Source organism: Pan troglodytes, chromosome 20 (assembly GCF_028858775.2).
Source record: "Pan troglodytes isolate AG18354 chromosome 20, NHGRI_mPanTro3-v2.0_pri, whole genome shotgun sequence".
Classification (NCBI taxonomy): domain Eukaryota; kingdom Metazoa; phylum Chordata; class Mammalia; order Primates; family Hominidae; genus Pan; species Pan troglodytes.
This window is the reverse complement of record NC_072418.2, coordinates 6,288,343-6,341,144: the sequence shown is the minus strand read 5'-3', so window position 1 is coordinate 6,341,144 and position 52,802 is coordinate 6,288,343. Positions and strand designations below refer to the sequence as shown.

The 52,802-nt window shown below is 56.7% G+C and overlaps 2 protein-coding genes, 1 long non-coding RNA gene and 2 other non-coding genes across 8 annotated transcripts; 4 read left to right on the top strand and 1 right to left on the bottom strand.

The window, feature by feature from the left end:
- The first annotated feature begins 1,568 nt into the window (after positions 1-1,568).
- EEF2 (eukaryotic translation elongation factor 2) lies at positions 1,569-19,641 on the top strand. The gene is made up of 16 exons (XM_016934675.4): positions 1,569-1,748; positions 9,969-10,299; positions 11,328-11,542; positions 12,388-12,569; positions 12,661-12,872; positions 13,256-13,434; positions 13,641-13,746; positions 14,252-14,365; positions 14,725-14,863; positions 14,995-15,190; positions 15,637-15,895; positions 16,266-16,373; positions 17,525-17,878; positions 18,087-18,269; positions 18,350-18,482; positions 18,950-19,641. Exons 2-16 carry the CDS (start codon positions 10,297-10,299, stop codon positions 19,141-19,143), a joined length of 2,577 nt encoding a protein of 858 aa, XP_016790164.1. The 5' UTR covers positions 1,569-1,748; positions 9,969-10,296; the 3' UTR covers positions 19,144-19,641.
- On the top strand, positions 13,108-13,173 carry LOC112206495 (small nucleolar RNA SNORD37). The gene has a single exon (XR_002940855.2). It is a non-coding gene; the product is annotated as a small nucleolar RNA SNORD37 (small nucleolar RNA).
- Positions 19,642-23,412: 3,771 nt separating the features above from the next.
- Positions 23,413-35,390, top strand: DAPK3 (death associated protein kinase 3). Of its 4 annotated transcripts, none has more exon segments than NM_001246574.1 (9): positions 23,413-23,563; positions 24,757-24,912; positions 28,845-29,205; positions 29,463-29,592; positions 29,915-29,963; positions 30,165-30,191; positions 32,686-32,838; positions 33,723-33,768; positions 34,191-35,385. In NM_001246574.1, coding segments are annotated over 8 exon segments (1,365 nt in total). In that variant the 5' UTR covers positions 23,413-23,563; positions 24,757-24,850; the 3' UTR covers positions 34,728-35,385.
- Positions 32,322-32,419, top strand: MIR637 (microRNA mir-637). Its single transcript, NR_035960.2, is given in 1 exon segment — positions 32,322-32,419. It is a non-coding gene; the product is annotated as a microRNA mir-637 (primary transcript).
- A 3,801-nt stretch (positions 35,391-39,191) lies between the features above and the next one.
- Positions 39,192-42,133, bottom strand: LOC129138042 (uncharacterized). The gene is made up of 3 exons (XR_008540969.2): positions 42,045-42,133; positions 41,674-41,737; positions 39,192-39,281 (listed from the first exon to the last, which is right to left on the bottom strand). It is a non-coding gene; the product is annotated as an uncharacterized LOC129138042 (long non-coding RNA).
- Positions 42,134-52,802: the final 10,669 nt, after the last annotated feature.

The following is a 52,802-nucleotide window of genomic DNA, read 5'->3' as shown; positions in this document are numbered from 1 at the left end:
CTTGAGCCTTGGAAAGGGAGGTTGCAGTGAGCTGAGATTGCACTATCTCAATTAAAAAAAAAAAAAAAAGGCCGGGCGCAGTGGCTCACGCCTGTAATCCCAGCACTTTGGGAGGCCAAGGCAGGCGAATCACAAGGTCAAGAGACTGAGACCATCCTGGCCAACATGGTGAAACCCCGTCTCTACTAAAAATACAAAAATTAGGCCCGGTGCATTGGCTCACGCCTGTATTCCCAGCACTTAGGGAGGCCGAGGCGGGTGGATCACCTGAGGTCCGGAGTTTGAGACCAGCCTGATCAACATGGAAAAACCCCATTTCTACAAAAAATACAAAATTAGCCGGGCGTGGTAATCTCAGCTACTTGGGAGGCTGAGGCAGGAGAATCGCTTGAACCCAGGAAGAAGTTGTGGTGAGCCGAGATCGCGCCATTGCACCCCAGCCTGGGCAGCAAGAGCAAAACCCCATCTCAAAAAAACCCAAAAACCCCCAAACAAACAAAAAAACAACAAACAACACAACTGTGCTTCTTCTTTGGTGCTTTGTGAAAAGGAAAACAAAAAAACTGGCTGATTGTGATGGTTCATGCCTGTCATCCGGCACCTTGGGAAGCTGAAGTGGGAGGATCCCTTGGACCCAGGAGTTCAAGACCAGCTTGGGCAACACAGCAAGACCCTGTCTCTACAAAAAATAAAATAAAATAAATCGATAGAGGCAGGAGGGTTCCTGGAGGTTAGGAGCTCAAAACCAGCCTCGGGGACATAGTGAGATTCTAACTCTAAAAAAATTTAAAAACTACCTGGATGTGGTGGTGCGTGCCTGCCAATATGGAGGCTGAAACAGAAGGATTGCTTGAACGCAGGAGTTCAAGACTAGAATGAGCTATGAATGCACCACTGCACCCTGCAGCTTGGGCGACACAGCAAGACTCTGTCTCAGAAAAACAAAAAAGAAAAGAAAAGAGAAACAACAAGTAAGGAAAGAAAAAAAAGAAGGAAGAAAGGAGAGAAGGAACAAAAAAAGGAAGGAAGGACGGAACGAAAGAAGAAAGGAAGAGAAGGAAGGAAGGAGGGAAGGAGGGAAGGAGGGAAGGAAGGAAGGAAAGAAAAAGGCTGGGCGTGGTGGCTCACGCCGGTAATCCCTGCACTTTGGGAGGCCGAGGCAGGTGGATTATCTGAGGTCAGGAGTTCGATACCAGCCTGGCTAAAATGATGAAACCCCGTCTCTACTAAAAATACAAAAAATTAGCTGGGCGTGGTGGTGTGCGCCTGTAATCCCAGCTACTCAGGAGGCTGAGGCAGGAGAATCGCTTGAACCCGGGAGTCGGAGGTTGCAGTGAGCCGAGATCGCGTCACTGTACTCCAGCCTGGGCAACAAGAGCAAAACTCCGTCTAAAAAAAAAAAAAAAAGAAAAGAAAAAAGAAATAAAGAGAAAGAAAAAAAGACAATTTTAAGCCGAACACATGGCCTCCCAGAAAAAAGACTACATTTCCCACCAACCCTTGCAGCTGAGTATGGTCACGTGACACATTCTGACCAATAGCAGGAGTGGCTTGTAAACTCTTTTCCTGTTTTTCTCTTTCCTTCTTCCTATTGGCTGAAACGTGAATGGGATGGTGGACGCTTTGGACTATGAGGATTGAAGGCAATACTTTGGAGACAGCAAGGCAAAGCGTTAAAAAGAGCTTGAGCTCTCAACACCGCTGCTGAACAGATGCACCCCATCAGCAGGGACTTTCTACCTGGGAGGGTAATTGTTTCAATTATCTTCTTTTTCTTTCTTTTTTTTTTTTTGAGATGGAGTCTCGCTCTGTCGTCCAGGCTCGAGTGCAGTGGCGCGATCTAGGCGCATTGCAACCTCTGCCTCCCGGGGACAAGCGATTCTCCTACCTTAGCCTCCCGAGTAGCTGGGACTACAGGCGCGCCACCATGCCCAGCTAATTTGTGTATTTTTAGTAGAGACGGGGCTTCACCATGCTGGCCAGGCTGTTGTCTTAACTCCTGACATTGTGATCCGCCCTCCTCGGTCTCCCAAAGTGCTGGGATTACAGGCGTGAGCCACCGCTCCCGGCTGTTTGAGAAACATTAACAAGGCAGCAATCCCACTCCTGGGCATATACCCAAGAGATTTGAAAAGATAGACTCCGACGGGTGCGGTGACTCACGCCTCTAAGCCCAGCACTTTGGGAGGCTGAGGCGGGGAGATTACCTGAGTTCGGGAGTTCGAGACCAGCCTGACCAACACGGAGAAACCCCATCTCTCCTAAAAATACAGAATTAGCCGGCCCCAATCCCAGCTACTCGGGAGGCTGAGTCAGGAGAATCGCTTGAACCCAGGAGGTTGAAGTTGCAGTGAGCTGAGATTGTGCCACTACCCTCCAGCCTGGCGACAGAGCGAGACTCTGTCTAAACAAACAAACTCACACCACAGCAGGCCAAATGAACATCATGTTGGCATCTGTTCCCCAAGTCCTCCAAGTCCCATGGGGCAGTGCAAAGGGCCCAGGTGCAAGCTGCTCACACAGTGGGTTTCCAGTGCCCTAAGGTACCCTGAGCTGCGGGAACCTGCCGCTTTTTTTCAGCTGATTTCAGCCTCCTGCCCTTCCCACCTACAGTCTGTTCTCCCCAAAGCAGCCAGCAGAGGGCGTGTGTGAGCACCTGAGTCAAACCCTGTCCCTTCTCTGCCCACCGCCCTCTATGGCTCCCACCTTCCTCTGGATAAAAGCGCCAGTCTTCCCTGAGGCCCACAAGGCCGTGCACAACCTGCCCCATCACCTCCCTGCCGTCACCTTCACTAGAATGTCAGCCCCACCAGGTCTGTGTCCCCAGTCCCTCAGTTAATGCCTGGCAGAAACAAACTGCTCTATAAGTATGTGTGGAATGAATGAATACAACCTGTGTAGCAACTCTGAAATAGTTTCTGCATTTCATAATTTTAAACAATTATGTTCAGCGCTACTAAAGCACAGCACTGTTGACAATTGGGCTAGATAATTCTCTTGGGTGGGGCCATCTGGAGCAGGGTGCTGAACAGCACCCATTCTGCCAGGGCAAGCACAAATGTCCCCAGACATTGCCAGTGTCCCCTGGGGAGGCAGGATCGACCTTGGCTGAGACCGCCTGGGTTAGGGGATTCCACGGACCTCCAAGAGACTGTGTGTCTCTTGATTCTCTGCCCTGCTGAGGTCCCAGGAGGCTGCGCACATTGAAATTCACACCCTGAGTGGGGAGGGAGAGAGGAGGAGAATCCCGGGAGCTGGGGTCTCCTTGATATGTGCTGTTCACCCCATTGGGAGTTTATTCTCGTATCTCAATGTTTTTTCCAAATAATTGAGGCAGGATTTCAATTGCAACCTCAACATCATCAACATTTGGGGCCAGATCCTTCTCCGGGGTGGGGCAGTCCTGGGCACTTTAGGGCGCTAAGCAGCATCCCTGGCCTCCACCCACTCTATGCCAGGAGCACCCCAAGTCGTGAGAACCATGCATATCCCCAGACATTGCTAAGTGTCCCCTTGGAGCAGAATCCACACGGGAGGTTAGTCAGGTGCACGGGTTCCTGCCTGTAACACCAGCTGCTCAGGAGTCTGTGGCAGGGGAACCAGTTGAGCCTATAGTTCCAGACCAGCCTGGGCAACATCTTGTGGGGAAAAAAAATCCCCTGGGGCGCCTGGCACGGTGGCTCACGCCTGTAATCCCAGCATTTTGGGAGGCAGAGGCAGACAGATCACTGGAGGCCAGGAGTTCAAGACCAGCCTGGGCAACATGGCGAAACCCCATCTCTACTAGAAATTAGTCGGGCATGGTGGCGCGTGCCTTTAGTTCCAGCTACTTGGGAGGCTGAGGCAGGAGACTTGCCTGAGCTCAGGAGGTGGAGGTTGCAGTGAGCTGAGATTGTACCATTGCACTCCAACCTGGGACCCGTAGTGAGACTCTGTCTCAAAAAAAGAGAACACAGCAGTGAGGATGCACAAATGTCAGCCACCCACAAAGTGGACAAATCCTTCTAGGTAACGTTGAGTGCAAGAAGAGGCTGGATCCAGAAGAGGCTGTGCTGCACCATCAAGGTGTGAGAAGCTCAAAAATAGGCCACACAAAAAAATCTGTGTCAGGAGATAGGGTGGTTATCCTTGGCAGGGCAGAGGGTGTTTCTGGGGCCTGGTCACATTGTGTGTTGTTAGATCTTGGTGCTGCGTATTGGAGTGTTTTCAGTTTGTGAAAATCACGAGGCTTTATACATTCGATTCATGTTCTTTCTGTATATAGGTTACGCTTTATTTTTTATTTTTATTTTATTTTATTTTTTGAGACGGAGTCTCAGTCTGTCGCCCAGGCTGGAGTGCAGTGGCGCGATCTCGGCTCACTGCAAGCTCCGCCTCCTGGGCTCACACCATTCTCCTGCCTCAGCCTCCCGAGTAGCTGGGACTACAGGCGCCCACCACCACGCCTGGCTAAGTTTTTTGTATTTTTTAGTAGAGACGGGGTTTCACCGTGTTAGCCAGGATAGTCTCGATCTCCTGATCTCGTGATCCGCCCGCCTCGGCCTCCCAAAGTGCTGGGATTACAGGCGTGAGCCACCGCGCCCAGCTGCGTTATTTTAATATTATTATTATTTGGCCGGGCGGGGTGGCTCACGCCTGTAATCCCAGCACTTTGGGAGGCCAAGGCGGGCGGATCACGAGATCAGGAGATCGAGACTATCCTGGCTAACACGGTGAAACCCCATCTCTATTAAAAATACAAAAAATTAGCCGGGTGTGGTGGCGGGCGCCGGTAGTCCCAGCTACTCTGGAGGCTGAGGCAGGAGAATGGCGTGAACCCGGGAGGCAGAGCTTGCAGTGAGCTGAGATTGTGCCACTGCACTCCAGCCTGGGCGACAGAGCGAGATTCCGTCTCAAGAAAAAAAATAAAATAAAATCTCCTCCTCCATGATGCCCTCCCTGATTCCCCACGATAGATGTCAGTCCTCTCCTGTTTTTGTTTTTGTTTTTTCATTTTTATGAGACAAAGTCTCACTCTGTCACTCAGGCTGGAGTGCCGTAGCTCAATCTCAGCTCACTGCAACCTCTGCCTCCCGGGTTCAAGCGATTCTCCTGCCTCAGCCTCCCGGACTAACTGGGACTACAGCTGCACGCCACCACACCTGGCTAATTTTTGTATTTTTAGTAGAAACGAGGTTTCACCATGTTGGCCAGGCTGGTCTCGAACTCCTGACCTCAGGATATCCACCTGCCTCCGCCTCCCAAAGTGCTGGGATTACAGGCGTGAGTCACCACGCCCGGCCTTTCCTCCTCTATTATGCCCTCTCTTTACTCGGTCTCCCTCGCCCTCCTAGTGCAATTTGAGAGCTTCCATTTGTGCAGATATTTGATTGGCTATTTCCTCTCCAGCCCGCCATCTCCGGAGGGCAGGGATTTCTCTCTGAGTGTTTTAAAGCTGGGTCCCATGTTTGCTGAACACGCGAGTGCCAGGGTCTGAGGAATGTTAGGAACTGGGTTTTGGGAGAAGTTGAAAACCAGGGGAAAAACTGATGCTTGTGTTTGCAGGCAAGGTGGGTGTGGCCCAGTGGAAAGTCCCCTACCCCGGAGGCCCCCAGGGCAGCCAAAAAAACTAAGAAATGCAAAACAGGTGGCTGAAGGCTCTAATGCACGTCCCTAAGGTTGCATTGGGAGCCCTCAGCAGAAGGGGGAGTCTGGACAGACCGAGACCCTCAGTTTAAGCCTCAGTAATCTGGGGCTGCATAAATCCATATTCATCATAAAGGCTCTGCATAGCTATGTGGTCAGAAGTACCAGCTTTTGCTTAGAGCTCCTATTCCTTTTTTTTTTTTTTTTTTTTTTTTTAGTTTCTTTTCTTTTTTTTTTTTTTTGAAATGGAGTTTCGCTCTTGTTGCCCAGGCTGGAGTGCAATGACACAATCTCGGCTCACCGCAACCTCTGCCTCCCGGGTTCAAGCGATTTTCGTGTCTCAGCCTCCCGAGTAGCTGGGATTACAGGCATGTACCACCATGCCCAGCTAATTTTTGTGTTTTTAGTAGAGACGGGGTTTCACCATGTTGGCCAGGCGGGCCCCCCCCACCTTGGCCTCCCAAAGTGCTGAGATTACAGGCATGAGCCACTGCGCCCGGCCTTTTTTCTTTCTTTTCGGGGTGTGGAGTCTCCCACTATCACCCAGGCTGGAGTGCAGTGTCGTGATCTCTGCCCACTGGAACCTCGGCCTCCTGAGTTCAAGCAATTCTCCTGCCTCAGCCTCTTGAGTAGCTGGGACCACAGGCGCCCGCCACCACGCCCGGCTAATTTTTGTATTTTTAGTAGAGATGGGTTTCGTCATGTTGGCCAGGCTGGTCTCCAACTCCTGACCTCAAGTGATTCACCCACCTCCGCCTCCCAAAGTGCTGGGACTACGGGCGTGAGCCACTGCGCCTGTTCTTACTACACAGACTCACCAGGCCTTCCTGAACCCATTTGTTTAATCATCTAAAAGAGAAAATCCACTTTTTTTTTTGAGACAGAGTCTTGGTCTGTTGCCCAGGCTAGAGTGCAATGGCGCCATCTCGGCTCACTGCAACCTCCACCTCCCGGGTTCCAGCGATTCTCCTGCCTCAGCCTCCCGAGTAGCTGGAACTACAGGTGTCTGCTACCATGCCCAGCTAATTTTTGTATTTTTAGTAGAGACGGGGTTTCATCATATTGGCCAGGCTGGTCTCGAACTCCTGACCTCATGATCTGCCCGCCTTGGCCTCCCATAGTGCTGGGATTACAGGCGTGAGCCACCATGCCCGGCCTTTTTTTTTTTTTTTTTTTTTTTTTGAGACGGAGTCTCTGTCACCCAGGCTGGAGTGCAGTGGCGCAATCTCAGCTCATTGCCACCTCCACCTCCTAGGTTCAAGCGATTCTCGTGCTTCAGCCTCCCGAGTAGCTGGGATTACAGGCACGTGCCACCACACCCAGCTAATTTTTTTGTATTTTTAGTAGAGACAAGGTTTCACCATGTTGGCCAGGATGGTCTCAATCTCCTGAGCTCATGATCCGCCTGCCTCTGCCTCCCAAAGTGCTGGGATTACAGGCATAAACCACCGTGCCCGGCCTGTTTTCCCAAATCTGAAATGCATCTGGACAACAGTTGCAGGACCGGGCTCCTTCCCGATTAAACCACTACTTGAGTCGGATTTGGCTGCACCTTTACTAGCTCTGTGAACGTGGGCAAATGACTTAACTTATCTGAGTCTCCATTTTCTCAGGCGTAAAGGAGGCCACCTGAAGTCCAGGGTGTGGGTAGGTTAGCTGAAGTATTTGATTTAAAGGACCGTGAGGTCAGGTCCTAGTAAACGCTGAATAAACCGTTAAAAGACAGTGTTGGCCGGGCGCGGTGGCTCACACCTGTAATCCCAGCGCTTTGGGAGGCCAAGGCGGGCAGATCACGAGGTCAGGGGTTCAAGACCAGCCCGGCCAACATGGTGAAACCCCTGTCTCTACTAAAAATACAAAAAAATTACCCGGGCGTGGTGGCAGCCGCCTGTAATCCCAGCTATTCGTGAGGCTGAGGCAGGTGAATCGCTTGAATCGGATGGCGGAGGCTGCAGTGAGCTGAGACCGCACCACTGCACTCCAGCCTGGCAACAGAGCGAGACTTGGTCTCAAAAAAAAAAAAAAAAAAAAAAAAAAAAAAAAGGCAGTGTCCAGAGGCCTGCACTGGCGACTGTCGGTCAGCAGGGGCCGCTACTGCGGTCTCTGAGTCCTCCGGGCGCCGCAGCAGGCGCATGCGCAGCGGAGCTTCTCTGCAGAGGTGAATTTTTTTTATCGGTCCCCACCCTTTAGACGCAGCCTATATTTATTATTGTACTTGTTACAGCTGACCTGGTTGTGGCTGCTTGTGGTACTCCAGGATTCTGCTCTTCGTGGATGTGGGGATGACAGTGGGAGAGATCCTTCCCTGCCAACACCTGGCTCCATCCCTGCAGCTATGGGGTTGAAAATTCCCCTTTTTCCCTTAAGCTCTCCCCCTAGTTCTTTAAATTACATGATGTTAGAATTTTTCAATAAACAATCCATGCACTTGAGAAGAAACTCAACCCCTCTTTTATTAAGTTCCGGGATACCTGTGAACAGCACCCCCCCCTTTTTTTTTTTTTTTTGAGACAGAGTCTTAACTCTTAGTCGCACAGGCTGGAGTGCAATGCCGTGATCTCGGCTCACTGCAACCTCTGCCTCTCGGGTTCAAGCGGTTCTCCTGCCTCAGCCTCCAAAGTAGCTGGGATTTCAGGCGTTCACCACCACGCCGGGCTAATTTTTTAATTTTTAGTAAAGACGGGGTTTCTCCATATTGGGTAGGCTGGTCTCGAACTCCTGACTTTAGGTGATTTGCCTGCCTCGGCCTCCCAAAGTGCTGGGATTACAAGCGTGATCCATCGCAAGCAGCCTAACCCCTGTTTAATTTTTAAAATTTTTAAAAATTTTTTTGAGACGGAATCTCGCTCTGTCGCCAGGCTGGAGGGCAGTGGCGCGATCTCGGCTAACTGCAACCTCCGCCTCTCGCCTGACACCTCTTTTAATGAAAACCTTTCCATTACATCTCTGAAATGCTCCCACTTTGCAAGGAAAAAACGGCTGCGAAGCGCCCAATAGGAAACGCAACACGTAGCAGGTGCTCAGTGCATTTAAAAATTTTGAAGAATTTTATTATTAATAATGCGAAACCGACTACCCCTCTGCTAAAAACTCATGCCCCAAGTGGCGCATGCGCTTGACTTGTAACTTAACTTTAAAGGCGTCACAGGCACAGGTGTAGGTGGTTAGGGACCCCGGGCGCTCCCATCTGCTCCCTGCCGTGCCCTCTACCTTTCAGAGCCTCAATCCTTTCGGAAGATACTTTTCAGTTTTCCACTGGGTTAACTGGTGATAGCAAGAGCAATCATCCGTTAAATGAAACCCAAGGTTGAGACAGCGCTTTGTAAAGCAAAGTGTCCGAAGCATTCGTGAGGGGGAGGAGTGTACAGGTTTATTTTAGAGTCCAGGCTGGAATTTGCATTCCTTTTTGTGGATCCACACCTCCCCCTCTCCCAGCCCAGAAAAAGCACTGCAGTGGCTCTCCTGTTTCACAAAGTGAGTTTAAGGAAAGATGTACCGCAGGGGCTTCATTTGCACTGTGAGAACATCATTCATGCAAGAAATGCTGAGTACCTACTATGTGCTAAACAGCGGGTTGGGCTTTTCATAAGGGATAGAGTTACACAATTGAATGCCAATTCATGAGATATGAAATACATTCAACTGTTTCTTAGGGTCAGATTAGGACACAAATGCTAAACAGTCTTCCTGCGCCTCCCCCTGGAGAGGAAATGAAATAGAAAATGAAATTGTGCCAGTAAACCGCTTAGCCGGGTGCCTGGGACATGGCAAACCAGTCCTGAAATAAATAACTGTTTTATTAATAGCAATCTTAGCTAATTAAAATAGACAGCGTTTATTGAGCGTTGGGTATCAGGCACGGTCCTAATTCTTTTAGATGTCTTTAGTTCGTTTTACTCTCCCCCAAACAATAGGGTGGTATTGATCACCTCCGAGCAGGTGAAATTGAGTCACAGAGAAATCCTAGTAGCTGGTAGAAGAACACGCAGTGTGGTCAAGCTAGCAAGGTGTTTGGTCCACTGCTATATCTACAAAACCCCTAACAATGCCTGGTGTATAGATGCTCAGTATGCATTTGTGGGATCAGTGATTCCGATGCCTGCTTCTTATAAAGCTTTTTATTTAGAAATAATTACAGGTAAGGAGTTGCAAAAACAGTATAGTGGTCGCAAGTGTCCTTTTTCCCTCGGCTTCTCCCAGGGGTATCGTCTTACGTAACAATGTCCAAACAGGGAAATTGACTTGGGTATAATCCACAGACTCTATTCACCTTGTAAATTGGTTTTAATAGAAGTACTGGACAACTTGCAAGCTAATATCGTTGCTATGGTTCTCGTTCTCAGCTAAAACGGCGCTCTTTACTTTGTGCACCTGAACACTGCACACCGAGAGCGACCACCGCCCCCAAGATGCCCAGCTTCTCTTCTAGAGCGCCGCGCCGGCGCCGAATGGGTTAACGGGGGGCGGGGGGGGGAGACACGCCTCCGTGCGCTTGCGCGGCGTCCCTTCGCCCCGCCTCCGCAGCGCAGTCACATGACCCGCCCAACCGGCGTCCGCCTATAAAAAGCTGAGTGTTGACGTCAGCGTTCTCTTCCGCCGTCGTCGCCGCCATACTCGGCGCGACTCGCTTCTTTCGGTTCTACCTGGGAGAATCCACCGCCATCCGCCACCATGGTGAGTAACCCTGCCTCGCTGGTGCCCCGGAGCGGCGGCGGGGCCTCCGCGGGGCCTACGCTGCCTAGCCTGGGACGCTGGGGCCCCCCGTGCCAGGAGGAGACGTAGCGGCGGCGGGGCCGGAGGAGCCGGGGCTGGGGAAGCGGCCGCCGCCATGTCTGTGCGCCGCGCTGTTCACCGAGCCCCTTCTCCGCTTCCGAGGGCGCCGTAACCTTGCCCAGACCTGGCTGGAGCTGGGGTGTTAGCGGGGATGGGGGTGGGATATGATGATGTGGCAGGCGTAGTAATGGCGGGCACCGCGGTGGAAGCGGGGAGACAGGGAGGCGCCTTATGTAACCCGCGGGCCGCGAGTTTGAGATCGATTTTCTGCCGGGGGACTAGGGGCGGCAGGGAAATGGCAGAACGAGCAAAGCGACACCTGAAAGGCTCCTCTTTTCCTTCCAAATACCTTCTCCTGATGGTGTTAATTGTCGATCTTAGGCACTTGTCCTTTCTATGACTCCCAGATGTACAAAGACTCTTACTGAGACACGAGCTGTCGGCTTTTGGCAGTTAGGGCCGTTCCGGCTCCCCGTTATTTCCTGGGGTGGGTGGCCTTGTCTGATCCCCTTTGCCGAGGGGTGACCTTGCATTTTATGATGAAGCTTCTTGCTCGGGGAAGTTTGGGTGGCCCGGTGACAACGTGGAGGGGGCTTTAGGAGAGGGTTCATCCCTTGCGCGGTTGGCCTCAAGTGAGACTTTAGTATTTGTACCTGGTATCAAGGAAATCTGTTGCCACTCAGTTTTATTCTTGAGCACTTTTATTTCTGGGTTGTCAATTTTAAATGACACCTATTAACGGTGGTTCCTTGGAGATTGTGGGGTGGCTCTTAAGGGGTGTTAGGCTGGCAAGATTGGGTGGGCTTGGGGCACCCCAGCACCAACCCCCTCCTGGCCTTGGGCATGCTGGTTCGTTTGGACTGAACGCTCCGTGCCATGCTGTGTTCCTGGAAATCACGAGCTGGTCTGAGCCTCCCTGTCTTGCCCAGGTGAACTTCACGGTAGACCAGATCCGCGCCATTATGGACAAGAAGGCCAACATCCGCAACATGTCTGTCATCGCCCACGTGGACCATGGCAAGTCCACGCTGACAGACTCCCTGGTGTGCAAGGCGGGCATCATCGCCTCGGCCCGGGCCGGGGAGACACGCTTCACTGATACCCGGAAGGACGAGCAGGAGCGTTGCATCACCATCAAGTCAACGTGAGCTCCCTGTGCCCTCTGTACCCAGGCAGGGAGGTGCTGGCCTGGCAGCTGGAGGCCACTGGGCCAGGGTGCGCGGGGAGAGACTTGGCAACGTCTCTTTCTCCTGGTTTCTTAATTCATGGGAGAATGAGTGAGGTTCAGTCCAGGGAGACAGGATGGAGAGGCACAGGGATTGGGGGTACTGCGAGCTGGAAGGTTTTCTTGAGGAGGGGGCTTCACTCAGTGGTTCTCCCTCCCTGGGGGACTTGCCCCCACTTCTACAATATCTGGAGAGGTTTGGCTGTCACACCTGGGAGGGGAGGGTGTTCCTAGTGCTTGGGATGCTGGGAAGCTCCTGTGTTGCACTGGAAGGTGTTCATTCCATGTCAGTTTCTGGCCCCGATACGAGTAGGGGGAGTGCAGAGCACAGTGACCCCAACTGCTTTTTTTCCTGGGTTGGTACCATGGTGAGGGACTCTGGCTAAGGCTCTTCATTTCCCCTGGAGCAGGGGCAGAAGTGAGGAGGGAAGGGTTGGAGTCTTTGGAGGCTTTTGCTGTCCTGCTGGGTCTTTTAGTTGTTACTTTGAGTCAGGTGTGATGAATCTTGGGACCAAGTCGGTGGGGCAGGATGTTTGGTCAGGAGAGCTCTGAGGATCTGGCTATGGGGCTGGTACCAGGAGTTCCCTGTCGTGGGGGTGGCATGTCTCGGACAGAGGCAAAGGACAAGGGTGGGTTGGCTCTTGTGGGAGCCTCTCCAGGGATGAGTCATGGAGGGAGGAGCAGCCTGGCTTCTGACAGCATCCCAGACTCCCTGGGCCAGGTGTGTGGCTCCTGTCCCCCTGACGGGTCCCTCCCTCCATCAGTGCCATCTCCCTCTTCTACGAGCTCTCGGAGAATGACTTGAACTTCATCAAGCAGAGCAAGGATGGTGCCGGCTTCCTCATCAACCTCATTGACTCCCCCGGGCACGTCGATTTCTCCTCGGAGGTGACTGCTGCCCTCCGAGTCACCGATGGCGCATTGGTGGTGGTGGACTGCGTGTCAGGTAAGCAGTGGATCCCCCTGAGGCAGGGCCTGGAACCTGGGGCCATCCTTGCTTGAGGATGACAGCGCCGCCCTGTCCCCCGTGTCCCCAGGCGTGTGCGTGCAGACGGAGACAGTGCTGCGGCAGGCCATTGCCGAGCGCATCAAGCCTGTGCTGATGATGAACAAGATGGACCGCGCCCTGCTGGAGCTGCAGCTGGAGCCTGAGGAGCTCTACCAGACTTTCCAGCGCATCGTGGAGAACGTGAACGTCATCATCTCCACCTATGGCGAGGGCGAGAGCGGCCCCATGGGCAACATCATGGTACGGCCCTCCCTAGCTGGGTGGTGGGCTTGCCGCAGTGGGATCCGCAGGAGCCGGTGGGGAGTGGAGTTGAGCTGAGGGGGACTGGAAGTGTGTTTTTGCCAGGAACGTTGGGGTGACAGAGAAGGGGGCTGGAATGTTTTCATCCGACTTGATCCAGCTCTTGATCTTTGGGCAGCTGGAAGAGACGAGCTCAGGGAACGCTGCCCTGGGTGGCGGAGGGGCTGGCCCCCCTGTTGGTGATGACTGATCATTTCTTCACTTTGACCTGACGTCTACTGAAGAAATCCAGCGTCTGAGGCCTGTGCCCAAGGCTCCCAGCCCGTAGCTTCAGGCTCTGCGCAGGTTCCCTCACGGCTGCTTCTTGTTTCTCACACTTCCAGATCGATCCTGTCCTCGGTACCGTGGGCTTCGGGTCTGGCCTCCACGGGTGGGCCTTCACCCTGAAGCAGTTTGCCGAGATGTACGTGGCCAAGTTCGCCGCCAAGGGGGAGGGCCAGTTGGGGCCTGCCGAACGGGCCAAGAAAGTAGAGGACATGATGAAGAAGCTGTGGGGTGACAGGTGAGCCCCGCGGAATATGGTGGGGGATTCCTGACACCTGGGGGTAGTGGCAGCGACGTAGGGGCGTGGTGTGCTATTCACAGCGTGGCTCAAGCCCACCAGGCACCCCATAGAGTCTTGCCCAAGCATGTCCCCTTGGCGACCACCACCCCCCCAGTCATCCCCTGGAGACCCTAACTTGATTTGGCTTGGCCTCTTCTTGCCAGGTACTTTGACCCAGCCAACGGCAAGTTCAGCAAGTCAGCCACCAGCCCCGAAGGGAAGAAGCTGCCACGCACCTTCTGCCAGCTGATCCTGGACCCCATCTTCAAGGTGAGTGAGGGCTGCGCCAGGCACCCCGCCGATGCGACTATTGGCCCTCGGCCCTGTGGGCTCCGGCCGGTAGCCTGTCAGCTGACTGGGCCCATCTCCTTGTGGGGCAGATGTGAAATGGGAGGAGGCACAGCTCCTAACTGAGGTGGAGTCAGGGCTCCTCTCTTAAGATCTGGACTGCATAGCCAGAGCCTTGGGACCTCTCCTGCATTGAGGGGGTTGAATAACTTTGTGGCTTTGGTGACAGGTGGCGGTTCAGTGCTTTTAAGTCAGAACTTGGGTCCTTGTCTGAGTCAAAGTGGGCATTTTCCTCTGCTCCACCACGAGGTTTCCTCCAGCTCCCGATCCGCTCAGCTGGCTGGGCCCGTGGTAGGCAGGCCAGGCCTGCTCCTGCTCCCGTGCTGCGTACCCCTGCGCTGACCTGAGTCTCCCAAGCAGGAAGCAGTGCCAGGCTTCCTCCTGCTGTTCCCAAATGGGCTTTCTTGTTTCTTGGTGGGGAATGTAGGTGTTTGATGCGATCATGAATTTCAAGAAAGAGGAGACAGCAAAACTGATAGAGAAACTGGACATCAAACTGGACAGCGAGGACAAGGACAAAGAAGGCAAACCCCTGCTGAAGGTGCGGCCTGGGCCCAGCCCTCGGGGTGGAGGGAACACAGGCTGCTGCTTCCGGATGCTCTGACAGCCCAGGCCTGGGGGCTGAAGTCCTCAGCTGGGCAGGGACAGCTGCTGCCCCTTTCGCTTTAGACTCTGGGTGCTGCTGGAGACACATCCCAGCAGCCAGCCCCATCCGGGACAGGTGTGGGTGAGGGCCTTGGCAGGAGTGTGCATGGCCTTTGCCGCCTTCCAGAAGGGACTGTGCTTTGGAGAACGTTAGTCCTGACTTTGGCTTCCTTGGCTTCAAGAGAGGAAGCGTGTACGGGGCGGGGCCATCCTGGGCTCCCCAGGTGTCTTATGCGCCGCTCTCTGCCCCCGCAGGCTGTGATGCGCCGCTGGCTGCCCGCCGGAGACGCCTTGTTGCAGATGATCACCATCCACCTGCCCTCCCCTGTGACGGCCCAGAAGTACCGCTGCGAGCTCCTGTACGAGGGGCCCCCGGACGACGAGGCTGCCATGGGTACGTGGTCCCGGCGGCCGGGCCCTGAGTTGCAGCCGGATGACTTCCTGTTCCCCAAGGTTGTGGGTTGCAGGGTTCCAGAAGGCTGAGCTGCACTGGAATAAAGCTTGCGGGTTTTCTCTGTCCCTCAGGCATTAAAAGCTGTGACCCCAAAGGCCCTCTTATGATGTATATTTCCAAAATGGTGCCAACCTCCGACAAAGGTCGGTTCTACGCCTTTGGACGAGTCTTCTCGGGGCTGGTCTCCACTGGCCTGAAGGTCAGGATCATGGGGCCCAACTATACCCCTGGGAAGAAGGAGGACCTCTACCTGAAGCCAATCCAGAGGTGAGCAGCTGGGTGATGGGCAGGCCCCTTGGCACTGCTGCGGGCTCTGTCCTGCTCCAAGTCTTGGGCTCCTCAGTCAGGAGCTAGAAGTAAGGAGCATAGAAGGAATATAGGTGACACTTGTGCCAGCCACAACTTTTGTTCTTAGCCCAGTGAGGGCGTTCCTGGAGAAGCTCCAAGCCCCAGGGCACAGCAGACCCCCGCTCATCTGTGTCCCTGGGCACAGGTGGGTGGCGGCTGTCGACCCATACCCAGGGAGGAGGGCAGTGATTCCGAAGAGGATGTTTCCTGGCAGCCCCGACGCGGCAGTCAGGGCCTCGTGGAAGCCACCAGTCTGCCCTGGGACCTGGCAGGAGGGCCACCAACTCCGGGAGGGACCTGCCCTGGCCCTCCAGGGTCCAGCACAACCATCCCTGCGGCCTGCTGCCGCCTTCTGCTTCTTCCAGAACAATCTTGATGATGGGCCGCTACGTGGAGCCCATCGAGGATGTGCCTTGTGGGAACATTGTGGGCCTGGTGGGCGTGGACCAGTTCCTGGTGAAGACGGGCACCATCACCACCTTCGAGCATGCGCACAACATGCGGGTGATGAAGTTCAGCGTCAGCCCTGTTGTCAGAGTGGCCGTGGAGGCCAAGAACCCGGCTGACCTGCCCAAGCTGGTGGAGGGGCTGAAGCGGCTGGCCAAGTCCGACCCCATGGTGCAGGTGGGCACGGAGTGCACCTGCTGGGAGCAGACACCCTGAGGGGGGACGGCTTGTGTCCTGAGTTGTGGCTGTGTGGGTTGCTGTGGTTGTTGGATTGGGGTGACTGGTCATGAAAGGAGGGGTTCTTGGCTGTGGCCGTAAATGGAGACTCCCGCCCAGGCAGCCACCACCCTCTCCTAGGCTGCTCTGCGCGTGTTCACTGTAGCTTGTGGGACTTACATTTCTTCAGGAGTTTGTGCTGGTCCCAGTTTCCTGGCACCTTCCCTGAAATCTTGTTCTGGCGGGGTCCCTAGCTAAAGGGAAGCTGGGAGCCTGGTCCCGCCTGTTCCGAGCCGCCTACCCCTTTGGTGCTGACCCGCGTCCCTTTCAGTGCATCATCGAGGAGTCGGGAGAGCACATCATCGCGGGCGCCGGCGAGCTGCACCTGGAGATCTGCCTGAAGGACCTGGAGGAGGACCACGCCTGCATCCCCATCAAGGTGAGGCGCCAGTGACCAGCCGTCCCCACGCCCCACCCCCGACACCTGCCTTCTGCTTTAAAGCTGAGCTGTGCTAGGCTCTGCAGGCGCCTAGACTTGATCTTGGTCTTGGTCTCAGTTTCTTCAAATTTCTTCTTTGCAGTCTTCCACAGGCATGCGGGGCTGTTTTTTTGTTGTTGTTTTTCTGAGATAGTCTCGCTGTGTCATCCAGACTGGAGTGCAGTGGCGTGATCTCGGCTCGCTAGAACCTCCACCTCCTGGGTTCAAGCGATTCTCTTGCCTCACTCAGCTTCCTGAGTAACTGGGACTACAGGCGCCTGCTACCCCGCCCGGCTAATTTTTTTTTTTATTTTTAGTAGAGGCGGGGTTTCACTGTGTTAGTAAGTCAAGATGGTCTCGATCTCCTGACCTCCTGATCCCCCTGCCTCGGCCTCCCAAAGTGCTGGGATTACAGGTGTGAGCCACCATGCCTGGCCCAAGGCTATTTTTTTTTTTTTTTTTGAGACAAGAGTCTTGCTCTGTTGCTCAGGCTGGATGGAGTGCAATGGCGTGACCTTGGCTCACTGCAAGCTCTGCCTCCCAGGTTCACGCCGTTCTCCTGCCTCAGCCTCCCGAGTAGCTGGGACTTCAGGCGCCTGCCATCGTGCCCGGCTAATTTTTTGTATTTTTAGTAGAGACGGGGTTTCACCGTGTTAGCCAGGATGGTCTGGATCTCCTGACCTCGTGATCCACCTGCCTCGGCCCCCCAAAGTGCTGGGATTACAGGCGTCAGCCACCATGCCCGGCCTCCGGGGCAGTTTTTGAGTTACTCGAGACAGCTCATCCTGCTGTCTTCTGTCCACAAACACACAAATGCTCTGGAGGGGTGGGGACAGGCCTGCTCCAGACCTTGTTTCTTTCCTGTTAATGCTTAAAATTCCACAAGCCCGTGGTTTCTGCACCGGAGAGCTCAGTGGAGCCCCTGCTCCTTGTCCTTGTCTGGAGTGAGATGCGCTTGGCGCTGCAACACTGACTCCGTTTCGTTCTGATTGACATGGCTCTACCAGGCTGTATGAGGTCCGCCTTGCTAGGAAAAGCTTTTAAGGATGCCTCTGTGTGTAAGGTCACCTCTTTCTCCAGGCAAGAGTGGGACTTACCTCTTCTTTTTGCAGAAATCTGACCCGGTCGTCTCGTACCGCGAGACAGTCAGTGAAGAGTCGAACGTGCTCTGCCTCTCCAAGTCCCCCAACAAGCACAACCGGCTGTACATGAAGGCGCGGCCCTTCCCCGACGGCCTGGCCGAGGACATCGATAAAGGCGAGGTGTCCGCCCGTCAGGAGCTCAAGCAGCGGGCGCGCTACCTGGCCGAGAAGTACGAGTGGGACGTGGCTGAGGCCCGCAAGATCTGGTGCTTTGGGCCCGACGGCACCGGCCCCAACATCCTCACCGACATCACCAAGGGTGTGCAGTACCTCAACGAGATCAAGGACAGTGTGGTGGCCGGCTTCCAGTGGGCCACCAAGGAGGTGAGGCACGGCTCAGCATGTGCAGACCACACCCGTTTCCAGGCTCTAGAGGGACCTCATGGTCCTGCCTCCCGAGACAGAAACCCTAATGGGGCCAAGGCGGGCAAGGCCCCAGGTCCCCCTGGTGGAGACCTGCAGGACTTGGCAGGTGGAGGGCAAGCAGCCGAGGTGCGTCCGGCCCTTGACAGTGGCTCTCCCCCTCCCCCAGGGCGCGCTGTGTGAGGAGAACATGCGGGGTGTGCGCTTCGACGTCCATGACGTCACCCTGCACGCCGACGCCATCCACCGCGGAGGGGGCCAGATCATCCCCACAGCGCGGCGCTGCCTCTACGCCAGTGTGCTGACCGCCCAGCCACGCCTCATGGAGCCCATCTACCTTGTGGAGATCCAGGTGAGGTCTACCCGCCCACCGCTGACCCTGCCACCGTCCTGCCCAGCGGCCACTGACAGGTTTTCTTTCCCTTCTGGCAGTGTCCGGAGCAGGTGGTCGGTGGCATCTACGGGGTTTTGAACAGGAAGCGGGGCCACGTGTTCGAGGAGTCCCAGGTGGCCGGCACCCCCATGTTTGTTGTCAAGGCCTATCTGCCCGTCAACGAGTCCTTTGGTGAGTGCCTGCCCGGTGTGGCCTGCAGAGCCTGGCAGGCTGGTTTGGGGGACAGAAGCCCAGTTAAGCTTAGCAGGGTGTTAAAGGAGGCGTCCTGATGGGAGCAGGTGATGGATTTAGCAGGTGGCCCAGTTTCTGAGAGCTTGTGGACCCCCTAAATCACTGAATTCCTAGGGGAGGGGCTCTCCTATCCCCCGTGTGAGAAGGGCTCTGGGCCTGGAGCTCTGAAGGCCTACGCCCTGGGCCAGTAGAGCAGCCCAGCTGTAGCACAGGGTTGTCCCAAATGAGCATCGGCATGAGGCCCATGAGTGGCCTGCTAGGCCCTTCGTGAAGTGCTGGGCACCAGGCCGAGTGTCTGGTCTGCAGGGTGACTCAGGCTGAGGAACTAGCCTGAGCTCCTGATAGGACTTTCCTTCTGCCCTGCCACCTTCTTGATGACCCAGTGAGCGTCTCGCTTCCCTCTGCAGGCTTCACCGCTGACCTGAGGTCCAACACCGGCGGCCAGGCATTCCCCCAGTGTGTGTTTGACCACTGGCAGATCCTGCCCGGAGACCCCTTCGACAACAGCAGCCGCCCCAGCCAGGTGGTGGCGGAGACCCGCAAGCGCAAGGGCCTGAAAGAAGGCATCCCTGCCCTGGACAACTTCCTGGACAAATTGTAGGCGGCCCTTCCTGCAGCGCCTGCCGCCCCGGGGACTCGCAGCACCCACAGTACCACGTCCTCGAATTCTCAGACGACACATGGAGACTGTCCCGACACAGCGACGCTCCCCTGAGAGGTTTCTGGGGCCCGCTGCGTGCCATCACTCAACCATAACACTTGATGCCGTTTCTTTCGATATTTATTTCCAGAGTCCAGAGGCAGCAGACACGCCCTCTTAGTAGGGACTTACTGGGCCGGTCGGGGAGGGGGAGGCGGGATGGGACACCCAACACTTTTTCCATTTCTTCAGAGGGAAACTCAGATGTCCAAACTAATTTTAACAAACGCATTAAGAGGTTTATTTGGGTACATGGCCCGCAGTGGCTTTTGCCCCAGAAAGGGGAAAGGAACACGCGGGTAGATGATTTCTAGCAGGCAGGAAGTCCTGTACGGTGTCACCATGAGCACCTCCAGCTGTACTAGTGCCATTGGAATAATAAATTTGATAAGGTGGTGACTCTGTTCTGCATTTTTCACGGTGTCTTCGCAGGGGAGCCGGGCTGCCCAGTACTGGGCTCCCTGGAGCCTAGAAGGGGACCCGGGCCCTAGTTAGGTGCAGCCTGGGGCTGCCTCAGTGTTAGGTGGAATGTTCTGGAGTGGTGGGAATGCCCTACCCCTGTGTCATTCAGAGAAGCAGCTGCCAGCTGCGCGGGTCTGCAGAGCATTTGAAGTAGGATCAGTGCGGCAAGGAATTACGAGATGTCACTTTGAACGCATTTGGATGGCCCTGTGGAGCGAGGGGCTCCGGATTGAACTTTGCAGGTTTCAGCAACTTTCCGAATTGCTGACGAGCTCACAAGTTCTATCTGCCATCAGGATTTTCTGTGGTCACCCCAGTCCTGACTAGTTTGCTAGAAACCCATTTGCTTGCTGTTAAACTTTTTTTTTTTTTTTTTTGAGATGGAGTCTCACTGTTTGCTAGGCTGGAGTGGAATGGCACCATCTCTGCTCACTGCAACCTCCACCTCCCGGGTTCAAGCAATTCTGCCTCGGGCTCCTGGGTAGCTGGGATTACATGCGTGTGTTACCACGCCTAGCTAATTTTTATATTTTTAGTAGAGATGAGGTTTCACCATGTTGGCCTGGATGATCTTGATCACTCGACCTTGTGATCCACCCGCCTTGGCCTCCCAAAGCGTTGGGATTGTACCACTGTGCCCGGCCTTGTAAACACTTTTTTAGAGGCAGAGTCTTGCTGTCTCCCAGATGAGTGTAGTCAGCTCACTGCATCTTCCATCTCCTGGACTCTCCTGCCTCAGCCTGCCAGGTAGCTGGGACTCCAGGCATGTGCCACCATGCCCAGCTAATTTTTATTTTGAGACAATTTTGCTTGGCCTGGTTGGTCTCGAACTCCTGACCTCAAGTGATCTGCCCGCCTCGGCCTCCCAAAGTGCTGGGAATTATAGGCGTGAGCCACTGTGCTGACCTAATTTTTACTTTTTTTGTAGTAATGGGGTCTCATTATGTTGCCCAGGCTGGTCTCCTTCCCGGGCTCAAGCGATCCTTCTGCCTCAGCATCCCAAAGTGCTGGGGTTTCAGGTGTGAGCGCCACACCCAGCCTCATTTGTTTTTCTAAATAGTGCCTAAGATGTGAGGAGGCCTAATCTTGTCAGTGCTGATAAGGTTAACATGATCATTTTCCGCCTTTTTCTCTGTCCTCAGGAAGGCAGGTGGGGACTGTGAAGTAGGGCTGTGGGGTTCTTGGCAAAGGTGGGGGCCACTCTGGCCCTGCATTGTCAAGGCCAAGCCTCAGCTGAGGTTTTGCCCACATGTAGGTATGCCTGAGGTTTGGTTTGGCTGTCGCATTTGAATTGGGGCTGTAACTGACGCTGTTTCCAGCAGTCAGGGTAACGGATTACTGTGTTTCGAGAATCTCACTCTATCGCCCAGGATGGAGTGCAGTGTTGTGATCTCGGCTCACTATAGCCTCTGCCTCCGGGTTCAAGTGCTCAAGCAATTCTTGTGCTTCAGCCTCCCGAGTAGCTGTTATTACAGGCGCCTATCACCATGTCTGTGTAATTTTTGTATATTTAGGTGAGATGGGGTTTCACCATGTTGGCCAGGCTGGTCTCAAGCTCTTGACTGTAAGAGGTCAGCCCGCCTCAGCCTCCCAAAGTGCTGGGGTTGCAGGTGTGAGCCACCATACCGGGTCCTATTTTTTAGTAGTGCAAACGTTAAGATGGTATGTGGAAGCTGAATTTTTTTTTTTTTTGAGACAGAGTCTTTGCTCTGTCACCCAGGCTGGAGTGCAGTGGCTCAATCTTGGCTCACTGCAAGCTCCGCCTCCTGGGTTCACGCCATTCTCCTGCCTCAGCCTCCCAAGTAGCCGGGACTACAGGCACCCGCCACCACGCCCGACTAATTTTTTGTATTTATTAGTAGAGACAGGGTTTCACCGTGTTAGCCAGGATGGTCTTGATCTCCTGACCTCGTGATCTGCCCACCGTGGCCTCCCAAAATGCTGGAATTACAGGCGTTAGCCACCATGCCCTGCCACTTTTTTTTCTTTGAGACGGAGTCTCCCTCCGTCACTCCGGCTGTAGTATAGTGGCATGATCTCGGCTCGCTGCAACCTCCACCAATTCTCCTGCGCCAGCCTCCCGAGTAGCTGGGATTACAGGCATGTGCCACCAGGCCTGGCTAACTTTTGTATTTTTAGTACAGACAGGGTTTCACCATGTTGGGCAGGCTGGTCTCAAACTCCTACCTCAAGTGATCTGCCCGCCTTGGCTGCCCAAGCTGTTGGGATTACGGGCGTGAGTCACCACACCTGGCCAACCCATTGTACGTTGAAAATGTAAATAAAAAATATAAAGGCCGGCTTGTGGCTCACGTCTGTAATGAGAGGCCGAGGCCGGCGGATCACAGATATTGAGACCATCCTGGCCAACATGGTGAAACCCTGCGTCTACTAAAAATACAAAAATCAGCTGGGAGTGGTGGCGTGCACCTGTAGTCCCAGCTACTCGGGAGGCTGAGGCAGGAGAATCGCTTGAACCCAGGAGGCAGAGATTGCAGCGAGCCCAGATCTCACCACTGCGCTCCAGCCTGGACGATAGAAGGAGACTGTCTCAAAAAAAAAAAAAAAAAAAAGGCTGGGCAAGGTGGCTCATGCCTGTAATTCCTGCACTTTGGGAGGCCGAGGCGGGCGGATCAGGAGGTCAGGAGATCGAGACCATCCTGGCTAACACGGTGAAACCCTGTCTCTACTAATAAATACAAAAAATTAGCTGGGCGTGGTGACGGGCGCCTGTAGTCCCAGCTATTCGGGAGGCTGAGGCAGGAGAATGGCGTGAACCTGGGAGGTGGAGCTTGCAGTGAGCCGAGATTGTGCCAGTGTACTCCAGCCTGGGTGACAGAGCGAGACTCCGTCTCAAAATAATAAATGAATTTAGGCCAGGCGCAATGGCTCACGCCTGTAATCCCAGCACTTTGGAAAGCTGAGGTGCCGGATCACCTGAGCTTAGGAGTTCGAGACCAGCCTGGGCAACATGGTGAAACCCCGTCTCTACTAAAAATACAAAAATTAGCCGGGCGTGGTGATGGGCACCTGTAATCCCAGCTACTTGGGAGGCTGAGGCACGAGAATCGTTTGAACCCGGGAGGTGGAGGTTGCAGTGAGCTGGATACCGCCGCTGCACTCCTGCCTGGGTGACAGAGTGAGACCCTGTCTCAAAAAATAAAATTAAAAAAAAACAAACCTGATACCTCCCAGTGTTGTCAGTTGGCACATACTATGTCTCAATAAAATGCTTGCTGTTATCCTCTATTTTGAGACGAAGAGGGACCCTGTGAATGACAACCCCAGATTGACCTCATTTGCATTTTAAGTATTTAGAATGTGGGTAACAATTTTCAGTGGAGGAAACTGCCACATAGGGACTAAAGCAGTCCCAGGGTCCACTCCAGGAGCTGCCATGCGCGCTCAGCCACAGGTGAGCCATCCACTCGCCCAACCGGTGCTCCAGGAAGGCAGGAAGCGGGATGCAGGGCTTCAGCCTCGCTTCTCGCAGCTTCAGCACCAGGGTCAGAGGAGAGGCGGGCGGGGCGATGAAGGGACCGGAAGTCGGCCTTTTTTCCGTCCGCTTGACCAGCGTCGACTGCAGCCAATGAAATTAGGGATGGCGAGTGTTCAGCCAATGGTGAGGCTGCATCCGGGTGTGGGTGCCGAAAAGGCAGCTGGGGGCGGGACGTCGAGGTGCGGCACGAGCGGCGGGCGGACCGGCCAATAGGCGGCGGGGTTCGTTTCCCGGGGGTGGGCACTGGCGGGCGCGGTGACGTCGGCGCAGGCGCGTCGCGGCGGCAGGGGCGCGGGGCTTCTGGAGGAGGCGGCGTTGGCCAGCGCGGCGGCGCCGGCCGTAGGCTCCGGGCTGCGGAGGGTAAAGAGCGGGCTCGGGCCGAGGCTGGAGGGCTGGGTGGGGCCAGGGCGGCGCTTCGGGGGCCCGCGGAGGACGAGGGAGGGAGAGAATCTGAGGAGCTGGTAGGTTTGGGGACCCATCTGGGTGACCGGGCCGGGGAAAGGGCTCGGCCGGGCGTGCGAGGGGCGTAGCGGCCCCAGGGATGCTGGAGCGGAGCCTTAGGGATGGGCAAGGCCTTGGGGGCGGGGGGAGGTTCTGCAAAGGGAGCCACTGGGGTCTGCCTAGGGGCTTGTGCGGAGATTGCGGGCGAGAAGGGGCAGAGGACGGTGGAGGAGACTCAGATGGGGCCCTTTTTGGAGGCCCGTTTTGGGGGGTAGGGGAGACGGCGGTTGGGGGACTTTGATACATGGAGCGTGGAGGAAGAGGTTAATCTTGCGAGGACAGTGGAGGTCAGCGGGGGAGGGAGGCAAAGTGGGCTTTCAGGAGCGTGGAAGGCGTCGTCCGGTTCCTGGAAAATTCAGAATTGGAGGGAGTCAGAGATGGTTGGGGGTGGGCGGGGGTGTTCCATCGATGAGGGTCTTAAGAGACCTGCCGAGGGCAAGGACCAGCAGGGGTTAAGGTAGTAACTTGGGAATTTTGATCGGCATGGCAGCACTTTGGGAGGCCTGGGACGATCGCTTGAGCCTTGGAGTTCCAGGCTGCAGTGAGCCATGATTGCACCACTGCACTCCAGCCAGGGCGACAGAGCGAGACTCCTTCTCAAAACAACAACAACAACAACAACAAAAGAAGTAGACTTGAGAACTTCGTTAAGACATTGGCCAGGGAGTAAGGTAGCCCTGGGATTTGAGGTTGAGGAGAACGTGCAGGGATGGTGGGGGATTTTGGCTGAGCAGGTTGAGAGAAGTCTAGGAGTGAGAGGCAAAAAAAGACGCAGGCAGCGTCAGGGAAATCAGAATTATGTGTCTGGAGAGAGTTTTGCGGGGTAAAGGTGGCTCAGTGGGGCTGTTACCAACCTTTTGAGTGGTTATGGGGCTCTAAGAGGTGACATGACAGGACCCAGCCCAGTAAACACAGCACCTCTTTTTGTCGAGTTTGGAGCTTCAGAGTGGAGAGGTGGGAGGCTTGTGTTTGCTGGACAGGTCTGTCCATTAATCTAGGAGAAAAGGGTGGTGTCTCATTTCCTCACTTCTGTCTTTCCCTGTCTTCTCCAGGGTTGCCATTAGGGGACTCCTGAGGTCCTATCTCCAGGCTGCGGTGACTGCACTTTCCCTGGAGTGGAAGCTGCTGGAAGGCGGACCGGCCGCCATGTCCACGTTCAGGCAGGAGGACGTGGAGGACCATTATGAGATGGGGGAGGAGCTGGGCAGGTGAGCTGTCTGCCCGCACGGCTGGGCTCCAGGGATAGGAGAGAGGCGCTGTGGGGTTTTCTGAACAGCACCTCTCCTTTCCTGTTCTTTATCCTGTATGCCGAGAAGGAATGAGTCAGTATCATGCGGTGGGGGAACGAATTTGGGCCGTGGAGTCAGACAGCCCCGGCTGTGAATTCCTGCTTGGGAATCCTCTGTGTGTTTCCTGTGGGGAGAAAAGTAATTGAGCCGTTACAGCAGCCAAGACCGTGCCTGGCATGGGGCACCAGAGCAACAGATGCCAGCTGCTTTTGTTATTAAAAGATCTGTCTTCTGCCTGGGCAACATAGCAAGACTCCATCTCTACAAAAAATAAAAATGAAAAAAAATTAACCAGGTGTGGTAGCTCATGCCTGTAGTCCCAGCTACTAGGGAAGCTGAGACGGGAGGATGGCTTGAGCCCAGGAGTTGCAGGAGGCTGCAGTGAGCTATGATCGTGCCACTGCACTGTAGCCTGGGCAACAGAATGAAACCCCATTTATTTAAAAAAAAAAAAATCTCCCTGTGTTAATCCTCTTTTGTGGGAGGCACTTTAGTTTTTTTGCCCAGCTCTTGGATGTTTAAAGTGGGGGGAGGGAGGGGCGTATCTCCCAGCTGGGCCCAAACCTCGGTCAATTGTTTAACACGCTTGTGGGAAAAAGCAGAGGTTTCCTCTTCCAGGGAGGCAGCTGATTTCCTGCCTGTCTGGGCCTTGGAGGGTCCCCCTGGGGCCCCACCCCCTCCAGACTAGCCAGGCATCACTAGGCCCTGCCTCCTTTTGTAGAGCCTCCAGCCTTATTTGGTGAGTTTGCTACTGGCCAGCCTCCCTGGAGCCGCCCCGTGATGTCACCAGAAGGGAATGTAAATAAGTGAGCTCTGTGTCAGGCTAGGGAGAGTGCTGCAGGCTCTTTTGGGATCCTGAGGTCCCTCCTTCAGGCATTTCCTCGTTAGTGGCAGAGAAGGCATGCTCCCTCCTCCCCCTTCTCATGCTTCAGTGTTGACCCCTCCTGCTAGGGGTCGTTTGGCAAAAGTCAGCAAAATTCAGCCAAATTGATTATGTCTATTTCTTTTAACTCGCCGATTTCACCTCTAGGAATTAATTCATTGGAAAACTGTACATACATGGATGGAATGACTTAAGACTGGGGTAGTTGCTAGAACGTTTACCAGAATAACAGCCTTTTTTTTTTCCCTTGACACTATCTCATTCTGTCACCCAGGCTGGAGTGCAGTGATGCGATCTCGACTCACTGCAGCCTCGGCCTCCAGCCTAGCCTCCCGAGTAGCTGGGATTACAGGAGCCCGCCACCACCCCTGGCTAATTTTTGTATTTTTAGTAGAGACAGGATTTCACCATGTTGGCCAGGCTGGATGTGAACTCCTGACCTCAAATGATCTGCCTGCCTCTGCCTCCCAAAGTGCTGGGATTACAGGTGTGAGCCACTGTGCCTGGCCCCAGCCCACACTTTTTTTTTGAGACGGAGTCTTGTAGTGTCGCCCGGGCTGGAGTGCAATGGCGCAATCTCAGCTCACTGCAACCTCCATCTCCCAGGTTCAAGCGATTCTCCTTGCCTCAGCCTCCCGAGTAGCTGGGATTATAGATGCCTGCCAGCACGCCCGGCTAATGTTTTTGTATTTTTAGTAGAGACGTGGCTTTCACTATGTTGGCCAGGCTAGTCTTGAACTCCTGACATCGTGATCTGCGCGCTTTCGCCTCCCAAAGTGCTGGGATTACAGGCGTGAGCCACTGTGCCCGGCTTCCCAGCCCGCATTTTTAAACATCATGAACCCTATCAGTAGAAATCGTCGGTGTGTAGGCCACGCTTGGGTCGTGTCTGGGTTGTGGCAGGCACTTAGGAAGTGGTTTGGGAGTGACACCTGAGACCATCACTGAGGAGGGCTTGCTGTGCCCCCACCTGCGCTGGGGGCTGGGGAAGTTACAGAGAAGCGAAGAGGGTGGGCTCGGCTCTTGGGGAGTTTCTTTCCCGGCTGGGGAGATGAGGCACCTTTTACGTGTCCCGTAGAGGAACTGAGAGCCTGCCAGTGGCCTTGCCTCTAAGGAGCAAGTCTGTGGCCAGCGAGACTGGGGGCTGTCTGGAGGTGGGCGGCTGTGGTCTGCTGTTGCTGTAGGAGGACTCAGTGGTAGAACCTGAAATCCTGTTGGCAACAGCAAAACAGGGAAAGGCATGGTTTACAGAACCAGGTTGTCCGGGTGTGCAGCGGCCGCAGGTGTGACTGGGTGCTGGTGCATATGGTGCCCTGTGTCCCCGGGGCCGAAGTCCACTCCAGCATGGAGGAGGCGCCCTGGCAGAGTGAATGACGGGGCTTATGTGCCACCCGCAGCGCCCAGTGGCTCCCCTCTCCTGGCCTGGTCTGTTCTTAGGCAGCCTTCTTAGGTAGCCTTCTACGTGGTGGCCCCTGCCGCGAGCCCGGATCCAAGCCCAGCAGAGGGAGAGAGAGATCTTCTCTTCCCAGCAGGCGTTCAGAGCCCTGTGGACTGGACCGGTCTCTTTGGTCTGGAAGGCGTGGTTTTCTGCTTGCCCAGGTCCAGTCATGTCTCCTTCCACCCCTTTCCTGGGCCACTGAGTCCCACAGACTGAGAGTGAGCGGTGAAGGCTGCCCTGGGACAGCTGGGTCTGTTAGCAGGAGACAGGGTGGAGCCGGGAGGTAGGCACGCAGGAACCCGGTACCCAGCACCAGGTGTCCGCTTCCTGTTAGAGCACCTGGGCTCTGGAGCCTGCAGCACCTGCTTTGAAGGTTTGAATCCTCCCGCCACTGACTGACTGCATGACCTCGGGCTAGTTGCTTTCCTTTTCTCAGCCTTGGTTTCTTTAAAATGCGGATACTGGCCAGATGTAGCGGCTCCACCTGTACTGCCAACACTTGGGGAGGGGGAGTGGGAGGATCTCTTGAGGCCAGGAGTTCCAAAGCAGCCTGGGCAATACGGCAAGACCCTGTCTCTACAAAAAATAAATAAATTAGGTGTGGTAGTGTGTTCCTGTAGTCCCACCTACTTGGGAGGGATCGCTTGAGCCCAGGAGTTCGAGACCAGCGTGGGCAACATAGTGAGACCTCATCCTTACAAAAAAAAAAAAAAATTAACTGGGTGTGGTGGTGTGTGCCTGTAGTCCCAGCTGCTTGAGAGGCTGAGGCAGGAGGATTGCCCGAGCCCAGGAGGTCAAGGCTGCAGTGAGCCATGATTGAACCACTGCACTCCAGCCTGAGCAACAGAGCCAGACCCTGTCTCAAGACAAAACAAAACAAAAACAAACAAAAAAAGCGGGTCTGGCACTTGCCTTGCATTTTTTATTTTTTTGAGGCAGGATCTTGCTACATTGCCCAGGCTGGAGTACAGTGGCACGATCTCAGTTCACTGCAACCTCTGCCTCCTGGGTTCAAGCGATTCTCCTGCCTCAGCCTCCCAAGTAGCTGGGATTACAGGCACCCGCCACCACGCCCAGCTAATTTTTTGTATTTTTGGTAGAGACAGGGTTTCACCATGTCGGCCAGGCTGCTCTTGAACTCCTCAGCTCAAGTTATCTGCCCTCCTCGAACTCCCAAAGTGCTGGGATTACAGGCGTGAGCCACCGCGCCTGGCCCCCTCAGTTCCCTCTTGATATGCATTGAACTGTTCATTCTTTCACTTTTCAAAAATACGCCGGTGCCATGGTGTTAACGTGTGGCTCTGCACTTGCCTCCACACACCTGCTGGGCATAGCCCTGGGAGGGGTGGGAACGCTGCGTCTGATGGTGCGGGGCGCTAAGGAATTGCTCTCTGAGAAGGCGCAGAGTCTGCACCCCCGCAGTGGCCGGCTCATGTCCTTCAAGTGCCTGGTGCAGGGCCGCGCCCAAGAGGAGCAAGTGGAGGTGACGGGGAGCCAGCCACCCCCACTCACTCCCTCCCCCTCCTCCAGCGGCCAGTTTGCCATCGTGCGGAAGTGCCGGCAGAAGGGCACGGGCAAGGAGTACGCAGCCAAGTTCATCAAGAAGCGCCGCCTGTCATCCAGCCGGCGTGGGGTGAGCCGGGAGGAGATCGAGCGGGAGGTGAACATCCTGCGGGAGATCCGGCACCCCAACATCATCACCCTGCACGACATCTTCGAGAACAAGACGGACGTGGTCCTCATCCTGGAGCTGGTCTCTGGCGGGGAGCTCTTTGACTTCCTGGCGGAGAAGGAGTCGCTGACGGAGGACGAGGCCACCCAGTTCCTCAAGCAGATCCTGGACGGCGTTCACTACCTGCATTCTAAGCGCATCGCACACTTTGACCTGAAGGTGAGCCCTGTAGGGCCCTGTGGGGCCGGCCTGGCCAGTGTGGGGGTGGGGATGGGGCGGGGAAGAGCCTGGAAGGCACCTCCTGCGCGTGGGGGTGAGGTTGGGGGAGCGTGAGGGTGAGGTTGGGGGGAGCGTGAGGGTGAGGTTTGGGGAGCGTGGGGGTGAGGGTGGGGGGAGCGTGAGGGTGAGGTTTGGGGAGCGTGGGGGTGAGGGTGGGGGAGGCCCGTGCTTTCCCTGCTGAGCCTCCTCCCACCCAGCCGGAAAACATCATGCTGCTGGACAAGAACGTGCCCAACCCACGAATCAAGCTCATCGACTTCGGCATCGCGCACAAGATCGAGGCGGGGAACGAGTTCAAGAACATCTTTGGCACCCCGGAGTTTGTGGGTGAGGCCCTGCCCAGTGGGCAGCCCCGGCCTGGGGAGGGTGGTCTGGGGCTGCCTGCTGGGCGTGGGGTGGGTCATGCCCGGTGCTGGGTGCCGCGTCCTTGGCCCTGAAGCCACCCCTCTTGGGCCGGGCATTGCAGGAGGTCTGGGCCTCCATTTGGTGCGGCCCCGCCATCCTACCCGTCAGGCCCTGAGGGCCAGCTCTGCCGCATTCATGCCCCCAAGAGCTGCGACGTGAGAACCTTGACCCCATGCCTGTGTCTTGAGCCTCTTCCTTGGCCAGCATGTCCCCAGTGCCTGACCCACATCTCCCTGTTCTGCAGCCCCAGAGATTGTGAACTATGAGCCGCTGGGCCTGGAGGCGGACATGTGGTGAGTGTACCACCTGCTCCCGCCGGGCCTCCCTGCTGTCCTGGAGCGCAGGCCAGTGCTGCAGCTGGGGATGAAGCAGGGCCTTGCTGCTGTTGGGGTATGGGGGGACCGTTGCCCTAGAACAGGGGCGCTGGATGCCACGGTCCTGGGAGGGTGGGCGGCCCCACGCTGCGCTGACCCTTGCCTCTTGTCTGTCCCCAGGAGCATCGGTGTCATCACCTACATCCTGTGAGTACCTGGCGGGGGCCCCCTCGGCTGTGCAACACAGCTGGCGTGGGTCCCCGGCTCCGTGTGTCTCATGCGGACACCAGGGGTCCCCAGCCTGGCTGTGACCCATCGTGGGTGCTCAGGGGATACCGGGTGAACGGATGAGTGATTCTCTGTGGCTGCTGTCACAGAGGCTTCTGGAGAGTTCTGAAGGCAGGACACTCACAGAGCGGCTGAGCAGGCCCTGGGTTGGGGGTCGTGTGTGCTCCCGTCCCTCTGGCTGCTAGGGAGCCCAGCCTCCTCTCGAAGTGCAAGGAAGGGGTCCGACCCCACGCTGGGTTTTGGCTCCTGTCCCTGGGCCACACGTGGGCCTGCTGTTGTTTATTATTTTTATTTGTTGAGACGGGGTCTTACTCTCTTGCCCAGGCTGGAGTGCTGTCCTAGCTCACTGCAGCCTCCACCTCCCAGACTTAAGCAATCCTCCCACCTCAGCCTCCTGAGTACCTGGGACTACATGTGCACACAACCATGCTCTCATGCTCGGCTTTTTTTTTTTTTTTTTTTGGATGGAGTTTCGCTCTTGTCCAGGTTGGAGTGCAGTGGTGCGATCGCGGCTGCTCACTGCAACCCCCACCTCCCAGGTTCAAGCGATTCTCCTGCCTCAGTCTCCTGAGTAGCTGGGATTACAGGCGCTCACCACCACGCCCGGCTAATTTTTGTATTTTTAGTAGAGACGGGGTTTCACCATGTTGATCAAGGCTGGTTTTGAACTCCTGACCTCAGGTGATCTGCCTGCCTCGGCTTCCCAAAGTGCTGGGATTACAGGCGTGGGCCGCTGCACCCAGCTGGCTAATTTTTTTTTTTTTTTTTTTTGAGACAGAGTTTCGCTCTTGTTGCCCAGGCTGGATGGAGTGCCAAGGCCCCGTCTCAGCTCAGGCTCACTGCAACCTCTGCCTCCCGGGTTCAAGTGATTCCCATACCTCAGCCTCCCAAGTAGCTGGGATTACAGGTGCCTGCCACCATGCCTGGCTAATTATTTGTATTTTTAGTAGAGACGATGTTTCACCATATCGGTCAGGCTGGTCTTGAACTCCAGACCTCAAGTGATCCGGCCGCCTTGGCCTCCCAGAATGCTGGGATGACGGGTGTGAGCCACCGTGCCCAGCTGGCTAATTTTTAAAAGTTTTTGTAGAGGTGGAGTTTCACTATATTGCCCAGCCATATTGAATGGGCATAGCTCATTCAGTAAGCAAGGAAATAAACAATGGCGTGGGCCCAGCCCGCTGTAGCGCATGAGCGGACCCAAAGGCTTCAGGAGATGGGCTAGACCGTTTGTATTCTTTTTAAATGTTCAGATAATTCAGACTTACAAAGGAGCAACAGAAACAGCACAGACGCCCCCTGCGGCTTCCTCCTCCTTCAGTTTACATTTTTCATGAACACGAACATTATGAACACCAAGACGTTAGCCTTGGTGCTACGCTAATCACAAAAGTGCTAGATGGGCCGGGCGCGGTGGCTCACGCCTGTAATCTCAGCACTTTGGGAGGCTGAGGAGGGCAGATCACGAGGTCAGGGGATTGAGACCATCCTGGCTAACACGATGAAACCACGTCTCTACTAAAAATACAAAAATTAGCTGGGTGTGGCAGCGGGTGCCTGTAGTCCCAGCTACTCAGGAGGCTGAGGCAGGAGAATGGCGTGAACCCAGGAGATGGAGTTTGCAGTGAGCCGAGATCGCGCCACTGCACTCCATCCTGGGTGACAGAGCGAGACTCCGTCTCTAAAAAATTTAAAAAATTTTAAAAAGTGCCAGAGGTGGTTAGACACCCCCGTTTTCCACTCCTGTCCTCTCTGAGGTCCCCACACGGCATTTAGCCGTTCAGCTCCTTCGCCGCCTCCAGTCTGAGGCTGTTCCTCTGTCTGGCTTTCGTGACCTTGACCCTGACGAGCGCTCACGGGTCAGGTGTTTTGCAGAAGTCGTCTGAGTCCATGTTTAGTCTCGTGCGCTGTCACGATCAGACGATCAGACGGGGCTTCAGTGTCTCTGCTCAAAACCCCAGGGATGATGCTGTGTCACCCTCCCAGCGTCAGGCTGGGAGGCAGACGCTGTTGGGGCCTCTCGCTGCCGGGCTGTTGACCTTGATCCTTTGGCTAAGGTGTTGGCTCCGGCTCCCCACTGCAGTTACCCTCCCCTCGGCGTTACTGAGCACTGGGGGCTTTCGGGCTCTGCGTCTGCACAGATACTTCGAGTCTCCAAGGAGACTTCTGCCTGTTCATTTCTGCTGCTGTCGGTGGGGTGGGGGGGTGGATTTTGAATGCCTCTTGGGTGGTGGCTGGGATCGTTGCAGGAAGGTTCTAAGGGCTCAGGAGTGTGAGTGGCCCAGGCACCTGCCGTCAGCCTGTCTTCTGTGCTCCGCCTTTCGTGGGCAGGACAGAGTTGGGGGCAGCCGGAGAGGTGGCGCGGTCGTGGTGGGAGCCCAGGACCCCACTGAGCCCCATGCCTGTCTCGCAGCCTGAGCGGTGCATCCCCGTTCCTGGGCGAGACCAAGCAGGAGACGCTCACCAACATCTCAGCCGTGAACTACGACTTCGACGAGGAGTACTTCAGCAACACCAGCGAGCTGGCCAAGGACTTCATTCGCCGGCTGCTCGTCAAAGATCCCAAGTACGAGGGGTCGGCAGGGGGCACGGGGTGGGACATGGGACACAGGCCCACTCCACCCACGGAGGCTCCAGAGGACTCTCCTCCCAGCGCCACCTCCCTGCGGCTGGGGATCAGACATTGCTTACCCCTTGGGCTGGAGAGAGTAAACTGATAAACTGATGGCCCAAGTTGGCTATTGCCATGGTTGTTTTTTTTTTTTTTTTTTTTGAGACGGAGTCTTGCTCTGTCTCCCAGGCTGGAGTGCAGTGCAGTGGCGTGATCTCGGCTCACTGCAGCCTCTGCCTCCCGGGTTCAGGCTATTCTCCTGAGTTAGCCTCCCAAGTAGCTGGGATTATAGACACCTGCCACCACGCCTGGCTAATTTTTGTATTTTTAGTAGAGACAGGGCTTCATTCACCATGTTGCCCAGGCTTGTCTTGAACTCCTGACCTCCAGTGATTTGCCTGCCTTGGTCTCCCAAAGTGCTGGGATTGCGGGCGTGAGACACCGTGTCTGGCTGCTTGCTGTGTTTTTAGCAAACTTTTAATTAGTTGCCGGTGTGTAAAGTAAGGATCCATGTAAAATTCCAGGTCACTTGTTTTCCTGTAAACACTTAGAATTCTGGCAGTGCTGAGCCCTCACTCGTAGGCCTCCCCGGGCCTCCCTGGCTGCCCAGTCCCTCTCTCGGGCGCCTGGGTTTGCGACTCCAGCCTGAGGTCTCAGCTCTCTCCACCACCCCTCAGAAAACCCCACGCTCCCTGCAGTACCCTTGTTCAGCTTCTGTGGTTGGCTGAGCAGAGGCTGGGGGGCGACTTTAGGGCTTTTGGGGGTCCCGGGAGTCAGTTGTTCACGGGAGGACGGGACAGATGGTGCAGGTGAAACTAACCAGAGCGGGGGTCTTCCAGACGGAGAATGACCATTGCCCAGAGCCTGGAACATTCCTGGATTAAGGTAAGTGGGGAGGTGGGGGAGCTCCCTGGGCTTCCCGCCTTGGCCTTCTCGCTGGGGTCCGGGGGGTCTTCAGCATTTAAGGCTTGTGGATGTGACAACCCCCAGTGGCTGGGGAGGGTCCCCAGAGGAGTGAGCCTGGGTGGCGGGGGTTGGGTCCTGGGCGTGGGATGTCCAGCACCCGACAGACCTGGTGGCATCCTTGGCTGATGTGTGTCCAACGGGGCTGAGACTCCCGGGGCCAAGGCCGCAGCGTTTTTCTCGAGTGAGCACTCTCGGCTTTGCGTCGGGCTGGGCAGTCTCCGTCACGAGGCGTTGCCTCTGCTGCCGGATGAGCCCCTGAACCTCAGTTCACACTGGCAGGTGGGGGCTGGCGGGGCTGGGTGGCATCGCGGGGACCCCGCTCAGGCTTCCCTCCCTCCTAGGCGATCCGGCGGCGGAACGTGCGTGGTGAGGACAGCGGCCGCAAGCCCGAGCGGCGGCGCCTGAAGACCACGCGTCTGAAGGAGTACACCATCAAGTCGCACTCCAGCTTGCCGCCCAACAACAGCTACGCCGACTTCGAGCGCTTCTCCAAGGTGCTGGAGGAGGCGGCGGCCGCCGAGGAGGGCCTGCGCGAGCTGCAGCGCAGCCGGCGGCTCTGCCACGAGGACGTGGAGGCGCTGGCCGCCATCTACGAGGAGAAGGAGGCCTGGTACCGCGAGGAGAGCGACAGCCTGGGCCAGGACCTGCGGAGGCTACGGCAGGAGCTGCTCAAGACCGAGGCGCTCAAGCGGCAGGCGCAGGAGGAGGCCAAGGGCGCGCTGCTGGGGACCAGCGGCCTCAAGCGCCGCTTCAGCCGCCTGGAGAACCGCTACGAGGCGCTGGCCAAGCAAGTAGCCTCCGAGATGCGCTTCGTGCAGGACCTCGTGCGCGCCCTGGAGCAGGAGAAGCTGCAGGGCGTGGAGTGCGGGCTGCGCTAGGCGCAGTGGGGTGGGCCAGGCCCCAGGACAACCGGAGCTCGGCCTGCGGTGGGGGCGCTTCCTGTGGACGCTGCGCCTCCCATCGCCCCGGTGCCTGTCCTTGCCCAGCGCCACCAGGCTGGAGGCGGAGTGGGAGGAGCTGGAGCCAGGCCCGTAAGTTCGCAGGCAGGGGTGGGTGTGGGACGGGGCTGCTTCTCTACACAGCCTCCACGCTGGTCTTCACCTTCACCCCTGCATCGTCGGTGACCCTGGGACCCTCCAGGCAGCGTGGCCTGTGGCACCGTGAGGGTTGGGACCCAGAATGGGACCGGCCACCGAGGCGCAGAGGCGGCCCGAATGCAGCCCTGGTTCAGGCCCGGAGGAGGGTTTGCGGGCAGTTCCACGGGCAATTCGGCGGGGTGCTGCCTGTTGATGCCATTAGCCCAGAAGGAGGTCGTGGGACGGGGAGGGTGGGATGGACGGCGGACAGGCAGTCCCCACGCTGCTGGGTGGCGCCGGGCTTGGTGGGGTCTTCCACTGTGTGCCCTTCTCGCCGAGGCCGGTCCCCCGGGTGTGGGGTCCCCTGCTGCGGACTCCTCCGCGAGCCCCATCGTCGCGCCTGTGCACGCCTAGGCAAGAGCGGCCCTCTGCAGCCAAGAGAAATAAAATACTGGCTTCCAGATACGCGGGTGTTGTGTGCCTCAGGCCTTGGCAGGGGACAGCCAGCCCTTGGCCACGGGGGATATGCCCTCCGGGGCGTTCATGTTTCTCTCTGTGTTCCCTGCCTGCCGCTGTGCTCAGGAAGGAGGGGACAAACCGGGGGTCCTCGCAGACCTTCACGGTGTCCTGGGAGCTGCCGGATCTTGGTCTCAGCTGCCCCGAGTGTTTTGATTGCAATGAGGTGGAAGCTCTGGGCAGCTGAGGTGGATCAGAAGCGTTTCCTGTCCCCTTGCGCCTTACGGGATGCTGCTGTGTCCCTGCAATGAGGTGGAAGCTCTGGGCAGCTGAGGTGGATCAGAAGCGTTTCCTGTCCCCTTGCGCCTTACGGGATGCTGCTGTGTCCCACGTGGGAGCCCCTGCCCCGTCTGGAGCCACATGCAGGTGGCCCTGGAGGGGGAGCGGTTTAGCTCAGCTGCTAGGGCTCACAGTGGTTTCAGAGAGGGGCCCCGACCCTGCCCATCCTCCCTGGAGGAAGTTTTTTTGCTTTTTTTTTTTTTTTTTTGAGACCGAGTCTGGCCCTGTTGCCCAGGCTGGAGTGCAGTGGTGCGATCTTGGCTCGCTGTAACCTCGGTCTCCTGGACTCAAGCGGGTCTCCTGTCTCAGCCTCCCAGGTGTCTGGGATTACAGGCATACACCACCACACGTGGCTAATTTTTTTTGAGGTGGAGTTTTGCTCTTGTTGCCCAGGCTGGAGTGCAGTGGTGCGATCTAAACTCACTACAACCTCTGCCTCCCAGGTTCAAGCGATTCTCCTCCCTCAGCCTCCTGAGTAGCTGGAATTACAGGCACCTGCCACCACACCCAGCTGATTTTTTGTATTTTTAGTAGAGACGGGGTTTCGCCACGTTGGCCAGGCTGGTCTCGAACTCCTGACTTCAGGTGATCCACCCGTCTCGGCCACCCAAAGTGTTGGGATTACAGGCGTGAGCCACTGCACCTGGCCTGCTATGTGTACTTTAACCATAATAAAAACATATTTCAAGCTGGGCATGGTGGCTCATGCCTGTAATCCCAGTGCTTTGGGAGGTGGAGGCAGAGAATCACTTGAGCCCAGGAGTTCGAGACCAGCCTGGCAAACATAGTGAGACCTTATCTCTACAAATAACAATAATAATAATAATAATACATCTAGTATATCCAATCTGGTTAATCGTCGCAGCCTTCAGTACTCCCTACCAGACCCCCTAGGGCTTCTCATCCCCTAGTACACAAAGCATCAAGCCTTGGCCTCTCGGAGGCCTCTGGGATCCCACCGGAGGCCAGGACCATCACCCCCTCAGCCCCCAGAAGACCAGGAGGCCCCTCAGGTCAGCCCCTCTGGTCAGTCAAGGAAATTGAGGTCCACGGAAGCACAGCAGGGCCCAAACTCACACTCCCAGCCCTTTTCCTGGAACCAGCAGAACATGAACCCTGCTGGGGAGGGGCGGACCAGCTACACCAGGAGACCAGGACCCCCGGCGGCTCCCATTGCTGGGAGCATGCAACCACACTCTGGCCCAGCCTTCCTCAGTGGGGTGACCCCGAGCCCTGAGTCCCCAGCCCCGTCTCTGGCCTTCTTCTGGGCATCTGAGATGGGGCTGGTACCCGTGGAGTGCTCAGTCTTGTCAAGGACACCCCAGAATCCACGTTGGGTGGCAGTGGTGTGCAGCAGCTTCAGGGGCTCACAATTCTACCGGATTCCCACTCCACAGCAGTGTGAGGCTGAGTTCCACTGGCAGAGGGTCAGATGGGGGCACCCTGTCCCCCACTCAGGGTGTCCGGTGAGAGCTCAATTGGTGTCCTCCACAAAAATACTGAATTCCTAACACCTGGTACCAGGGAATAGGACCTTATTTGGAAATAGGGTAGATGTAATTAGGATGCAGATGTGGAGGTAGTTAGAATGACATCATGCTGAAGTAGGGTGGGCCCTAGTCCTTATAAAATGACTGCATGGGGGCTGGGTATGTACGGTGGCTCACGGCTGTAATCCCAGCACTTTGGGAGGCCGAAGTAGGCGGATCACCTGAGGTCAGGAGTTCGAGACTAGCCTCACCAATATAGTGAAACCCTGTCACTACTAAAAATACAAAAATTAGCTGGGCGTGGTGGCAGGTGCTTGTAATCCCAGCTACTCAGGAGGCCAAGGCAGGAGAATTGCTTGAACCTGGGAGGGGGAGGTTGCAGTGATCCGAGATCATGCCACTGCACTCCAGCCTGGGCGACAGTGAGACTCTGTCTCAAAAAAGAAAGAAAAGACTATGTGGGGGCTGGGCGCGGTATGTTGGCTCACAGCTGTAATCCCAGCACTTTGGGAGACTGAGACAGAAAGATCACTTGAGCCCGGGAGTTCAAGACCAGCCTGGGCAACATAGTGAGACCCCCGTTTCTACAAAAAAATACAAAAATTAGCTGGGCGTGGTGGCACACGTCTGTAGTCCCAGTTATTTGGGAAGCTGAGGTGGGAGGATCGCTTGAGCCTGGGAGGTTGAGGCTGCTGTGAGCTATGATCGTGCCACTGCACTCCAGCCTGGACAACAAAGTGAATCCCTGTCCCCCCACCCCCTGAGAAAGGCCATGTGAAGATGGAGGTAGAGGCCGGGCGTGGTGGCTCACACGTGTAATCCCAGCATTTTGGGAGGCCAAGCTGGGTGGCTCACAAGGTCAGGAGTTCGAGACCAGCCTGGCCAATATGGTGAAACCTCGTCCCTACTAAAAATACAAAAATTAGCCGGGTGTGATGGCAGGCTACTTGGGAGGCTGAGGCAGGAGAATCACTTGAACCCGGGAGGTGGAGGTTGCAGTGAGTTGAGATCGTGCCACTGCACTCCAGCCTGGGTGACAAAGCGAGCCTCTGTCTCAAAAAAAAAAAAAAAAAAAGATGGAGGCAGAGATTGGAGCGGTGCGGCCAAGGAGCCAAGGACCACTGGCCACCACCGGAATCTGGAGGGGTAGGAGGGAGCCTGGCTCTGCTGGCACCTTCCTTCTGGCCTCCTGACCTCTGGAGCTCTGAGAGCCTCTTGAGTAGCGTGGTGTCTGGCTCACACGGGCATATCATGACCTGCCCTGTGACTATACCTGGCACTGGCAGGTCCCTGGCAGTTTCCAGCCCTCAGCTCCCACAGGCTGGGATGGTCACTGGTCTGATTTCTAGGTCAAGAAAACACCCATGGCCCGCCCTGGGGCAAGCCGTGGTCTCACTGCCCCTGCAGAATCTGGCCTGTTGAATTCGGCTTTCAGGAGGGGCGGCAGCTGGAAGCCCTGCCGGGAGGCTCCATGTATGGGCAGACAGCCTCTTGGTCATGCCAGTAGCCAAGGAGTGGCTGGGATGGAGTGAGGCAGAGAGGAGTTGGGGGGGCTCGGGGTCTGTCTGGTGGGAGCAAGTTTTCTTCTTTTTTTTTTTTTTTGAGACAGAACGAGTCTCCTGCCTCAGCCTCCTGAGTAGCGCTGGGATTACAGGCGCCCGCCATGACGCCCGGCTACTTTTTGTATTTTTAGTAGAGATGGGGTTTCACCATGTTGGCCAGGCTGGTCTCGAACTCCTGACCTCAGGTGATCTGCCCGCCTCAGCCTCCTAAAGTGCTGGGATTACAGGCGTGAGCCACTGCATCCAGCCGGTGGGAGCAAGTTTTCAAAGACATCCCTGGGACAGGGCTCAGCGCCAGGGAGAGCCAGTGAGGGCTTGGTGTGTTTCTTGCCTGGTGCCCATCCCTGTGCATCCAGCGATGACTGCAGCTGCCTGCGTCCTGGGCGTCCGTGCTGCTGCTCTTGGGCAGGGTTGTAGCGTGCGGGTCCCCCCGCGCAGCTGCTGGGCCAGGCGTGACCTCCAGGACAAGGCAAGCTGGGTTCAGGCCATAGCTTGGCTGTGACTCAACCCTGGGGCATCAGAGAAAGGTCATGGGGCTGGTTGAACACAGAGCCTCAGGTGCTGGACAGGTAAGATAGACGTCGCGGGGGAGGGAACACCCCACACCACGCAGGGTCCCCCGCAACTCCGGGCTGCGCTCAGGAACACAGCACACAGCCAGGGACCGTGGGAGGCAGGCTTTGCAGTAATGAGAGGGTGAGGGGGCCTCCGCTTCCCCAGAGAAGAGGTGATCGGCCTGTTGAGAAAATTTCAGGCCGGGTGCGGTGGCTCACGCCTGTCATCTCAGCACTGTGGGAGGCTGAGGCGGGAGGATTGCTTGGGCCCGAGAGTTGCAGGCCAGACTGGGCAACCTGGGGAGACCCTGTGTCTACAAAAAATTAGAACATTAGCTGGGTGTGGTGGCTCATGCCTGCAATCCCAGCTACTCAGGAAGCTGAGGCAGGAGGATCACTTGAGCCCAGGCGGTCAAGGCTGCAGTGAGCTGTGATTATATCACTGCACTGCAGCCTGGGTGACAGAGTGAGACCTTGTCAGAAAAGAAAAGAAAAAAGAAAAAAAGAGAAGAGAAGAGAAAAAGAGGAGGCGAGGGGAAGAGAGGGGAGGAGAGGGCAAGGGAGGGGTGGAAGAAAAGAAAAAAGAAGGCTGGGCACAGTGCCTCATGCCTGTAATCCCAGCACTTTGGGAGGCCGAGGTGGGCAGATCACCTGAGGTCGGGAGTTTGAGACCAGCCTGACCAACATGGAGAAACCTTGTCTCTAGTAAAAATAAAAAAATTTAGCTGGGCATGGTGGTGCATGCCTGTAACCCCAGCTATTCGGGAGGCTGAGGCAGGAGAATCGCTTGAACCCGGGAAGTGGAGGTTGTGGTAAGCTGCAATTGCACCACTGCACTATAGCCTGGGCAACAAGAGCAAAACTGTCTCAAAAAAAAAAAAAAAAAAAAAAAAAAACAGAACCGGCACTTTGGGAGGCCGAGGCGGGTGGATCACCTGAGGTCAGAAGTTCGAGACCAGCCTGAACAACATGGTGAAACTCTTGTCTCTAATAAAAATACAAAAAATTAGCCAGGTGTGGTGGCGGGCGCCTATAATCCCAGCTACTCCAGAGGCTGAGGCAGGAGAATCACTTGAATCCAGGAGGCGGAGGTTGTAGTGAGCCGAGGTTGCACCACTGCACTCTAGCCTGGGCGACAGAGCCAGACTCCATCAAAAAAAAAAGAAAGAGGCCGGGCGCGGTGGCTCACGCCTGCAATCCAAGAACATTGGGAGGTCGAGGCGGGTGGATCACAGGGTCAGGAGATTGGGACCGACCTGGCTAACAGGGTGAAATCCCGTCTCTACTAAAAATACAAAAAATTAGCCAGGCGTGGTGGTGGGCACCTGAAGTCCCAGCTACTCAGGAGGCTGAGGTAGGAGAATCGTTCTGAACCCGGGAGGCAGAGGTTGCAGTGAGCCGCGGTTGTGCTGCTGCACTCCAGCCTGGGCAACAGAGTGAGACTCTCAAAAAGAAGAGAAGGGGAGAAGAGGAAAGCAGAAGAGTTCCAGGGTTAGCAGGGGACAGAAGTGACTCAAGGAGAAGCAGGACCCTGCCCAGCCCCCTCTGAGGATGGAGGGCTCTTTGCCTAGGGGACGCACCTGCAGGAGCAGAGGAGGCCATTGGGGACCTCCCGGTTTCCCCAGGCTGAGCAAAGGCAGCACAGGACACAGAACACGCATTTGAGGCTTTGCGCCGCAGCTTGGATTTAGTTACACACTGTCTGCAAAATGTGTCCTGGGTTGAAGCACATCCTGGCTGCGCTCCTGGTAAACGGTGCTGCCTCTCTGCCATTTCCCCCTCCCCAGGGGACAGCGATTCCATCTGCCTCCCAAGATGGTGGTGAGGGCGGAAGGAAGGGCTGCAGCGGGGCCTGGCACCCTCTGGAGGGCCCCCAACTATGAGTCTTGTTTGATTCTAGGGTCTCAGACTTAGTCATTGCCAAGTCGAGTTGGGTGGGGCGAGCGCTGCCCGGGGCGCCTCCAGGTCAGGGCCCGGAGCAGGTGTTGGGAGGAGGCCTGAGTCCAGCAGAGCCCGCAGCTGCCGTGGCCTTCACCATACATGGGCATGAAACTGCGGTCACTATTAATAACCACGGTGCCTTTGCCCAGGTCTGGGATGACAACCGCTATAAAGCCAGGCCTGCCAGCCCCAAGCGGCTCCTTCAGCCCCCGAGAACCTTAACCCCCCTGTTGTGAGACAAAAAGAAAAGTAAGTACCAAAACCATCTCTCTCCCCCCGTCCCCCTGGTCAGCCTCGTGCAGAACACGGGCCCCCGCTTGGCGGCCGGAAGTCAGACACAGAACAGTGGTGAAATGAGATCCCCCCTCAAAGGACGTCTGAAGCACAGATCCGGGGTGGTACCTACTTGTCCCAGGCGGTTCGGTGGCCTCCAGGTGCTCCCAGCCCTGCCTAAGGAGCAGGGAAGATGGCTGTGGGGAGGAGGAGGAGGCAGCGGCTGAGCTGTTTGGGGGCTGGGCCTGCTCACTGCTGCTCCTTATCCAAGGGGACAGAGCCGGGGATCCCGCCGCAGGCCGGGTGACCCCAACAATGCATGTGTGTCTTGCGATGATGTGGCCACAGCCGTGGCTCCCTCAGTGGGGGGAGGCGAATGGCGAGGACGGACGTGGGGGCTCCCTCCCTCCGGCCCCCTCCCCACCCCCACCCCTGGCTGTCCTGGGGTCTCCTGCCCCTCTCTGGGGTTTCATAGTTTGAAGGTCCCTTTAGGGGAGAACTTACAGGCCGTGTCCTCAATGAGCCCTGTTTGGATTGACTGCACCTCACGGGTTCCCTGCTTGGAGAGCTGCCGGACCCCCACCTTGTCACCCCCTCCCCTACCTTGGAGGGGGCTGGGCCCTCATCCTCCCTGAAGCTCAGTGGTTTCTCAACCTCGTTGAATGCTGCAGAAGCTTAACGGGGGCAGAGAGGAGACAAGGCCATTTCTCGGGAGCCCGCAGCTCCCCCAGAATGTGCAGGGTGGATCCTGTCTGGCCTCTTCAGCCTGCTTCTCCCCCAGGCCCGAGCTGGGCCCACAGCTGGCCCCAAGGACACCCCCTTAAGGCCCTGGCAGCAGGGAGTCCGGGGCGCCCAAGCTCGGTGGCCTTGGCGGTGACAGCTTTGGCCCTGGTAGGGCCCTGGGGTGGGGGGCGGGGGGCGGCGCCAGTGGAGTAACTGCTGATTAAGGGGCCGGCTGACTGCTACTTGATGTGAGTGGCAGATGGTTGGGGGTGGGGTGGGGGTGCCTGAAATAGAGTTGGGGGGAGGCCGGCACTAAAGCCTCATCCCCCCCACCTCCCAGGGCCTCTCTGCTTCCATCCAGGTGGGTCTCAGCCTCTCTCTTCCCATGGCCGGCAGGACTTCTGGGGAAGGGCCTGAGGGCAGAGTCCCAGGGCTGGGCGGTCCCAGGGGAGCAGGCAGGGCAGGGCAGGGAGTTCAGGTTCTCCATGGAAGGGACTGTCCATCTGTCTGTGCACACACCCTCCAGTGCCTCCCAGGCAGGGAGGGGGCTGCAGACTGGCTTCCTGATGACCCAGGTGGTTCACGCCTATAATCGCAGCACTTTGGAAGGCTGAGTTGGGAGGCTTCCTTGAGCCCAGGAGTTCGAGACCGGCCTGGGAAACAGATCCCGTCTCTACATAAAATGAAAAAATTAGCTGGGCACGGTGGCACGCCCTGTAGTCCCAGCTACTTGGGAGGCTGAAGCAGGAGGATTGCTTGAGCTCAAGAGGTTGAGGCTGCAGTGAGCGATGAGGGTGCCTCTGCACTCCAGCCTGGGTGACAGAGTGAGACCCTGCCTCAAAAAAACCCCCCAAAGATTGCCTTCCCAGCTGGAGAAGCCACTGAGCCAGGGGCACAGCGGGGTCCTGCCTGTCTGTCCCAGGCCCCGGGAACCCTGAGACACCCCTCCCCCACCCCTCACAGGGAAAGGCCTCAGAAGCTGCGAAGCAAGGACCCCACCGTGGGCACGAGAATCCCGCCCTCGCACGGGAGCTCGGAAGGCCAGTTTCCAACGAGGTCCTCTGCCCTCCACAGACTCCATGGGCTGCCTGTCACCTGGGGTCCTGCAAGGGTCAAGGAGGGAGGCCCCCAGGCAGGGGACTTTCAGCAGAGCCAGGCTACCCTCAGCCAAGTTCCTCAAGCTCCGGGAATGACTTGGCCCAGAGAAGTGTCAGCCACGCGACAACATGGGGGCCTCTGTGTGATGGTTGGTGCCTGCCCTGGACTCTCAGTCCCTTCCTGGGCCCACGATAGGTACCTCAAGGGAGCGGGGCAGGATTTTTGTTTGTTTGTTTTTGAGACAGAGTCTGGCTTTGTCGCCCAGGCGGGAGTGCAGTGGTGTGATCTCGGCTCACCGCAACCTCTGCCTCCCAGGTTCAAGCAATTCTCCTGCCTCAGCCTCCTGAGTGGCTGGGATTACAGGTGTGCACCATCATGCCCGGCTAATTTTTGTATTTTTAGTAGAGATGGGGTTTCACCATGTTGGCCAGGCTGGTCTCGAACTCCTGACCGCAAGTGATCTGCCCGCCTTAGCCTCCCAAAGTGCTGGGATGACAGGTGTGAGCCACCATGCCCAGCCCAGGGTAGGATTGGAGCCCATTCTCTGCCCTTAGAAGAAGTTTCTTCCCTGGGACACTGTGTATATTTGGGGTTGGACTGTTCTCTGGGGTGGGGCTGTCCTGGGCACTGCAGGGGTCGAGCAGCATCCCTCGCCTCCACTCACCCCTTCCCAAGGCGTGAGGACCACAAATGTCTCCAGACATCGTCCAGTGTCCCCTGGTTGGCGGGCGCAGAATCACCCCCAGGTGAGAACTATTGGCCTGAGATTGCTCTTCGCCGGGAGCATGTCAGGAAGGTGAAGGCAAGGATGAGTTTAGATGATACGAATTCTGTGGCTTTTTGCATTGTTTTTGAGACAGGGTCTTGCTCTGTTGTCCAGGTGGGAGTGCAGTGGCGTGATCATAGCTCACTGCAGCTTCCACGTCCTGGGCTCAAGAAATCCTCACACCAGCTGGGCACGGTGGTGCACGCCTGTAATCCCAGCACTTTGGGAGGCCAAGGCGGGCAGATCACGAGGTCAGGAGATCGAGACCATCCTGGCTAACACGGTGAAACCCCATCTCTACTAAAAATACAAAAAATTAGCCGGGCGTTGTGGCGGGCGCCTGTAGTCCCAGCTACTCGGGAGGCTGAGGCAGGAGAATAGCGTGAACCCGGGAGGCGGAGCTTGCAGTGAGCCGAGATTGTGCCGCTGCACTCCAGCCTGGGCGACAGAGCGAGACTCCGTCTCAAAAAAAAAAAAAAAAAAAAAAAAAAGTCCTCACACCTCAGCTTCCCCAGTAGCTGGGACCATAGGCATGTACCCCAAAGCCCAGCTAATTTTTAATATTTTTTGTAGAGACAGGGTCTTGCTATGTTGCCCAGGCTGGTCTTGAACTCCTGGGCTCAAGTGATCCTCCGGCTTCGACCTCCCAAAGTGCTGGGATTCCATGCATGAGCCACCCGAGCCGCTCTGTGGTTTAACATGTATCAGAAAATCCAGGTTTCCTCATGTTGTGTCAGAAAGTTTCCTCTTCAGAGGAATTTAGCTAAAAATCAATAAAATAAGTGGGACTTGTAAAGTAAACACAGGTCGGGCGTGGTGGCTCACGCCTGTAATCCCAGCACTTTGGGAGGCCGAGGCGGGAGGATCACCTGAGGTCAGGAGTTTGAGACCAGCCTGGCCAACATGGTGAAACCCCCATCTCTACTAAAAAATACAAAAATTAGCCGGGCGTGGTGGTGCACGCCTGTGATCCCAGCTACTCGGGTGGCTGAGGCAGGAGAATCACTTGAACCTAGGAGGCGGCGGTTGCAGGCAGGGAGCCAAGATTGCGCTACTGTACTCCGGCCTGGTCAACAGAGCAAGACTCTGTCAAGAAAGAAAGAGAGAAAGAGAGAGAGAAAGAAAAGAGAGGAAGGAAGGAAGAAGAGAGAGAGAGAAAGAACACAAGCTTGTGTGGGGGGGTGTCTGTGGCCCCCATTCTGAGTGCAGGAGGAGAATGAGGGACTTCAGAAGCATCCAGCCAAGGGGGTGGTTGCTGGGGACTAGGGCCTCCGCTGAGGGGACCAGAAAGCCCTGGGGGACTGACGGGACCCTGAGGGGATTCCAGGAAGTTGGAGGTGATGGAGGGGGGTCCCACACAGGAGCAGGAGGGGTCTCCTCTGGGGGAATGAGGATTCCCGAGGTGACGGTACCCTGACACTGGGCCCAGGCACGGGACAGTGGACCTGGCTCAGGTTCCCAGGCTCGGCCACCTGGACTCGTGTCCTTATTCCCCCTTTTTTCCTTCTTCTTTTTCTTCTTCTTCTTTTTTTTTTTTTTTTTTTGAGATGGAGTTTTGCTCATGGTGCCCAGGCTGGAGTGCAATGGAGAGATCTCGGCTTACTGCAACCTCCGCCTCCCAGGTTCAAGCGATTCTCCTGCCTCAGCCTCCCGAGTAGCTGGGATTACAGGCACCCGCCACCACGCCCAGCTAATTTTTTTGTATTTTTAGTAGAGATAGGGTTTCACCATGTTGGTCAGGCTGATCTCGAACTCCTGGCCTCAGGTGATCCACCCACCTTGGCCCCACAAAGTGCTGGGTTCCAGGTGTGAGCCACCTCACCTGGCCCTGATTCCACCTTTCATGTGTGGTGTTGGGCAAGCAAATCCACTTCCCGAGCCTCAGTTTCCCCATCTGCAAAAAGGAGTCAGTTGCACGCATCTCTATCAGGGTGCTGGGGAGAATTCCAAGCCCTGCTAGACACCTGGCAGGTGGATCCTGCTGTGCCCATCGGGCTGGCCTGTGGGTCGGGGCCTGCCTCGGTTTGTCACTGTGGTGCATAGCGACACCAGCCATCAACCCAGCAGCTGTGATAACTCCAAGCGCCTGGTGCTACGCTACGCTGAGCACACGAGGGAGGGAACTGAGGCACAGAGACAGCGTTTTACCTGCCTGGGGACAGCGGGCCAGGAAGTGGCAGAGGCTGCCTGGGTTTGGGCCGAGCAGGCTGGGTCCTGGAGCTGCCCACCTGCACCTGGGGCTGCCTGGTCTCAGGGTGCCCTGTCCCTGTCGCTGATGGACGGGTACTCCTAGGGGGACAAATTACAGGTGCATCTGCTGTGCATTTGGGGAGAATGAGTCACTGGTTCTGTTTGTGGAGGGCAGGAGCCGCGAGACAGGCAGAGGTTAACCGACACCATCACTGCACCCAGAATCCAGCTGTACTCGGGCAATGTTGGGGTGGGATTCTCTGGGCCCCTTAGATGGCTCTGGGAGGGGAGAGGGGGTCTTCCCAGCAGGCGAGTGTGAAGATGGAAGGCCACATGGGGCTGGAGAAGGTCAGGGGGTTGGCATTCAACAGAGCTGAGTTCAAATATCAGCTCTGCTGGGTGACCTTGGGCAAGTTTCTTTCTCTGAGCCCTATAAGAATGGGTCATGGAGTAATCTGACTTCTCAAGCTGATTGGCTCCCATAAGGGTGACTCATCCTCCTGTTTCTCCTGGGAACACAGGTCTTTGAGTGCTAACACCAGGAACGTTCTGGGCAAACTGGGATGAACTAGCTACCCTAGTGCTCCTGTTCCTATTTTTTTAACTTTTAGCAAAACACACAAAGCAAAATTTGCCATCTTAATCATTATTATTTTTTCCCCCAAGACAGAGCCTTGCTCTGTCGCCCAGGATGGAGTGCAGTGGCGTGATCTCAGCTCACTGCAACCTCTGCCTCCCTGGCTCAAGCTAGTCTCCTGCTTCAGCCTCCGAAGTAGCTAGGATTACAGGCGTGTGCCACCATGCCCGGCTAATTTTTGTATTTTTAGTAGAGATGGGGTTTCACCATGTTGGCCAGGCTGGTCTCAAACTCCTGACCTCATGATCCGCCTGCCTCAGCCTCCCAAAGTCCTGGGATTACAGGAGTGAGCCACTGCGCCCGGCCAAAAAAGTTGTTTTAATTAAAAATATTTTATTTTACTTTTTAAATTTAAATTTATTTTTTTGAGACGGAATCTCCCTCTGTCACCCCAGCTGGAGAGCAGTGGTGCAATCTTGACTCACTGCAATCTCCGCCTCCTGGGTTCAAGTGATTCTCCTGTCTCAGCCTCCCAAATAGCTGGGATTACAGGTGTGCACCACCACACCCAGCTAATTTTTGTATTTTTAGCAGAGACGGGGTTTCACCATGTTGGCCAGGTTGGTCTTGAACTCCTAACCTCAAGTGATCTGGGTGCCTCGGTCTCCCAAAGTGCTGAGATTACAGGCATGAGCCACTGTGCCCGGCCAAGAATAACATTTTAAATTAAAAAAAGAAACAGGGTCTCACTATGTTGCCTAGTCTGGTCTCAGACTCCTGGGCTCAAGCGATCCTCCTGCCTTGGCTTCTCAAAGTGCTGGGATTATAGGCGTGAGCCACTGCTATAGCCCCCCAGTATTTTTTTTAAAAGTAGAGACAGGGTCTTGCTATATTGTCCAGGCTGATCTCAAACTCCTTGGCTCCTCCAGTCTCAGCCTCCCAAAGTGCTGGGATTCACAGGTGTGAGCAACTACGCCCAGCTTCCTTCCTTCCTCCCTGCCTCCCTTCCTGCCTCCCTTCCTCCCTCCCTCTCTCCCTTCCTCCCTCCCTCTCTCCCTTCCTCCCTCCCTCTCTCCCTTCCTCCCTCCCTCCCTCTCTCCCTTCCTCCCTCCCTCCCTCTCTCCCTTCCTCCCTCCCTCCCTCTCTCCCTTCCTCCCTCCCTCCCTCTCTCCCTTCCTCCCTCCCTCCCTCTCTCCCTTCCTCCCTCCCTCCCTCTCTCCCTTCCTCCCTCCCTGCCTCCCTTCCTCCCTCCCTCTCTCCCTTCCTCCCTCCCTCTCTCCCTCCCTCCCTGCCTCCCTTCCTCCCTCCCTCCCTCCCTTCCTCCCTCCCTCTCTCCCTCCCTTCCTCCCTCCCTCTCTCCCTTCCTCCCTCCCTCTCTCCCTTCCTCCCTCCCTGCCTCCCTTCCTCCCTCCCTACTTCCCTCCCTCCCTCCCTCCCTTCCTCCCTCCCTGCCTCCCTTCCTCCCTCCCTCCCTCCCTTCCTCCCTCCCTTCTTCCCTCCCTCCCTTCTTCCCTCCCTCCCTTCTTCCCTCCCTTCCTCCCTCCCTCCCTCCCTTCCTCCCTTCCTCCCTTCCTCCCTCCCTTCCTCCCTCCCTTCCTCCCTCCCTTCCTCCCTTCCTTCCTCCCTTCCTTCCTCCCTTCCTCCCTCCCTTCCTCCCTTCCTCCCTCCCTCCCTCCCTTCCTTCCTTCCTCCCTTCCTTCCTCCCTTCCTTCCTCCCTCCCTGCCTCCCTCACTCCCTCCCTCCCTCCCTGCCTCCCTCCCTGCCTCCCTTCCTCCCTCCCTCCCTTCCTCCCTCCCTGCCTCCCTCCCTGCCTCCCTCCCTGCCTCCCTTCCTCTCTCCCTCTCTCCCTTCCTCCCTCCCTCTCTCCCTTCCTCCCTCCCTCTCTCCCTTCCTCCCTCCCTCTCTCCCTTCCTCCCTCCCTCTCTCCCTTCCTCCCTCTCTCCCTTCCTCCCTCCCTCTCTCCCTTCCTCCCTCCCTCTCTCCCTTCCTCCCTCCCTCTCTCCCTTCCTCCCTCCCTCTCTCCCTTCCTCCCTCCCTCTCCCTTCCTCCCTCTCTCCCTTCCTCCCTCCCTCTCCCTTCCTCCCTCTCTCCCTTCCTCCCTCCCTCTCTCCCTCTCTCCCTTCCTCCCTCCCTCTCTCCCTCTCTCCCTCTCTCCCTTCCTCCCTCCCTCCCTCCCTCTCTCCCTTCCTCCCTCCCTCCCTCCCTCTCTCCCTTCCTCCCTCCCTCTCTCCCTTCCTCCCTCCCTCCCTCTCTCCCTCCCTCCCTCTCTCCCTTCCTCCCTCCCTCCCTCCCTCCCTTCCTCCCTCCCTCCCTCCCTTCCTCCCTCCCTCCCTCCCTTCCTCCCTCCCTCTCTCCCTCCCTCCCTCTCTCCCTTCCTCCCTCCCTCTCTCCCTCCCTCTCTCCCTTCCTCCCTCCCTCTCTCCCTCTCTCCCTTCCTCCCTCCCTCCCTCCCTCCCTCTCTCCCTCCCTCTCTCCCTTCCTCCCTCTCTCCCTTCCTCCCTCCCTCTCTCCCTTCCTCCCTCCCTCTCTCCCTTCCTCCCTCCCTCTCTCCCTTCCTCCCTCCCTCTCTCCCTTCCTCCCTCCCTCTCTCCCTTCCTCCCTCCCTCCCTCTCTCCCTTCCTCCCTCCTTCCCTCTCTCCCTTCCTCCCTCCCTCCCTCTCTCCCTTCCTCCCTCCCTTCCTCCCTCCCTCCCTCCCTCTCTCTCTCTCCTTCCCTCCCTCCCTCCCTCTCTCCCTCTCTCCCTTCCTCCCTCCCTCCCTCTCTCCCTCTCTCCCTTCCTCCCTCCCTCCCTCTCTCCCTCTCTCCCTTCCTCCCTCCCTCTCTCCCTTCCTCCCTCCCTCTCTCCCTTCCTCCCTCCCTCCCTTCCTCCCTCCCTCTCTCCCTCCCTGCCTCCCTCCCTCCCTCCCTGCCTCCCTTCCTCCCTCCCTCTCTCCCTTCCTCCCTCCCTCCCTCTCTCCGTTCCTCCCTCCCTTCCTCCCTCCCTCTCTCCCTTCCTCCCTCCCTCTCTCCCTTCCTCCCTCCCTCTCTCCCTTCCTCCCTCCCTCTCTCCCTTCCTCCCTCCCTCTCTCCCTTCCTCCCTCCCTCCCTCCCTCCCTCTCTCCCTTCCTCCCTCCCTCCCTCCCTCTCTCCCTTCCTCCCTCCCTCCCTCCCTTCCTCCCTCCCTCTCTCCCTCCCTCCCTTCCTCCCTCCCTCCCTCCCTTCCTCCCTCCCTCTCTCCCTTCCTCCCTCCCTCTCTCCCTTCCTCCCTCCCTCCCTGCCTCCCTTCCTCCCTCTCTCCCTGCCTCCCTTCCTCCCTCTCTCCCTTCCTCCCTCCCTGCCTCCCTTCCTCCCTCCCTCCCTCCCTCCCTCCCTCCCTCCCTCCCTGCCTCCCTGCCTCCCTCCCTCCCTTCCTCCCTTCCTTCCTCCCTCCCTTCCTCCCTCCCTCCCTTCCTCCCTCCCTCCCTGCCTCCCTCCCTCCCTTCCTCCCTTCCTCCCTCCCTCCCTGCCTCCCTCCCTCCCTCCCTGCCTCCCTTCCTCCCTCCCTCCCTCCCTGCCTCCCTTCCTCCCTCCCTCCCTCTCTCCCTTCCTCCCTCCCTCTCTCCCTTCCTCCCTCCCTCTCTCCCTTCCTCCCTCCCTCCCTGCCTCCCTTCCTCCCTCTCTCCCTTCCTCCCTCCCTTCCTCCCTCCCTCCCTGCCTCCCTTCCTCCCTCTCTCCCTTCCTCCCTCCCTTCCTCCCTCTCTCCCTTCCTCCCTCCCTTCCTCCCTCCCTGCCTCCCTCCCTCCCTCCCTCCCTTCCTCCCTCCCTCCCTGCCTCCCTCTCTCCCTTCCTCCCTCCCTCCCTGCCTCCCTGCCTCCCTCCCTCCCTGCCTCCCTCCCTGCCTCCCTGCCTCCCTGCCTCCCTCCCTCCCTGCCTCCCTCCCTCCCTCCCTGCCTCCCTCCCTCCCTCCCTGCCTCCCTCCCTCCCTCCCTCCCTGCCTCCCTGCCTCCCTCCCTCCCTGCCTCCCTCCCTCCCTCCCTGCCTCCCTCCCTTCCTCCCTCCCTCCCTCCCTCCCTCCCTCCCTGCCTCCCTTCCTCCCTCCCTGCCTCCCTTCCTCCCTCCCTCCCTCCCTTCCTCCCTCCCTCCCTCCCTCCCTCCCTTCCTCCCTCCCTCCCTTCCTCCCTCCCTCTCTCCCTTCCTCCCTCCCTCCCTCCCTCTCTCCCTTCCTCCCTCCCTCCCTCCCTCTCTCCCTTCCTCCCTCCCTCCCTCCCTCTCTCCCTTCCTCCCTCCCTCTCTCCCTTCCTCCCTCCCTCTCTCCCTTCCTCCCTCCCTCTCTCCCTTCCTCCCTCCCTCCCTCCCTTCCTCCCTCCCTCCCTCCCTCCCTTCCTCCCTTCCTCCCTCCCTTCCTCCCTCCCTCCCTTCCTCCCTCCCTCCCTCCCTCCCTCCCTTCCTCCCTTCCTCCCTTCCTCCCTCCCTTCCTCCCTCCCTTCCTCCCTTCCTTCCCTTTTTTTTTTTTTTTTTTTTTGAGACGGAGTCTTGTTCTGTTGCCCAGGCTGGAGTGCAATGGCGCAATCTTGGCTCACTGCAACCTTTACTTCCTGGGTTCAAGTGATTCTCCTGCCTCAGCCTCTCAAGTAGCTGGGACTACAGGCACGCCACCGCCATGCCCAGCTAATTTTTGTATTTTTAGTAGAGACGGGGTTTTGCCATGTTGACCAGGCTGGTCTTGAACTCCTGACCACAGGTGATCCACCCCTCTCCGCTTCCCAAAGTGTTGGGATTACAAGGGTGAGCCACCATGCCCAGCCTTGGCTTATTTCACGGAGCGTGACATCTTCAAGGATCATCCTGTTGTGCCCTGTGTCCAGATTCCCTTCCTTTTCATGGCTGAGTAATATTCATGTACGGATGGAGTACATTGTGTTCATTCATTCGTCCATCTGTGGACACTTGGGTTGCCTCTACCTTTTGGCTGTTGTGGGTTGTGCCCCCATGAACATGGCTGTGCAAGGATCTCTTTGAGTCCCTGCTGTGAATTCCTTGCTGCCTTGCCCAGGAGCAGGATTGCTAGGCTCTATGGTAATTCCATGTTTAATTCTGAGAAACGGCCAGACTGTTTCTCATCAGGCTCACTGTGTTCCATTTCCCACTGCAGAGCATAAGGGTTTTGCTCTCTCCACATCCTGGCCAACCCTTATCATCTTCCGTTTTTTGGTTGGTTACCCTGTGGCTACCGTTCCCCTTCTTGTTTTTTTTTTTTTTTTTTTTTTTTTTGAGATAGGGTCTTGCTCTGTCACCCAGCCTGGAGTGCAGTCATGCAATCATAACTCATTGCAGCCTCAACTTTCTGGGCTCAAGGGATCCTCCCACCTCAGCCTCCCGAGTAGCTGAGACTACAGACATGTGTCATCATGCCTGGCTAATTTTTTGTAGAAACGGGGTCTCACAGCCGGGCATGGTGTTTCACGTCTGTAATCCCAGCATTTTGGGGGGCCTAGGCGGGTGGATCACCTGAAGTCAGGAGTTCGAGACCAGCCTGGCCAACATGGTGAAACCCTGTCTTTACTAAACATACAAAAATTAGCTGGGCGTGGTGGTGCATGCCTGTGATCCCAGCTACTTGGGAGGCTGAGGCAGGAGAATTGCTTGAACCTGGGAGGTGGAGATTGCCGTGAGCCGAGATCACACCACTGCACTCCAGCCTGGGCGACAGACCGAGACTCCATCTCAAAAATAAATAACTAAGTAAAAATAAATACAGAAAAATAAAAACAGAAACGGGGTCTCACTCTGTTGCCCAGGCTGGTTTCAAACTCCTGGGCTCAAGCAATTCACCTGCCTTGGCCTCCCAAAGTGCTGGGATTACAGGCATGGGCTACCACGCCTTGCTAATCTTTTATCATTTTTTGTAGAGATGGGGGTCTCACTATGTTGCCCAGGCTGGACTGGAAC

Bases quoted from the DNA above. Each gene is read 5' to 3' on its own strand.
- DAPK3 (XM_016934022.4), top strand. From the start codon at position 24,851: ATGTCCACGTTCAGGCAGGAGGACGTGGAGGACCATTATGAGATGGGG. The intron at 24,913-28,844 runs GTGAGCTGTCTG...CCCCTCCTCCAG, and splicing joins ATGGGGGAGGAGCTGGGCAG to CGGCCAGTTTGCCATCGTGC. The intron at 33,769-34,190 runs GTAAGTGGGGAG...CCTCCCTCCTAG, and splicing joins TGGAACATTCCTGGATTAAG to GCGATCCGGCGGCGGAACGT.
- EEF2 (XM_016934675.4), top strand. The intron at 14,864-14,994 runs GTACGTGGTCCC...TCTGTCCCTCAG, and splicing joins GGACGACGAGGCTGCCATGG to GCATTAAAAGCTGTGACCCC. The intron at 17,879-18,086 runs GTGAGGCACGGC...CCCCTCCCCCAG, and splicing joins TCCAGTGGGCCACCAAGGAG to GGCGCGCTGTGTGAGGAGAA.